Source organism: Triticum aestivum, chromosome 1B (assembly GCF_018294505.1).
Source record: "Triticum aestivum cultivar Chinese Spring chromosome 1B, IWGSC CS RefSeq v2.1, whole genome shotgun sequence".
Classification (NCBI taxonomy): domain Eukaryota; kingdom Viridiplantae; phylum Streptophyta; class Magnoliopsida; order Poales; family Poaceae; genus Triticum; species Triticum aestivum.
Genome location: NC_057795.1, coordinates 269,995,092 through 270,067,180, shown reverse-complemented (window position 1 = coordinate 270,067,180; position 72,089 = coordinate 269,995,092). Strand labels below are relative to the sequence as shown.

General features: G+C 46.6%; 1 protein-coding gene across 2 annotated transcripts; it reads right to left on the bottom strand.

The window, feature by feature from the left end:
* Positions 1-44,204: 44,204 nt before the first annotated feature.
* LOC123090081 (UPF0434 protein CCNA_00107) lies at positions 44,205-46,157 on the bottom strand. 2 transcript variants are annotated; one of them, XM_044511553.1, is made up of 4 exons: positions 45,983-46,157; positions 45,844-45,898; positions 44,883-45,033; positions 44,205-44,476 (listed from the first exon to the last, which is right to left on the bottom strand). In XM_044511553.1, the coding sequence occupies exons 1-3, from the start codon at positions 46,081-46,083 to the stop codon at positions 44,929-44,931; spliced, it is 261 nt and encodes an 86-aa protein (XP_044367488.1). In that variant the 5' UTR covers positions 46,084-46,157; the 3' UTR covers positions 44,205-44,476; positions 44,883-44,928. The 2 variants fall into 2 exon arrangements, with proteins under 2 accessions (XP_044367488.1, XP_044367481.1); XM_044511546.1 differs by lacking the exon at positions 44,883-45,033.
* Positions 46,158-72,089: the final 25,932 nt, after the last annotated feature.

The following is a 72,089-nucleotide window of genomic DNA, read 5'->3' as shown; positions in this document are numbered from 1 at the left end:
TTAGGGATGTGACACAGAGAAAGGAGAGACATAACTTGTGAGGTATGTCGGTCGATAGGGGGGAATAGTTAAAGTCGACATAGGTATATGTTGGGAGATCGATCGGTATACATGCATGTGTGTATTAGAAGCAAATGAGGCACGGGGAGAAGGATAGAGAGGGAGGGATGCATGTAGGAGGTGGTGCGAGAGTCATACTGTATCGAGGAGGGAGGAGTGTGCGAGTACGAGATCAATGAAAAGAGTGGTGGGAGTGAGGCATGGATGGTGATAAGAGAAGAGGGGAAGCTTGTGTTTTGTGCTAGGCACACCTGGCTAGAGAGGCATATCGATCGATGTGTGCCGTAAAGAAGGAGTTGGGGGGCCTACACACACCATGGGTGAACGACCTAAAGTGAAAAGACGAATTTGCACGATGGAGCTAGAGAATGCTGAGGGAGGATGAGAGGGATGCGGGCGTTTGCATGCAAGAGAGAAATTTAATTAGCGCTAGCTAGCTACAAAGATAAGAGGATTGTGTGGGTGTAAAAGACGAATAGAGATCATACTTCATTATAAAAAGTGAATTCAGATATTTGAAGAATTTATCATAGTGTTTTAAACCGACGCATGTGTGAATATATATAACGGTGATACACATGGTGTGGTTATGAACATGTTATACTACATATAATATATTTTATCTCTACTCTTATAAAAAACGAAGTTGTTGATGATGGTGTGCCTGCCATCCTGCAATATAGGCCGTCCGATTTATATCTGACGGATAGGAAGGAAACTATGGCAATTTTGATAAAAGATACCCACACCCCTCTCCATATTTGTAAATTAGGCCTCCCCTTGATCATGTTGATGTTCTGTGGAACGCATGGGCATCTTGCTAGTACTACGTATAATATATAGAACATTGATCATAATTTGGGCTAATGTGTGGCTTTTGCAGCTTAGGTCTAAATACTTGTCATAATGTAGGGGGCGGGGCACTATACTATGTGTGATAAACACGGTGTACACGTATGGAACATGGTTTAGATTATGAATATATAGTTAGTACATCAAATGTACTATTATTTTGAATCAACATCAAGTGTATTCAAAAAATAGAATTCGCGTTCATGTAGTACACATAGTTCATATCTATCTCTATAGTAATCATGTGGTGTGTTATTAAGGTAATACACGAATGATGGTTGAAGTTGGCAACAATCATGATTGTAGATTCTTATTGAAATAGAGAAACGAATTCAAATTCAGTTTGAATTGCAGCGGTAGTACAGACATTTGGAATGCACTAAAATGTTGGTATCAGTAGGTTACATGCATTATACAACAAGCGAAAAAATTTAATTGCACATAACATGGATTCATACTCCCTCCTTCCATCTTTATAGGGCGTAATGTATTTTTTAAGACCGTCTTTGACTATTGACAAGATTAATAGTACATGACATGCACAATGTGAAAATTATATCATTGAAAGAACCTTTCACAGACGAATTTAACGGTGTGCTTTGTGTAAGTTGCATGTCATATATTATTGCTCTAATATTTGGTCAAAGTTAGCATCAAAAAACGCATTAGGCCCTATATAGATGGAAGGAGGGAGTAGCTTTGAATAGCATTTTTATAGTAAAACGGGACAAGACTCTCTTTGTGTGGTGTGAATAGTTTTTTTTGTTTTCTTTTTGGTCGAGGGAAGTGCGAATTGATTTGGTACGTACAAGTACAATATTACATGTTAGGCTTGTCCCTAAAATTCAATCCGCGCCTTGTTATATCCCGAAAATTCAGATGTCATGCTCCCAAAACTGGCGCCTTCACAACTCGCACCTTGCTATCCCGAAATTACAACGCGCGCGAAAACTTCCTCCAGCTGCCAAATCCCGACATGCGAAATCCCCCTTCTAACCCTGAGCCGAAAGGGCCGCTAGTTCAAATTGGTGGGGGGTACTTTTGTAACACACCCTACATTTTGGACAAGCACGTCCCTAAGTCATGCTTCACCCCCTACCATCGCCTCCTTTTTGCCATTCGAAATCCGAGGCCGCCATAACCTCTCCGCTCCAGCCGCGAAACCCCACCCTCCTACGTCCGCCACCTCACCGTTGCCCAGCCGGAGCCTCTTCCCCGACAACGCCGTCCACCACAACAGCTTGACGTCCCTCGTCCACCTCCCCAGATGAGGATCCGTTGTCCATCTCGTCGTCCCGCCGGTTCAGCCGCCCCGTCCTCCACCTCCAAGGAGCTGCTCCGATGATCGCCTCATCTATCGCGGCTGCTCCATCCCCACAGCGCCGCCTTAACCTGCTCCACCGAAACCGCAGCATCCTCACCGGCTCCTCGGACGAAGACGAGGCCTACTCGGCGCCACCAAAGAGGTTCTACACTCATCGCATCGCACCTTCTCCTTAGCTCGACCTCCTGGCGCCGACGGTGCTCCATCCCGCACCCCCATGGAGCGGCTACCTTGAAGCTGGCGCCGACGGTGCTCCATCCCGCACCCCCATGGAGCGGCTACCTTGAAGCTGGCGCTGCGGGTGACATCTCCATGGCGGCTCTCCCCCAGTGCGAGGCCCTTTCGGCGGCGGCGGCCATACCAGCCAGATCTGCTGCTGCTGCTCCGGCTCTCGCTCGATCACTCGCTCCCCCAGCTGTTGCTGCTCCAGCTCTCGCTCGCTCGCTCGCGCTGCTGCTGCTGCTCTCCCCCTCGCTCATGCTGCTGCTCTACTCCGATTTAGCTACACTTCAGTCGACTGAATCGACTTTTGGGTCAGTCGATTTTCAGGGGGTGGGGGGGCTCGCCGGAGTTAAGGAAGAACCACCTGCAGCGGGGACGGGGGCTCGCCAGAGTTGTACCCCACTATCTATCTTAGGGTTCATGGTGGGGGCGGGGAGCCTATAGGGCTGGCCGGGGCAGCGGTGGACCGGCGGTGGGGAGTTGTTTCGGGGAGGCGAGGCGGCGTTGGGGCCGGTGGTTCGGCCGGTGGTGGTTGGCGGCTCAGGGGGGTGCATGTTGAAGATGAACTACAGGCCCTCCCTAAACTACATGTCAAGTGCCTCTCTTCTACCATTGCCTTCAGTTTCGACAGTAACATTCTGATTCCACAGTAAATTTCAGTTTCGACAGTTAAGTTCAGAGTCAACAGTTTTTACCTCATCTGTTGTTGTCAGGTGGTTTTTGGTGATGTAAATTTTACATCTATTTTACATCATCTATTGGAGATGCTATTAGAATCCCACTTGAGATTGACGATGTCTGTCTTGTGCTGCTTCAGCCTTGACGTCTTACGGCTCACCAGGGCTGCTCTAATGGCAAAATGATCCATCACAACAGAGCAGTGCCCTGGACGCCGTCTATAGATTCCTCATATCTTCCTCCACACCTCCGACAGCCACCTCTACCTCAACTGCTTCAGCGACCAACCCAATGATGCTGAGGTCGACACGGCTACGGCAAAGAGGTTGTACACTTATTGCATCACTTATTACTATACATTCATGTCGATCCATTAGGGCTATTTTGGTTCAATGCAAAAACATAGCAATAGGGAATTTTTCAATGGCACTCTACTATTCAATTATTCATGCATTTTGTTGAAAGGAATGAAGCAAAACATCCACCTTGACCTACTTTTCAAAAAGCATGAAAACAAGACCAAGTGCATTAGTGGTAGATTAACATTCTAACTGTACACACTTTCATATGGTTTCACTTTATTTTGGCCATGTTTCTTTGCATTCCTCTGCTCTTCCAATTCCTGTAAACCAAACACTCAGGGCTTCTTTGATTCAAATGATACTCAAAGGAAATTTGGAGGATTCTAATCCTTAGGAATTTTTCCTGTCTTGGTTGTTTGATTCATAGTATTGTAAACCATAGGAATTTTTCCATAGGATTCATTTGCACTAGATTTCATAGGAAACTTTCCATCCACTCAAACCTCTTTGAAAGAATCCTACGTTTTTTCTATGCACAATCAAACACTCGTACAATCCTGTAGGATTCAAGATGACATTCCACTCTAATCCCATGTTTTTCCTATTCCCGCGTTTTGGAAATCCTACGAATCAAAGAGGCCCTCAAGTTGACAGAAATCATGTGTTTACAAATGCTCTGTTTACCATGTGCATTCCTATCCTATTCCGGTGTTTTTCCTATCCCTGCGTTCTTAGAATCATGCAAGCCAAATGAGCCCTTACAGAATTACTTCAGTTACAGTTAGGTGTCGAAAGGAACTTTGTGTGGTTTGTCCTGCTCCTGTCGCGACATCGTCCACCTCAACTGAGCTGCTCCATAGACAGAAACATCCACCAAACCAGATATCACGACTCCTGACCATCTTTCGTCGCCTCAAATCTCCTTCCCTGCCGCCGGCACCCACCGCAACGGCATCACCATCATCGAGTCAGCAGATGAACCTGAGGAGTACATGGCTCCACAAGAGAGGTCGCACTCTCTTGTTTCTGCTTATGTTATGCATTGCTTAAAATTACCTGCTACTTTATCGTCCTATTCACCTCTTGGACTCCAAGTTAGGTCCAAATTAATGTTCAAACTTGAGTTCTAAATTAGTTGGGGGGCACAAATCGAGGAAGCAATGAATAGTATCTCTGTCTAATATCTGGTTCACCTAGGGTATGCCTATGTTGTTCATCTTGGGTGGGAAACAAATAGTAAAGCAATAATCATCTGTCTTTTTATTAAATTAAAGCAATCATCAGCATGCTATCATTATTTTTGGATCCATCCACTGGTTGTTACCATCACTCTAAATTTCTGCATGCTCTCCTTACATAATCTCACCATATTTTTTTGTATGCATGTCAGATATTGTACACAGTCATGCTGAACATGTAGAGAAAAAGAGAAGAGTTTTGCACGGCAATACAATGTCATGCAGACATCGCTCCATGGTGGGTTCAATGGCAAACCCTCCCCACCCCTCTCCAGATTGTAATCCGGAGGAAGATATATGTTCTGAGGCGGATTCAGACGCCGCTGACCACTCCTATTTACCCCCCAAGGTGTTTTCTCTACCTTGGCATGATGATGTTAGTCATATCATGCATATGTTGCCTTGTAGTGCCTACTTTTGACATCATATATGTCATCTGCTTAGTTTAGACATGTTCTGTAATACCACATGTTTAGTTTCTATATCATATATGGGAATTATGCAGTCTCATGTCTTTTAGCCAGCCATAATATACGTGAAATGTGCAATGCCATCCTGTTTAACCAGGCATCATATATTTGAATGATATATTGCCCATCCTTTTCTTCGTTATATTTCCATTTGTCGACAATGTTCGTACATTAAACTACTCTTCCTGTGAATCAGCCATTTGGGTGGGAGATTGAAAAATCTAGAGTGAAAACAAGGCCTTCAGAGCAGACAGTGCTACCTGTTGAAGCAGATCTCTTATTGGGTCCCGATAGCTCCTCAGAGATGGATTCAGAGACACATGACCAGTCCTATTCCCCCACCGAGGTGTATGCTCTAACTTGGCACGGTTATACTGCTCATATAATGCATATGGTGTCTTGCATTGCATAGTTTAGACATCATATACACAATATTCAACACCATGTTCTTAGTTCAGACATCATATCTAATGCCCTCTGTTTAGCATATAAATCACATATGTGAATTAAATGATGTGATCCTGATTACTTACATAACATGTAGGTGAATTATGTCATGCGATCTTGTTTAGTTATTCATCATATTTTTGAATTATGTTATGTTATGCTATCCAGTTTAGATAGACATCATATATGTGAAATTATGTCATGCTATCCGTTTTAGTTAAACAATATACATGTCAACTATTTCATGCCCTCTTTTTTCCACACTATCTATTGCATCTGTCTCTCATACAATGTCTATACATTCAACTATGTTTCCTGTTTATCATCCATTTGAATTGGAGCGGGTGATGCCAGCATCTAGCGGACTAAAAACACGGTCTTCAAATAAAACAGTGCTACCTCCTGGTGGAGATAGCACCCCGGTTGTACATGTATGAGAACCAGCCCTACCACACATAACCCAAACTCTCGGAGATTGTACCCCTACTGCGATGGACAGAGAACCAGCTTCACCCAATCTAACCCCAACCCCAGCAGATAGCAACCCAGTTCCTGTTGACACAGCACCATCTCCACCATAGAGCTCCCAAACAAGAGCAGTTAGTAAGGCAGCTCAGTGCCCAAAGGGACAGTACTACCACGGCGAACCCCAACTCCACCAGTTAGTACGCCTATTCCTATAGAGGAAGCACAACCAGCTAGTCGTAGTTTAGCATCTATCGCATTTGATGTTGTTAAATCATATGTGTGTATCTTCCCATCTTGGAAATATTATACTGAAGATGAAGGAAAATGTCAGTTGCAGGTGTTTGTCCAGGAGTTATGTGTAAGTAATGTTATTCATGGCAATTAGTTTGCTTTGTCCCATACATCCTACCTCCATGATGGTTATAATACAGCAAATTTTCCCATTTTTCTCTATAGAGAAGGACCGATTTGGAAACTCAGGATGAGGTAACCTGTGCTAATACCTCTGCTATCTTCAAGAATGCTTGGTGGTAGTATCAGAATTACCTGAAGAAAACGTACTTCGCCGGCAAAGAAACTCATCAACTTCCCTTACGTTCTCCTGAGACACATTTACTGGACGATGACTGGGAACACCTTGTTCTGTACTGGTCCCGAACCAAGAATGTGGTAAGGTCTATGAGCTTATTTTCTATTTTTAAGTACTATATTCTTGCGTCTTACTGTACTCTGTTCATGTAGAACAAGTGCCTAAACCTGAAAAACAATTGTTCTAATTTAAGATTCCATTGCTATCATAGTTCAAAAAAGCACTAGGCGTTAATTGTGCGTTTTGCCACCGCCTTGCGCTTTACCGACCAAAGTGCATGCTTATGCACAGTTATGCACAGATTAAGCGCAGTTATGCGCAATGCGTTTCGCCAATGCCTAGAGCATAGGCGCGCTTAAGCGCTCGCTTGGGCGCGCCTTTTTTAACTATGATTGCTATCGTGCATACTGCTTTGCTCTTGTATCACTGTATTTACTCATACAAACTTATTTTTAAATTGAAGGATCCAATCGAAACTCCAATGGCACAGCAGGTATGTTCACGCATGTTTTTTTAACAGGCTTGCTCTTATCAATAGCTCTGTTAATTTCAATTTAAATTGTGTATACAGTTGACTTCTCATATCATGCACATTACTAGCATCACAACATACAGAGCCAATAGTGTTGTTGTACATGTAGACCCGTGGTACCCATCTGAAATCTTGTTGTGCCGTGTAGTTTCCCATGCTTTGTATTCTTTCACTGTTGCTTTGTCTTGAACTGATATGATTTGAACCGTGTCTCTATTTTGATTTGGAAGACAATGCAGTGACCATAGGACATAGATATATGTTTGTTTGATGCTTTTATTATGTACTAGTACTTGGCAATAGAAGACTTGGTAGTTTAATCCTGTACACCTTACTAATGAACTGGTTCACCGAAATGAGTTTCATATACTAGTACATGCTAAACATATTATGTGTCTGCTTGTTTCTTCTTTTAGAATGCTGACAGAATATTGGAGAAGAGTGCCTTATTAAGCAATGGTAAAGGAAGTAATGCAGATATGGTACAGGATAGTGACACATCCTTGTTGGTCTCCAACAAAGCTGATAAAACAGCTAAGGAAGACTATCTCGAAGACAGTGAGACAACCCCAAAGTCCTGTCTTGGTTTAGTGTTCGAGTTACTGGCCACTACCGCTTGCACAAGCTATTCAAACTCACTGTCTGAATCAGTTCGGTTTCTTGAGTCTCAACTACAAGCTGAAAGACATCGATCAGTTGTGCTGCCACAAGAAGCGGAAGGACTGCGGAAGTCCCTGGAGCATTCAGATGCATACTTTCTAGTGCAACAGCAAGCGTTGGAGGATTTTAGCGCCAAATAGGACAAAGCTAATAAGCTTGCTAAGCTTATTGTCAGCATGGTGGATACCATGTTTCTTGAGCTCTTATGTGTTGTTTCAGTTATGCTCTTATTTTGCTGTCGCGTTTATTTGCACTGGTAGCCAATTTTGACGGCCAGTGTATGTAATATGCTGCTTTGTTCCCTAAATTTGCCCTGGTGGCGAATTTTGATGCCCAGTGGATGTAATATGTGTAATAGCGGTAATAGGCTAGCGTTAATTGCTTGCTTATTTATTTCCTTATTGTCTTGTTTAGTTGTTTGCTTGTAGTCACTGCAGTTCTTTTTCTGTGTTTTTCTAGTGGCCACAAAAACCTATTTTTGGAAACTAGGCTAAAATAATCATGGCAACACACAGACTGTTGTAACCATAGGCCTCCTGTCGGCCGTATGATCCATGGGCCTTCTACGGGCCGTAGGATCCATTGGCCTTCTATATGGGCCGTAGGATCCATGGGCCTTCTACGGGCCGTACGATCCATGGGCCTTTTACGGGCCGTACGATCCATGGGCCTTCTACGGGGCGTATCATCATTTTGCCAATCATGGGCCATACTATTCGTGGACAATAACGGGCCGTTAATAGGCCGTATTTGATAACTCTATGAAAACAGCCCAACGGGTTTTTTCGGCATGAAAACGGCCCAACGTATTAACGGGCCACAAACGGGCAGACTATAACCATGGGCTGAATTTGGCCCACAAGCAGAAAATGACAATAACGGGCCGTAAGTGACCGAATGCTGGAAATGAGCCCAGGAATAAATGGGCCCTGAGAAGGCCGGAAGATAACATGGGCTAGAAACGACCCAACGGAATAATGGGCCGTTAATGGGTATAAAGTGATACACTGTTCATTACGGGCTAGTTTTACCACGGGTCGTTAAGGGACCGAGGGTTACTAAGGGCCTCATATGGGCCGAAAGACGTCATGGGCCATACATGGGCCGGAAGTTAAAACGGGCTGGAATTATATTGGACGTCTTAGATGACGCTACTGGGCCTCATTCGGATAGGTCATAAACGGGCCCTGGGATAGCGGGCTGTAAATGGGCAATATGCGAACAGGTCGTTAACGGGCTTGCCGTGGGCCGGCTCGCCACCTTTTGACCAAGTCAAACGGGCCGGCCTTTTCACAGGAATGGGCCTCTGTTGGGGCCATGCCACGTGTTGACGTATCATAGGCGCTTTGGGTCCAATGAGTGGATGACATCTGTCCTAACGGTGAGTCGACACGTTTTCCTCCAGCCAATGATGATTTTACATGTGAAAAATCCCCATTGGTCGGGGCTGTTAACGGGTTATCAGATCCAAAACCGAACCCGATAGCTTCGACATTCCGTTACGGTGGATGCCACGTGTCGGTCACCCTTGACGAAAGCACTTCTGTGACACGCGATTTATTGTCATGGAAGTGGACACTTCCGTGATGATAATTTTGATAATGTCATGGAACACTTCTACGACAGCACAGGTATGACTATCTTGATTCTGTCATAAATTTGTCATGGATGTACATGCATGACAGAAAACGTGACCTACTGTGACAAACACGTATCATCACGGAAGTGTATTTTTTTGTAGTGTAGAGTATTCTAACAAATTATGATGAATGTGCGCCTCTCTCAAAAGGTCTGTCCAGCAAACAATGGTTGTGGCAAACTAACAAACAAAATAAAACTATAGCACAAGAGGCTCCAAGTAAAACTCATATCATAAAAATATAGCTCCGGGTAATTATACTGATGAATTGTGGACGAAAGATGGGATGCCTTCTGGAGCATCCCCAAGCTTAGACGCTTGGTTCTTCCTTAAATATTACCTTGGGTGCCTTGGGCATCCCCAAGCTTAGGGTCTTGCCACTCCTTATTCCTTTGTCCATCGCAAACTCACCCAAATCTTGAAAACTTCACCACACAAAACTCAACAAAACTTCATGAGATTCATTAGCCTAATCGGGAAACCATAGACTTAAGTGCTATTATAAACCAATTCATAATTGTTCTTGCATAATACCTATTATATTCTAACTTCTCCATGACTTATACCCCTCGATATAATCCATAGCATCATTAAAACAAGCACACTATGCAATAAAAAACAAAATCTGCCAAAATCGGAATAGTTTGTAATGATCTGAACTAAAAACATACTTATGTAACTCCAGAAATTCTGAAATATTAGGACAATGTAGACACTTTGTATCACAATATTGTGAAAAAATTTCAGATCAAGATCACGCTCCAGTAAAAAACATAAATTCCTGCACTAGGCACAAAAGTTTCTATTTTTGCACAGAATCAGTTCAACTATCATCCAAATCATCCCAAAGGCTTACTTGGAAGAAACACTAACTAAAATATAAAAACACAATCATCACAGTAGTGGTAATCATGTCATCACACCAAAACAGAAAAAAATATAACTATTGGGTTGCGTCCCAACAAGCGCTATTGTTTTATGCCCCTAGCTAGGCATAATGCATAGTTTCAAGTGTTACCATAATTATCCTTATCACTTATCTTCCTAAAAGGCATAGGAGTATTGCCAGTAGGATATGCGCTCAATTTACTCTCTTTTACCTCGTTTATTATACGTGTGAAACGTCCAAAAGATTCTTGTTCAAACTTTCCAAGGTTTATATTTGGGAATTTTCTAGTTAACGTTCTTGGTTCCCCTAACATATCTTTTAGCATTTCAAAGGAATCAAAAATGTCATGATCAACAAAATTTCCTTCAAATATCAAGTCTAGGAGACGTATATGATGAGTGCATAGTCCAACATAAAAGCTTTGAAGCAGGGCTTTAACATGCAGCTTGGGAGTATATTTTTCATAAATTTCCGTTATTCTAAGCCAAGCACACACTAGAGATTCATTATGTAACTGTTTAAAAACAAAAAACTCATAAACCTGCCAAGGGAGTGTGATAGTAGAAGACATAGCATCCATGACAAAGTATTAGACAAAATAGCACACAAGATATTTTTGGTATTTTTTGATTTTTTAATGAGACTAATAAAAGAAAATAAAAGAAAGTAAAAAGTAGAACAAGTAAATGATAATGTGTATGAAGGGACCTTAAGTTGTTTGATGAATTCTCCCTGGCAACGGCGCCAGAAATTCTTTTGCTACTTGAGATAGGCGTTCGGAATTCCCCAAAGAGGAAGGGTGGAGTATTATAGTAACAGAAAGTATTTCCCTCAGTAAAGAACCAAGATTTATCGAACCAATAGGAGATTCACACATCCACACAAACAACCTTTAGTAGTACTACACACACATGAGCAAATACTTGTACCCAACACAGGCTAGAGGGTTGTCAATCCCCTTGTATTCGTTAATTGCAAGGATCAAATCCGATAGTAGGAGATACATAGATTGCAAAGTAAAATAAAAGTAAATAAATTGCAAGAAGGTATTTAGGGTTTGGGTAATATGATGAAAGTAGACCCCGGGCCATAGATTTCACTAGATACATCTCTCTCAAGAACATAGCATACGCTGGGTAAACAAATTACTGTTGGACAATTGATAGAAAAGTGCATAGTTATGATGTTATTCATGGCATGATCAGTACATAGTCATTACGTCCATGACAAGTAGACTGAAGCGATTATGCATCTACTTCTATTACTCCACTTCGAGAGCGCTTTTATGCTTGCCTTTCTAGGTATTAAGTTCATCACAAACTGAGTAATGCATGAGGAATGATGATAGAATAAAACCAGGCAATATGATCAAACCCTATCATTTTATCCTTATTAGCAACAATACAATGTGTGCCTCGCTACCCCTCCTGTCACATAGTGAGGACACCACAAGATTGAACCTACCACAAAACACCTCTCCACTGAAGATAAATCAACCTAGTTGGCCAAAACCAACGGACAGATCGGAGAGAAATACAAAGCTATAACAATCACACGCAATAAAGTTCAGAAATAATTCATTTACTTTCAATGAGAGATCTAATCATAAACCCACAATTCATCGGATCCCGACAAATGCAACGCAAAAAGATTACATCGAATTGATCTCCGAAGATAACATTCTATTGAAGATCAGAGGGAGGGAGGGAGGGAGAGAGAGGGGGGAGAGAGGGGGGGAGAGAGAGGGGGGAGAGGGAGAGAGAGATAGATCTAACTACTGCTACGGACCCATAGGTCATGTGGGGAACTGCTCACACGTCATCGAAGGTACAGCAAGGTTGATGTAGAAGCTCTCCGTGATCGATTCCCCCTCCGGCAGAGTACCGGCGAAGGCCTCCAGATGGGATCGCGGAAGAACGGAGATTTATGGTGGCGAAAAAATTGTTTCGTTAGTGCTTCTGGGTTTTTTTGCAATATTTAGGAATTTATAGCGCTGGAATTAGGTTAGATGGAGCCACAAGGGCCCCACAAGACATGAGGGCGCGCCTTCTTGTCTTGTCGTCTCCTCATCTGGCTTCTGGACTCCCTCCAAAGCTTCTAGGGTCTTTTTTTTGTCCAGAAAAATCGTTAAAAAGTTTCATCGTGTTTGGACTTCGTTTGGTATGGATTTTCTGTAAACCAAAAATATGCAGAAAATAACAACTGGCACCAGGCAGTGCGTTAATAGGTTAGTTCTCAAAAATGATATAAAATTGCATATAAAGCATATAAAATTGACAATATCATATTATGAAACAATCAAAAATTATAGATACGTCGAAGACGTATCACGCAGCAGCAGTGGCGAAGCTTGACCTAGATCTTTTGGGGGGCAAATAGACTACATTAGCTAGTGTGGGGGGGGGGGCAAACACACAACAATGCACTAAGTTGCCCAACTGTAGCGGACAAAACGGTGTTAACGGCGGCAGTTGACGAAATGGGCACGGGCATATTTGGTGATGGGGATGGCGCATCGGGCGATGGCAAGTGATGGTAGCAGCAGGATTAGGGCAACGACGGTGATGCCTGTTACGGAGGGCAACATTGGGATGCGACATGACGACGGCAAAGATGGGGGTAAAATCAGGAAGCGGTGCGGCGGTATCGTCGTGGGGGCGGCCAAAATCGGTGGGCGTCTGAGGGTTAGGAAATTTCAGCGGGTGGTTGAGGGTTCGTGCGACGGCTTTTGGATTTTGCAGCAGCAGTGCATGTTCTGCAAGTATACAACACTTGGGGCTTAAATTTGATGCTGCTACAGTTTTTTCTTTTTTTTGCAACAAATAAAAATAAACCATCTGTTGAAGCAGTATTTTTTTTATCCCAAATGCCCCGAGCTACAGTTTTTTTTAAACACGGCCGACGTTTTTTAAATTACATCTATAGTACCTGAACTTGATCCTAGGGTTCAGTTTGGTCACTGTATTCAGGAAAGGTCAAAATACGGTCACCGAGGTTGCCAGGACGTGTCACTCTATGGTCACTAGTACCGTATCCATTGTATTTCGCTGATGTGGCGAATACACCTCTCTCTACTGCCACTCCTCTCTGAAATTCTGTCGAATGTCTTATCTGCGTTCACCGTTGAACAGCACGCTGAGCTCCAACAGCTGATGTAGCTCTCCAGCGCCGCGTTCTAGTGCTCCCGAAGCCTTCTGTGGTCTGTGAACGATGCTAATTTGAATCTCCAACTCCCGCGCCACACCCAACTTGAAGTTCATCAGCGTCGTTGGCCGACTACCGGCGCCATGTTTGCAAGTGCACGGGTGCGTGCGTGGCCGATCGGCACCATGTTTGCGATTCGTCAACACAGCCTTCCACCCTACTATGCTCCTCCGCATATGTTCAACCTTCATCGCCTGCCTGACATGGATGTCGACATGCTCTTTCCCCACCTCTCGTCTAGTTACACCCCCACACTTCACAGGCATACTCTTGGTTAGTGTACTGGTCGGCACGCTGTATGCCAGGTTGGGCGCCGTCTTTTTTTGAAAAGGGATCACAGAGCGTGATGCTGTACATGCGCGGGAACTCAACGCGGAGAGCTGCGACGATGTCGGTCTGCTTGCATACGGCGTACAGTTTCGCCCCGCGGAACATCATGTCCGCCTGTTCTTTCTGCTGCCGCCGGGCGACGGTGTCGAGCTACACGATTCGGCGAGGCTACAACCTAACCATCGTATGCCTCCCATTGAGCTGGGGAAACGCATGGAGGTCACCCCGCACGGCGGCATCGCTCTTTATTCTGAACACCACAGATGAGTTGGCAACACTGGAGGGGACGTAGATTGCGGTGACGGCGGCGGCATGGCCTCCGTGAGGGTCGGAGAAGTGCTCTATGTGGCGCACTAGGCAAGCAGATGAGGTACACGTGAGGGCAACCGGCTTTCAAGGAGGCGGCGGCGCAGGCGGCTGAGGTGCGAGCCGACCTCGTAGTCATCTCGGAGCATGTCGAAGAAGGCGAGCTTGTACGGGTGCAGCAGCAGGGCGGTCTTCCGCCTTGATAGGGACGACGCGATGTGAAGAAGGGCGATGGGGAAGTAGAGGCTGTTGACAGAAGAGAGCCGAGCAGTCATGTGGTAGATCGTCACGGTGTGACGCCCTCGATTCAATCGTACACTAATCATACACGCAAATGTGTACGATCAAGATCAAGGACTCACGGGAAGATATCACAACACAACTCTAGACACAAATTAAAATAATACAAGCTTTATATTACAAGCCAGGGGCCTCGAGGGCTCGAATACATCAGCTTGAATACAAACGAGTCAGCGGAAGCAACAATATTTGAGTACAGACATAAGTTAAACAAGTTTGCCTTAAGAAGGCTAGCACAAAAGCATCTACGATCGAAAAGGCAAGGCCTCCTGCCTGGGAGCCTCCTAACTACTCTTGGTCGTCGGTGTCCGTCACGTGGTAGTAGGCACCCTCGGGGTAGCAGTAGTCGTCAAAGGTGGCATCTGGCTCCTGGACTCCACCATCTGGTTGCAACAACCAGAAAGAAGAAAGAAGGGGGAAAAGGGGGAACAAAGCAACCGTGAGTACTCATCCAAAGTACTCGCAAGCAAGGATCTACACTACAGATGCAACATTATCAAAGGAAGGCTGTATATGTGGACTGGGCTGCAGAAATGCCAAAATAGAGAGAAGGCCTAGTCCTATCGAAGACTAGCATCTTCTGGAAACCACCATCTTGCAGCAAACAAGAGGGAGTAGAGTAGCATAAAGTAAAGTGGTAGTAGTGTTATCAACCTCGGCCAGAGATCCTTTCTCGACTCCCCGCGAGAAAGCAATCGCAGAGCCATACTATCCAATTATCATCACAATCCAATTCTCATCACCCTCCAATTCTCATCACAAGTATCCAGTTCTAGTTGTATCGATCGGGATACAACTCCAAGTGTCCGTTACCGTAGGACAGGCTATCGATAGATGTTTTCTTCCCTGCAGGGGTGCACCAACTTACCCACCACGCTCGATTAACTCCGGCCGGACACACTTTCCTGGGTCATGCCCGGCCTCGGCCAAACAATACGCCGCAACCCGACCTAGACTTAATAGAGAGGCCAGCATGCCGGACTAAACCTATGCCCCCAGGGGTCATGGGCCATCTCCCCGGAAACTCCTGCACGTTGCGAACGCGGCCGGTGAGCAGACCTAGCTACCTCCTTAAAAAGGTAGGTGCTTACCAGTCCAACCCGGCGCGCGCCGCTCAGTCGCTGACGTCTATTAAGCTTCGGCTGATGCATACGACGCAGAACGCCCATACTATGCCCACGTGATGGTTAGTGCTATCAGGCCAGAGGCCCCTCGGATCAAATATCCAAATCGTAGTGGATTAGGAACGCGCGGTAACAAGCAGAGACTCACGAAAGATGTGACCCCGTTGCCCCGTCTCGAGGACTTGCAGCAAGGGCTAAGAATGCCCGGCCACGCCTCGTAATTATCTCACAGGCACCTTCCAGGTCAACCCGACTCCTCATCACTCGCAATTATGCTCGCGCGGGCACCCCTCAAGGTCGACCCGTCTTTAGTAACATGGTTCAGTGTAAAGTCATAGTAACCATAGTAACTGTGTGTTTAAACATCAAGGGGAAAACCCGAGGAATCACCCCCGGTGAATTCCACTCAATGTAATCATCAAGGTGAACGTAAGAGGAATCACCCCCGAGGTTCACACTTGAGGGGTTGCACGACAGAGTCATATCGGAAGTGGTTAAGGTGGAATCACCCTCGATGACCACGACCGAATAGCTACACTACAGGGTTAACATCAGAAGTGTTGTAGAGGTCTCACCCTCGGCACTCGATAGTAACCCAGCAGTGTCGAACAACTAAGGGGAAAGTGATGTGCGGTGCCGGGGCCTGGTCTTCAATCCCGTTGATCGGGTCTTCAATGATGAAGCAGGGGCAACAAGGACAAGGTGGGGGTCACTGATGGATCACTAACCAACCTATACTAAGCAGATTAGGATAAGCAGGTAAGGTACAACAGTAGATACAAAAGCAGGCTATGCATCAGAATAGGAGCAAACAATAACAGTAGTAAAATCTAATGCAAGCATGAGAGAATGGAATGGGCGATATCGGGATGATCAAAGGGGGGGCTTGCCTGGTTGCTCTGGCAAGGAGGGGTCGTTGTCGACGACGTAGTCGATCACCGGGGCATCAGCGGCCTCGGGGTCTACCGGAGAGAAGAGGGGGAAGAAACAGTAAATACATAGTAAACAGAGGTAACACTAAGCATGACATGACGATACGTAGCGCTAAGCGTGCTCTAACGCGGTACTACACGTTGCAGACGAAGGGGGGAAACATCCGAGGGTGAATTCCCGACGTTAGGTGGATTCCGGACAAAGGAAAGAGGGGGAAAGTTCCATGTTCAGCATGCTAGGGGCATGTGACAGATGAACGGACCACGTATTCGGATTCGTTGGATTTTTCTGAGCAACTTTCATATAGAAAACATTTTCATCGGAGTTACGGTTTATTTTCTATGAATTTTTAAAGTTTTATTAAAATTCGGAAATTATTTAAATTAACAGAAAAGGAATATGACGTCAGCATGACACCATGCTGACATCAGCAAGTCAACAGACCGGTTGATTGGTCAAAGCTGACCAATGGGGCCACTGGGACCCACATGTCAGCCTCTGCTGGCTTAATAGTGGATTAACTAAACTAACAGGGTTAATTAGGGGCGTGGGCCCTGGGCGTCAGCGAGTGTTTTAGGTTAACTAATCATTTTTATTTATAAAACGTTATTAGACTAATATAACAGAGGGGGGCCCACATGTCAGTGCCTCAGGGCTGCCCCGTTAGCACGGTTGACTGGTCAAACCAGTCAACGGGGTCAGCGGGTCCACTGGGGGCCACCAGTCAGTGGCACGGGGAGGTGCCACGTGGGTGCCAGCTCGGCACCGGCCGAAGACGCGCCGGAGCTAACTTCGGCGACCATTCCGACGGCCGAGCGAACGGGAGGGCGGCGGGATTCGTCCACAGGGGGTCGTTTCGCGCGCGCGAGGGTGCGTTCGAACGGGCGAACGACGCCTCGTCGAACGGTGGCAGAGGCACGGCCGGACTTGGCCGGAAACGGCGCCGGCGACGAGGTTTGCGGCGGCGGTCCTTGGGTGTGAACAGAACGCGGCTCCTGGGGTGTTTTGAGAGAGCTAGGTGGCTGGGCGGTTTCCTGGGCGCGCCAGAAGCATGACGGTCAAGACGGAAGGGCTCGGGCGGCTGCACTTCGAGTTGCACGCCGGCAATGGCGGACGGCAGCGCGTGGCGTCGGTGTCGGGTAGCTACGGGCAGCAGCTCGCAAACAGAGGGGGAAGAGGAGAGGGAGAGACGCTCACGTAGGGGCTCACGAAGGCCGGTGCTCAGTTTAGTAGCAGAAGCAGTCGGGGGAGGTCGACGGAGTTCCGCGGCGGCTGGAGAAGAGGACGAAGGGGATCCGATGCTGTAGCGCCTCCGAGCCCCAGCTGAGGCCACCGCTCGAAGGAGTCGACCCCGGCGGAGCTCGTGGACGTGCAGCCTAAGCTCGGGGTCGACGGTGGCCGCAGTGACGACAGGGGACGGCGGCGATGGCGCTCGGGTGAGGCGGGCGAGCGAGACAGAGAGGGGGAGGAGCGCGTGGATCTGGGAGGCGAGGAGGCAAGTGGGGAGGGGAGATGGGGAAGCCCGAGGCGTCGGGGGATCTTATCCCCTCGTCGATGACGCCCGTGAGCCGGTCCGGTGGCGACCGCGACCAAGCGGTCGGTCGAGCAGTAGAAGACGACCGAGGGTGGGGGTTGGGCTGATGGGCAGATCCCCAGGGCAGCGAGGAGGAGGGGGCTGTGGGCCGTCCGGCTGGCCGAGGTGGGCCGAGGCCCAAGGGGAGGCCAGGGCTCTCCCACCCCTTCTTCTTTCCTTTGCCTTTTTCTTTTAGTTTTTCTTATCTGGAAATCAAAAGCTACTGCTTTGCAATTATTCCGAGCACCAAATGTCTCTTGTAAAATGTGCCACATGCCACAATAAATAATGTGCAATATTGTGAATTTGCACAAAATTGTTTTGAGCATTTGGAAATGATTACACACTTTTAGGAATAGAAAAGGCCAATTTAATTGTTGCTGGACCACTCAAATAATTTCCAGGAGCATTTTTGGAATCGAACAGAGGTAGGTTTCATCATGACAAATACTTAGGGAATATTTGCCACATTGTGAACTATTTTTCTGGCTCATTTGAAGATGCAAATAATTGACTTGCAATTTGAATTGAATTGGACTTGATTTTTGGACAAGTGGCATTTTGGCTTAGGAAAGCATGACGACAAGGCATCATTAGAGGGGATTACTGTAGCAAGATTCTCGGGGCGTTACAAATCTCCTCCACTACAAGAAATCTCGTCCCGAGATTTAAGTGCGGAAGTAAAGAGTAACTTTGGGAGAACTGACCCTTATAGGGTTAATTATCTGGTGAACAATTCAAGGAAAGTGGCAGATGTACCCCTCGAGTTGAAACTTAAGAAAACATCGAGAGCAAAATATGAAGGTACAATAGGAAGTTTCAAGCGAATGGACAAACAATCGATACCTGAACAGAGTGTGAGAAGGGGGTCCAGAGCATCGGGAATAGATCATCCCTCTGATGGTGGCTCATGACATGATACGAAGCCAATTGCAAGAATATTTCGGAACCAAAGATATACATAAGAGTCAGGTTCCGATCCTGTGGAACTGTGGGTTATGGGCCCACCATGTGGGTTAACAGCAGGAAGGCACTAATCAATTTGCATGATCATGATAGCAATGCAGGTCAGAGTATAGCCTGTCAGTTACGTTGGCAACAACGCTGGTACCAAGGGCGAGGGACGAAGAGAACCATTTTCCTGCTCGTTGAACGAGGCGGACCCATAGGCAAAGTTCTCGTCCATCGGTGGTTACCGGAATGTCAACAGCAATAACAACAAGGTCTTACAAACAAATTTTACACCGAGGTGTTTTCCTAAGCAGGGAACTATTACTGCTTAGATCTCATAAACCACAAGAAAGTTTAAATAAAACAATGGAAAAGAAAAGGTGATCATTAGATTAATTAGAACATTGGAAAGGAAAATGTGTTTACACACAAGAATTGGGAGTATATCCTTCCCAAGGGGAAGCGGAGCAGGATATACATGATATGACAACAAGTTCAAAAGCATTTAGATAAAGGGGGCAAGGGAAGAATCATGATATTACCCATACAACGGTGTTTGGATAATAGATCAAGAAACATTCGGCAATGTGCTTCCAATGTTCTTGTTGATATTCGGAATACCTCAGTCATGCTTCGAGGTAGCATTAACATGGTGCTACAAGTAGGGGTTGTAGTTGAAAAATCACAAGAAATACCCAAGGAACAGTTGTGGGATTAGCAAGGAGTCCAAGGTATAATCAAGACATGATCAAACATGCGTTGGAAAGAAGACAAAGGGGTTGTCGATGATAACTCAAATCATCGAAGGTCAAGGATGGTATTCCTCACCATGAATTCAATTGTCATTTCAATGGAAGTCAAAATGTTGATGCTGATCACGACGCATTTGTCGAAAGGCTCTATGAAGATGCCATCGAGGAGCGATGCCATCAAGCAACAGGAAGGATGAAGCGAAAGGTTATTGAAACCACGAGTACGACACAAACTCGATAGCAAGCTTGTTGTTCATGGAAAAATGGTATAATGAGGAAGATCGACATAAGCTTAGCTCGTCGTCGAAGATTGTGCTCCGGAAAGGACCTGGTAGCACAGTTGAAATTTAGCACGGTAATAATACAGCTGATCAGGCTAGGAATGACTTGAAGGATTATTAAACTCGTAAGCAACAAAAATTACTTAAGAGTTATAGAATCGGAGTGTGGAATCGATTCACTTATCGGCGTTCTCGAGTGACTAACAACTCAAAACCCGGGGAAATATGAAATCGATGAGAAGCAATACCAAATGAAGACTCGTAGGAAGCAACACGGTTCTTTGTTATTCTCGAGGTACCGAAGGGTAATACTCGAAGGAAGATCAAAATAGAGGTTGCGGAGATGCATTGGTCTGTAGAAGACAAGTGCTTTAACTTGTCCGAGAAATGGAATCAAAGGGGAACAACCATGTTCAGAACCACGGTTGCAAAGGACCAAACATAGATACCATATGAACTTATAACAAGGGGATTATTATTATCACAAGAAGCTTCCATGATAAGTTTCACATCGGGTCCATGGGCATGAACACAAAGTTCAAGGTCGACTCCCACTTCTTCAATGCATAACCTTTCATTCACTCCTCGTTTTTCGAAGAAATTGTAGTGCAGAGGATTTATCTGCCGAAGTACCAGTAGAGTAAGACTCGTGAGAACTCTCGGGTTCACACGGATTATGGAAGGCATAAGTTCAACCCATCGGGGCATTTTTACGAATCTATACAACCATCAACCAAGCAAAGATACGAGTTCAAAAGCAGAGTATCGGAGTCAAAGCAGATGATACAATTTACCGAAGGTGTTATGTATCAGGGAAAAACTCACAAGACTTTGGATGTGAAGGACACAGTCGGATAACAACCCAGCAATGGATCTGGCGATTCACGACAGAGTTGATGTGATTATCGGTAATCAATCAGATGAAGAAGGGGATGCAAAGGCATTGGCTTATAGAAACGTCTGAATGATTCGATGCTTGGGTACAAAGGAATTATGATTTCAAGACGAAGGATCGGAAGCAGAGGCTCTGATCAAAAGATGATAAGTTGAAAAGACTTAGAGGTGCACCTGATCAAATCTTGATTGGGCAAGAACCAGCTCATAACCGGAGCGATGTCGGAGACGGAAAGAAAATTTCCAAGGATTAATTGGTGATTGCCAGTATTCGCTCACACGTTGAATCCATAGGAACAGAAGTACAACCACAAAGAATTTTAAAGGATATTGCTCGACATACGGAACTAATCGTAGTGCAAGCAGGCAAGGAGAATCAAGAGCAATAGGCTGCAGAGGATTTTCGGAAGATCACATAGTATTTCGAAGAATTTTGTGAATCACACGAACAACTGAGGATGAACGGATCCTCGGTGAGTGCGAGGAATTATCCGAAGGGGGGTGTATTCATGGGGCAAAGAACTGCGAAGGCAGTAAGCTCAAAGGATTCTTGAAACAAAAGAGAATTTCGGGGCATCTTGTAATAACAAGAGCATCGAGGAATGATTGTATGGACGGCAAGTGTATGTAGCTATCCATGGGGATTTATCGGTGGCAGGGAATTGCAAAGGCGGTGGGCACAAGGGTCTCGAGAAAACATCAAGGAGTATCTTCGGAATCTTCTGATGAAGCAAGCGATCATCTGGAATGAAGGGGCTCTTTAGTAGGAAGTGGTTACGAGAACCTAAAGTCAGAGTTAGTAAATTCGTTTAACCCGAGTAGAAGAGAGTTCAGAGTCCCAGAGTATAGACGAGGAATAAAAGATCCTAATACCACCCAATAGCGACGTGGGCCCGTAAGCCACACAGCCAATATTAGCAAAAGTTTTTCAGTGACTAAACTCAACTTCGGCCAAGGAGTTGGAAAGGGGGACTACCTACAGGCAGTCGGCTCTGATACCAACTTGTGACGCCCTCGATTCAATCGTACACTAATCATACACGCAAATGTGTACGATCAAGATCAAGGACTCACGGGAAGATATCACAACACAACTCTAGACACAAATTAAAATAATACAAGCTTTATATTACAAGCCAGGGGCCTCGAGGGCTCGAATACATCAGCTTGAATACAAACGAGTCAGCGGAAGCAACAATATCTGAGTACAGACATGAGTTAAACAAGTTTGCCTTAAGAAGGCTAGCACAAAAGCATCTACGATCGAAAAGGCAAGGCCTCCTGCCTGGGAGCCTCCTAACTACTCTTGGTCGTCGGCGTCCGTCACGTGGTAGTAGGCACCCTCGGGGTAGCAGTAGTTGTCAAAGGTGGCATCTGGCTCCTGGACTCCACCATCTGGTTGCAACAACCAGAAAGAAGAAAGAAGGGGGAAAAGGGGGAACAAAGCAACCGTGAGTACTCATCCAAAGTACTCGCAAGCAAGGATCTACACTACAGATGCAACATTATCAAAGGAAGGCTGTATATGTGGACTGGGCTGCAGAAATGCCAGAATAGAGAGAAGGCCTAGTCCTATCGAAGACTAGCATCTTCTGGAAACCACCATCTTGCAGCAAACAAGAGGGAGTAGAGTAGCATAAAGTAAAGTGGTAGTAGTGTTATCAACCTCGGCCAGAGATCCTTTCTCGACTCCCCGCGAGAAAGCAATCGCAGAGCCATACTATCCAATTATCATCACAATCCAATTCTCATCACCCTCCAATTCTCATCACAAGTATCCAGTTCTAGTTGTATCGATCGGGATACAACTCCAAGTGTCCGTTACCGTAGGACAGGCTATCGATAGATGTTTTCTTCCCTGCAGGAGTGCACCAACTTACCCACCACGCTCGATTAACTCCGGCCGGACACACTTTCCTGGGTCATGCCCGGCCTCGGCCAAACAATACGCCGCAACCCGACCTAGACTTAATAGAGAGGCCAGCACGCCGGACTAAACCTATGCCCCCAGGGGTCATGGGCCATCTCCTCGGAAACTCCTGCACGTTGCGAACGCGGCCGGTGAGCAGACCTAGCTACCTCCTTAAAAAGGTAGGTGCTTACCAGTCCAACCCGGCGCGCGCCGCTCAGTCGCTGACGTCTATTAAGCTTCGGCTGATGCATACGACGCAGAACGCCCATACTATGCCCACGTGATGGTTAGTGCTATCAGGCCAGAGGCCCCTCGGATCAAATATCCAAATCGTAGTGGATTAGGAATGCGCGGTAACAAGCAGAGACTCACGAAAGATGTGACCCCGTTGCCCCGTCTCGAGGACTTGCAGCAAGGGCTAAGAATGCCCGGCCACGCCTCGTAATTATCTCACGGGCACCTTCCAGGTCAACCCGACTCCTCATCACTCGCAATTATGCTCGCGCGGGCACCCCTCAAGGTCGACCCGTCTTTAGTAACATGGTTCAGTGTAAAGTCATAGTAACCATAGTAACTGTGTGTTTAAACATCAAGGGGAAAACCCGAGGAATCACCCCCGGTGAATTCCACTCAGTGTAATCATCAAGGTGAACGTAAGAGGAATCACCCCCGAGGTTCACACTTGAGGGGTTGCACGACAGAGTCATATCGGAAGTGGTTAAGGTGGAATCACCCTCGATGACCACGACCGAATAGCTACACTACAGGGTTAACATCAGAAGTGTTGTAGAGGTCTCACCCTCGGCACTCGATAGTAACCCAGCAGTGTCGAACAACTAAGGGGAAAGTGATGTGCGGTGCCGGGGCCTGGTCTTCAATCCCGTTGATCGGGTCTTCAATGATGAAGCTGGGGCAACAAGGACAAGGTGGGGCTCACTGATGGATCACTAACCAACCTATACTAAGGAGATTAGGATAAGCAGGTAAGGTACAACAGTAGATACAAAAGCAGGCTATGCATCAGAATAGGAGCAAACAATAACAGTCGTAAAATCTAATGCAAGCATGAGAGAATGGAATGGGCGATATCGGGATGATCAAAGGGGGGCTTGCCTGGTTGCTCTGGCAAGGAGGGGTCGTTGTCGACGACGTAGTCGATCACCGGGGCATCAGCGGCCTCGGGGTCTACCGGAGAGAAGAGGGGGAAGAAACAGTAAATACATAGTAAACAGAGGTAACACTAAGCATGACATGATGATACGTAGCGCTAAGCGTGCTCTAACGCGGTACTACACGTTGCAGACGAAGGGGGGAAACATCCGACGGTGAATTCCCGACGTTAGGTGGGTTCCGGACAAAGGAAAGAGGGGGAAAGTTCCATGTTCAGCATGCTAGGGGCATGTGACAGATGAACGGACCACGTATTCGGATTCGTTGGATTTTTCTGAGCAACTTTCATATAGAAAACATTTTCATCGGAGTTACGGTTTATTTTCTATGAATTTTTAAAGTTTTATTAAAATTCGGAAATTATTTAAATTAACAGAAAAGGAATATGACGTCAGCATGACGCCATGCTGACATCAGCAAGTCAACAGACCGGTAGATTGGTCAAAGCTGACCAATGGGGCCACTGGGACCCACATGTCAGCCTCTGCTGGCTTAATAGTGGATTAACTAAACTAACAGGGTTAATTAGGGGCGTGGGCCCTGGGCGTCAGCGAGTGTTTTAGGTTAACTAATCATTTTTATTTATAAAACGTTATTAGACTAATATAACAGAGGGGGGCCCACATGTCAGTGCCTCGGGGCTGCCCCGTTAGCACGGTTGACTGGTCAAACCAGTCAACGGGGTCAGCGGGTCCACTGGGGGCCACCAGTCAGTGGCACGGGGAGGTGCCACGTGGGTGCCAGCTCGGCACCGGCCGGAGACGCGCCGGAGCTAACTCCGGCGACCATTCCGACGGCCGAGCGAACGGGAGGGCGGCGGGATTCGTCCACAGGGGGTCGTTTCGCGCGCGCGAGGGTGCGTTCGAACGGGCGAACGACGCCGCGTCGAACGGTGGCAGAGGCACGGCCGGACTTGGCCGGAAACGGCGCCGGCGACGAGGTTTGCGGCGGCGGTCCTTGGGTGTGAACAGAACGCGGCTCCTGGGGTGTTTTGAGAGAGCTAGGTGGCTGGGCGGTTTCCTGGGCGCGCCAGAAGCATGACGGTCAAGACGGAAGGGCTCGGGCGGCTGCGCTTCGAGCTGCACGCCGGCAATGGCGGACGGCAGCACGTGGCGTCGGTGTCGGGTAGCTACGGGCAGCAGCTCGCAAACAGAGGGGGAAGAGGAGAGGGAGAGACGCTCACGTAGGGGCTCACGAAGGCCGGTGCTCAGTTTAGTACCAGAAGCAGTCGGGGGAGGTCGGCGGAGTTCCACGGCGGCTGGAGAAGAGGACGAAGGGGATCCGATGCTGTAGCGCCTCCGAGCCCCAGCTGAGGCCACCGCTCGAAGGAGTCGACCCCGGCGGAGCTCGTGGACGTGCAGCCTAAGCTCGGGGTCGACGGTGGCCGCAGTGACGACGGGGGACGGCGGCGATGGCGCTCGGGTGAGGCGGGCGAGCGAGACAGAGAGGGGAAGGAGCGCGTGGATCTGGGAGGCGAGGAGGCAAGTGGGGAGGGGAGATGGGGAAGCCCGAGGCGTCGGGGGATCTTATCCCCTCGTCGATGACGCCCGTGAGCCGGTCCGGTGGCGACCGCGACCAAGCGGTCGGTCGAGCAGTAGAAGACGACCGAGGGTGGGGGTTGGGCTGATGGGCAGATCCCCAGGGCAGCGAGGAGGAGGGGGCTGTGGGCCGTCCGGCTGGCCGAGGTGGGCCGAGGCCCAAGGGGAGGCCAGGTCTCTCCCACCCCTTCTTCTTTCCTTTGCCTTTTTCTTTTAGTTTTTCTTATCTGGAAATCAAAAGCTACTGCTTTGCAATTATTCCGAGCACCAAATGTCTCTTGTAAAATGTGCCACATGCCACAATAAATAATGTGCAATATTGTGAATTTGCACAAAATTGTTTTGAGCATTTGGAAATGATTACACACTTTTAGGAATAGAAAAGGCCAATTTAATTGTTGCTGGACCACTCAAATAATTTCCAGGAGCATTTTTGGAATCGAACAGAGGTAGGTTTCATCATGACAAATACTTAGGGAATATTTGCCACATTGTGAACTATTTTTCTGGCTCATTTGAAGATGCAAATAATTGACTTGCAAATTGAATTGAATTGGACTTGATTTTTGGACAAGTGGCATTTTGGCTTAGGAAAGCATGATGACAAGGCATCATTAGAGGGGATTACTGTAGCAAGATTCTCGGGGCGTTACAAATCTCCTCCACTACAAGAAATCTCGTCCCGAGATTTAAGTGCGGAAGTAAAGAGTAACTTTGGGAGAACTGACCCTTATAGGGTTAATTATCTGGTGAACAGTTCAAGGAAAGTGGCAGATGTACCCCTCGAGTTGAAACTTAAGAAAACATCGAGAGCAAAATATGAAGGTACAATAGGAAGTTTCAAGCGAATGGACAAACAGTCGATACCTGAACAGAGTGTGAGAAGGGGGTCCAGAGCATCGGGAATAGATCATCCCTTTGATGGTGGCTCATGACATGATACGAAGCCAATTGCAAGAATATTTCGGAACCAAAGATATACATAAGAGTCAGGTTCCGATCCTGTGGAACTGTGGGTTATGGGCCCACCATGTGGGTTAATAGCAGGAAGGCACTAATCAATTTGCATGATCATGATAGCAATGCAGGTCAGAGTATAGCCTGTCAGTTACGTTGGCAACAACGCTGGTACCAAGGGCGAGGGACGAAGAGAACCATTTTCCTGCTCGTTGAACGAGGCGGACCCATAGGCAAAGTTCTCGTCCATCGGTGGTTACCGGAATGTCAATAGCAATAACAACAAGGTCTTACAAACAAATTTTACACCGAGGTGTTTTCCTAAGCAGGGAACTATTACTGCTTAGATCTCATAAACCACAAGAAAGTTTAAATAAAACAATGGAAAAGAAAAGGTGATCATTAGATTAATCAGAACATTGGAAAGGAAAATGTGTTTACACACAAGAATTGGGAGTATATCCTTCCCAAGGGGAAGCGGAGCAGGATATACATGATATGACAACAAGTTCAAAAGCATTTAGATAAAGGGGGCAAGGGAAGAATCATGATATTACCCATACAACGGTGTTTGGATAATAGATCAAGAAACATTCGGCAATGTGCTTCCAATGTTCTTGTTGATATTCGGAATACCTCAGTCATGCTTCGAGGTAGCATTAACATGGTGCTACAAGTAGGGTTGTAGTTGAAAAATCACAAGAAATACCCAAGGAACAGTTGCGGGATTAGCAAGGAGTCCAAGGTATAACCAAGACATGATCAAACATGCGTTGGAAAGAAGACAAAGGGGTTGTCGATGATAACTCAAATCATCGAAGGTCAAGGATGGTATTCCTCACCATGAATTCAATTGTCATTTCAATGGAAGTCAAAATGTTGATGCTGATCACGACGCATTTGTCGAAAGGCTCTATGAAGATGCCATCGAGGAGCGATGCCATCAAGCAACAGGAAGGATGAAGCGAAAGGTTATTGAAACCACGAGTACGACACAAACTCGATAGCAAGCTTGTTGTTCATGGCAAAATGGTATAATGAGGAAGATCGACATAAGCTTAGCTCGTCGTCGAAGATTGTGCTCCGGAAAGGACCTGGTAGCACGGTTGAAATTTAGCACGGTAATAATACAGCTGATCAGGCTAGGAATGACTTGAAGGATTATTAAACTCGTAAGCAACAAAAATTACTTAAGAGTTATAGAATCAGAGTGTGGAATCGATTCACTTATCGGCGTTCTCGAGTGACTAACAACTCAAAACCCGGGGAAATATGAAATCGATGAGAAGCAATACCAAATGAAGACTCGTAGGAAGCAACACGGTTCCTTGTTATTCTCGAGGTACCGAAGGGTAATACTCGAAGGAAGATCAAAATAGAGGTTGCGGAGATGCATTGGTCTGTAGAAGACAAGTGCTTTAACTTGTCCGAGAAATGGAATCAAGGGGAACAACCATGTTCAGAACCACGGTTGCAAAGGACCAAACATAGATACCATATGAACTTATAACAAGGGGATTATTATTATCACAAGAAGCTTCCATGATAAGTTTCACATCGGTGTTGGGGAACGTAGCAGAAATTCAAAAAATTTCCTACGTAACACCAAGATCTATCTATGGAGAGACCAGCAACGAGTAGAAAGGGAGGAGAGTTTGCATCTACATACCCTTGTAGATCGCTAAGCGGAAGCGTTCAAGTGAACGGGGTTGATGGAGTCGTACTCGTCGTGATTCAGATCACCGATGATCAAGTGCCGAACGGACGGCACCTCCGCGTTCAACACACGTACAGCCCGGTGACGTCTCCCACGCCTTGATCCAGCAAGGAGAGAGGGAGAGGTTGAGGAAGACTCCATCCAGCAGCAGCACAACGGCGTGGTGGTGATGGAGGAGCGTGGCAACCCCGCAGGGCTTCGCCAAGCACCTATGGGAGAGGAGATGTGTCACGGGAGGGAGAGGGAGGCAACCAAAGGCCTTAGGTCTGATTGCTCCTCCTTTTCCCCACTATATATAGGGCCAAGGGAGAGGGGGAGGGCGCAGCCTTGCCCCTCCTCCAAGAAGGGTGCGGCTAAGGGTGGGGAGGAGTCCATCCTCCCCAAGGCACCTCGGAGGTGCCTTCCCCCCTTTAGGACTCTCTCCTTTTTCCTTTATCTTGGCGCATGGGCCTCTAGGGCTGGTGCCCTTGGGCCATGTAGGCCAAGGCGCACCCCCTACAGCCCATGTGCCCCCCGGGCAGGTGGCCCCACCCGGTGGGCCCCCGGACCCTTCCGGTGTCCCGGTACAATACCGATGACCCCGAAACTTGTTCCCGATGGCCGAAACAGACTTCCCATATATATATATCTTTACCTCCGGACCATTCCGGAACTCCTCGTGACGTCCGGGATCTCATCCGGGACTCCGAACAACATTCGGTAACCACATACAAGCTGCCTTTATAACCCTAGCGTCATCGAACCTTAAGTGTGTAGACCCTACGGGTTCGGGAGACATGCAGACATGACCGAGACGTTCTCCGGTCAATAACCAACAGCGGGATCTGGATACCCATGATGGCTCCCACATGTTCCACGATGATCTCATCGGATGAAACACGATGTCAAGGACTTAATCAACCCCGTATTCAATTCCCTTTGTCTAGCGGTATTTTACTTGCCCGAGATTCGATCGTCGGTATCCAATACCTTGTTCAATCTCGTTATCGGCAAGTCACTTTACTCGTTCCGTAACACATCATCCCGTGATCAAATCCTTGGTCACATTGCGCATATGATGATGTCCTACCGAGTGGGCCCAGAGATACCTCTCCGTTTACACGGAGTGACAAATCCCAGTCTCGATCCGCATAAAACAATAGATACTTTCGGAGATACCTGTAGTGCACCTTTATAGTCACCCAGTTACGTTGTGACGTTTGATACACCCAAAGCACTCCTACGGTATCCAGGAGTTACACGATCTCATGGTCAAAGGAAGAGATACTTGACATTGGCAAAGCTCTAGCAAATGAACTACACGATCTTTTGTGCTAGTCTTAGGATTGGGTCTTGTCCATCACATCATTCTCCTAATGATGTGATCCCGTTATCAACGACATCCAATGTCCATAGCCAGGAAACCATGACTATCTGTTGATCACAACGAGCTAGTCAACTAGAGGCTCACTAGGGACATATTGTGGTCTATATATTCACACGTGTATTACGATTTCCGGATAATACAGTTATAGCATGAATAAAAGACAATTATCATGAACAAGGAAATATAATAATAATACTTTTATTATTGCCTCTAGGGCATATTTCCAACAGTCTCCCACTTGCACTAGAGTCAATAATCTAGTTCACATCGCCATGTGATTAACATTCACAGGTCACATCGCCATGTGACTAATACCCAAGAGTTTACTAGAGTCAGTAGTCTAGTTCACATCACTATGTGATTAACACTCAATGAGTTTTATGTTTGATCATGTTTCTTGTGAGAGAGGTTTTAGTCAACGGGTCTGAACCTTTCAGATCCGTATGTGCTTTACAAATCTCTATGTCATCTCCTAGATGCAGCTACCACGCTCTATTTGGAGCTATTCCAAATAACTGTTCTACTTGGAGCTATTCTAAATTATTGCTCCATTTTATGTATCCGGTCTCTCTACTCAGAGCTATCCGGATAGGTGTCAAGCTTGCATCGTCGTAACCTTTACGACGAACTCTTTTACCACCTCCATAATCGAGAAAATTCCTTAGTCCACTAGTTACTAAGGATAACTTTGACCGCTGTACTGTGATCCATTCATGGATCACTCTTGTACCCCTTGACTGACTCATGGCAAGGCACACTTTCGGTGCGGTACACAGCATAGCATACTGTAGAGCCTACGTCTAAAGCATAGGGGACGACCTTCGTCGTTTCTCTCTATTCTGCCGTGGTCGAGCTTTAAGTCTTAACTTCGTACCTTACAACTCAGGCAAGAACTCCTTCTTTGACTGGTCCATCTTGAACACCTTCAAGATCATGTCAAGGTATGTGCTCATTTGAAAGTATTATTAAGCATTTTGATCTATCCTTATAGATCTTGATGCTCAATGCTCAAATAGCTTAATCCAGGTTTTCTATTGAAAAACACCTTTCAAACAACCCTATATGCTTTCTAGAAATTCTACGTCATTTCTGATCAACAATATGTCAATAACATATACTCATCAGAAATTCTATAGTGCTCCCACTCACTTCTTTGGAAATACAAGTTTCTTATAAACTTTGTACAAACCCAAAATCTTTGATCATCATCAAAGCATACATTCCAACTCCGAGATGCTCACTCCAGTCCTTAGAAGGAACGCTGGAGCTAGCATACCTTTTAGCATCCTTAGGATCGACAAGAACTTTCTGATTGTATTACATACAACCTTTCCTCACGAAAACTGGTAAGGAAAATCGTTTTGACATCCATCTGCCAGATTTCATAAATGCAGCCAATGCTAACATGATTCCGACGGACTTTAAGCATCACTACGGATGAGATAATCTCATCGTAGTCAACTCCTTGAACTTGTGAAAAATTCTTCGCCACAAGTCGAGCTTCATGGACGGTGACATTACCGTCCACGTCCGTCTTCTTCTTAAAGATCCATTTATCTCAATGGCTTGCCGATCATCGGGCAAGTCCACCAAAGTCCATGGATCCGTTCTCGGATTTTATGGCCTCGAGCCATTTATCGGAATCCGGGCCCACCATTGTTTCTCCATAGCTCGTAGGTTCATTGTTGTCCAGCAACATGACTTTCAAGACAGGATTACGTACCACTCTGAAGTAGTACGTGTCCTTGTCGTCCTACGAGGTTTGGTAGTGACTTGATCCGAAGTTTCATGATCAATATCATAAGCTTCCACTTCAATTGGTGTACGTGCCACAGGAACAACTTCCTGTGCCCTGCTACATACTTGTTGAAGTGACGGTTCAATAACCTCATCAAGTCTCCACCATCCTCCCACTCAACTCTTTTGAGAGAAACTTTTCCTCGAGAAAGGACCCGATTCTAGAAACAATCCATATTGCTTTCGGATCTGAATTAGGAGGTATACCCAACTGTTTTGGGTTTCCTATGAAGATGCATTTTATCCGCTTTGGGTTCGAGCTTAATCCTGAAACTTTTTCACATAAGCGTCGCAGCCCCAAACTTTAAGAAACGACAACTTAGGTTTCTCTAAACCATAATTCATACGGTGTCATCTCAACGGAATTACGTGGTGCCCTATTTAAAGTGAATGTGGTTGTCTCTAATGCCTAACCCATGAACGATAGTGGTAATTCGATAAGAGACATCATGGTACGCACCATATCCAATAGGGTGCAACTATGATGTTCGGACACACCATCACACTATGGTGTTCCAGGCGGTATTAATTGTGAAACAATTTCCACAATGTCTTAATTGTGTGCCAAAACTCGTAACTCAGATATTCATCTCTATGATCATATCATAGACATTTTATCCTCTTGTCACAATGATCTTCTACTTCACTCTGAAATTACTTGAACCATTCAATAATTCAGACTTGTGTTTCATCAAGTAAATATTCTTAACATCTACTCGAATCATCTGTGAAGTAAGAACATAACGATATTCACTGCATGCCTCAGCACTTATTGGACTGCACACATCAAAATGTGTTACTTCCAACAAGTTGCTATCTTGTTCCATCTTACTGAAACCGAGGCTTTTCAGTCATCTTGCCCATGTGGTATGATTTGCATATCTCAAGTAATTCAAAATCAAGTGAGTTCAAACGGTCCATTTGCATGGAGTTTCTTCATGCATATATACCAATAGACATGGTTCGCATGTCTCAAACTTTTCAAAAACGAGTGAGTCCAAAGATCCATCAACATGGAGCTTCTTCATGCGTTTTATACCAATATGACTTACACAGCAGTGCCACAAGTAGGTGGTACTATCATTACTATCTTTTTGGCATGAACATGTGTATCACTACGATCGAGATTCAATAAACCATTCATTTCAGGTGTAAGACCATTGAAGGTATTATTCAAATAAACAGAGTAACCATTATTCTCCTTAAATGAATAACCATATTTCGATAGACATAATCCAATCATGTCTATGCTCAACGCAAACACCAATCTCGATGGTAGAGGGAGCGTACGATATTTGATCAACCTTGGAAATATTTCCAACACATATCGTCATCTCACCTTTAGCTAGTCTCCGTTTATTCCATAGCTTTTATTTCGAGTTACTAACACTTAGCAACTGAACCGGTATCTAATACCCTGGTGCTACTAGGAGTACTAGTAAAGTACACATTAACATAATGTATATCCAATATACTTCTATCGAACTTGCCAGCCTTCTCATCTACCAAGTATCTAGGGTAATCTTGCTCTAGTGGTTGTTCCCCTTATTACAGAAGCACTTAGTCTCGGGTTTGGGTTCAACCTCGGGTTTCTTCATTGGTGCAGCAGCTGATTTGCCGTTTCATGAAGTATCCCTTCTTTCCCCTTGCCCTTCTTGAAACTAGTGGTTTCATCAACCATCAACAATTGATGCTCCTTCTTGATTTCTACTTTTGCGATGTCAAACAACGCGAATATTTCAAAGATCATCATATCTATCCCTGATATGTTATAGTTCATCACGAAGCTCTAGCAGCTTGGTGGTAATGACTTCGGAGAAACTATCACTATTTCATCTGGAAGATCAACTCCCACTTGATTCAAGTGATTGTTGTACTCAGACAATCTGAGCACAAGCTCAACGATTGAGCTTTTCTCCCTTAGTTTGCAGGCTAAGAAAATCGTCGGAGGTCTTATACCTCTTGACGTGGGCACGAGCCTGAAATCCCAATTTCAGCCCTCGAAACATCTCATATGTTCCGTGACGTTTCGAAAACGTCTTTGGTGCCTCAATTCTAAACCGTTTAACTGAACTATCACGTAGTTATCAAAACGTGTATGTTCGATGTTCGAAACATCCACATACGACGTTTGGGGTTCAGCACATTGAGCAGTGCATTAAGGACATAAGCTTTCTACTGTCCGCATAATCGCTACTTTCAACTTTCAACTATATTTTCTCTAGGAACATAACTAAAACAGTAGAACTATAGCGTGAACTACGACATAATTTGCAAAAGGTCTTTTGACTATGTTCAGGATAATTAAGTTCATCTTATGAACTCCCACTCAGATAGACATCCCTCTAGTCATCTAAGTGATTACATGATCCGAGTCAAACTAGGCCGTGTCCGATCATCACGTGAGACGGACTAGTTAACGTCGGTGAACATCTTCATGTTGATCGTATCTACTATACGACTCATGCTCGACCTTTCGGTCTCTGTGTTCCGAGGCCATGTCTGTACATGCTAGGCTCGTCAAGTTAACCCTAAGTGTTTTTGCTGTGTAAAACTGTCTTACACCCGTTGTATGTGAACGTAAGGATCTATCACACCCGATCATCACGTGGTGCTTCGAAACGACGAACTGTAGCAACGGTGCACAGTTAGGGGAGAACACTTCTTGAAATTTTAATGAGGGATCATCTTATTTACTACCGTCGTTCTAAGCAAATAAGATGCATAAACATAATAAACATCACATGCAATTATATAGTTGTGACATGATATGGCCAATATCATATAGCTCCATTGATCTCCATCTTCGGGGCTCCATGATCATCTTGTCACCGGCATGACACCATGATCTCCATCATCATGATCTCCATCATCGTGTCTTCATGAAGTTGTCACGCCAACGACTACTTCTACTTCTATGACTAACGCGTTTAGCAATAAAGTAAAGTAGTTTACATGGCGTTCTTCAATGACACGCAGGTCATACAAAAAATAAAGACAACTCCTATGGCTCCTGGCGGTTGTCATACTCATCGACATGCAAGTCGTGAATCCTATTACAAGAACATGATCAATCTCATACATCACATATATCATTCATCACATCCTTTGGCCATATCACATCACATAGCATACCCTGCAAAAACAAGTTAGACGTCCTCTAATTGTTGTTGCATGTTTTACGTGGCTGCTATGGGTTTCTAGCAAGAACGTTTCTTACCTACGCATGAACCACAACGTGATATGCCAATTGCTATTTACCCTTCATAAGGACCCTTTTCATCAAATCCGATCCGACTAAAGTGGGAGAGACAGACACCCGCTAGCCACCTTATGCATCTAGTGCATGTCAGTCGGTGGAACCAGTCTCACGTAAGAGTACGTGTAAGGTCGGTCCGGGCCGCTTCATCCCACGATGCCGCCGAATCAAGATAAGACTAGTAACGGCAAGCATATTGAACAAAATCAACGCCCACAACTACTTTGTGTTCTACTCGTGCAAAGAATCTACACAATAGACCTAGCTCATGATGCCACTGTTGGGGAACGTAGCAGAAATTCAAAAAATTTCCTACGTAACACCAAGATCTATCTATGGAGAGACCAGCAACGAGTAGAAAGGGAGAGTTGCATCTACATACCCTTGTAGATCGCTAAGCGGAAGCGTTCAAGTGAACGGGGTTGATGGAGTCGTACTCGTCGTGATTCAGATCACCGATGATCAAGTGCCGAACGGACGGCACCTCCGCGTTCAACACACGTACAGCCCGGTGACGTCTCCCACGCCTTGATCCAGCAAGGAGAGAGGGAGAGGTTGAGGAAGACTCCATCCAGCAGCAGCACAACGGCGTGGTGGTGATGGAGGAGCGTGGCAACCCCGCAGGGCTTCGCCAAGCACCTATGGGAGAGGAGATGTGTCACGGGAGGGAGAGGGAGGCAACCAAAGGCCTTAGGTCTGATTGCTCCTCCTTTTCCCCACTATATATAGGGCCAAGGGAGAGGGGGAGGGCGCAGCCTTGCCCCCTCCTCCAAGGAAGGGTGCGGCTAAGGGTGGGGAGGAGTCCATCCTCCCCAAGGCACCTCGGAGGTGCCTTCCCCCTTTAGGACTCTCTCCTTTTTCCTTTATCTTGGCGCATGGGCCTCTAGGGGCTGGTGCCCTTGGCCCATGTAGGCCAAGGCGCACCCCCTACAGCCCATGTGGCCCCCCGGGGCAGGTGGCCCCACCCGGTGGGCCCCCGGGACCCTTCCGGTGGTCCCGGTACAATACCGATGACCCCGAAACTTGTCCCGATGGCCGAAACAGGACTTCCCATATATATATCTTTACCTCCGGACCATTCCGGAACTCCTCGTGACGTCCGGGATCTCATCCGGGACTCCGAACAACATTCGGTAACCACATACAAGCTTCCTTTATAACCCTAGCGTCATCGAACCTTAAGTGTGTAGACCCTACGGGTTCGGGAGACATGCAGACATGACCGAGACGTTCTCCGGTCAATAACCAACAGCGGGATCTGGATACCCATGATGGCTCCCACATGTTCCACGATGATCTCATCGGATGAAACACGATGTCAAGGACTTAATCAATCCCGTATTCAATTCCCTTTGTCTAGCGGTATTTTACTTGCCCGAGATTCGATCGTCGGTATCCAATACCTTGTTCAATCTCGTTATCGGCAAGTCACTTTACTCGTTCCGTAACACATCATCCCGTGATCAAATCCTTGGTCACATTGCGCATATGATGATGTCCTACCGAGTGGGCCCAGAGATACCTCTCCGTTTACACGGAGTGACAAATCCCAGTCTCGATCCGCATAAAACAATAGATACTTTCGGAGATACCTGTAGTGCACCTTTATAGTCACCCAGTTACGTTGTGACGTTTGATACACCCAAAGCACTCCTACGGTATCCAGGAGTTACACGATCTCATGGTCAAAGGAAGAGATACTTGACATTGGCAAAGCTCTAGCAAATGAACTACACGATCTTTTGTGCTAGTCTTAGGATTGGGTCTTGTCCATCACATCATTCTCCTAATGATGTGATCCCGTTATCAACGACATCCAATGTCCATAGCCAGGAAACCATGACTATCTGTTGATCACAACGAGCTAGTCAACTAGAGGCTCACTAGGGACATATTGTGGTCTATATATTCACACGTGTATTACGATTTCCGGATAATACAGTTATAGCATGAATAAAAGACAATTATCATGAACAAGGAAATATAATAATAATACTTTTATTATTGCCTCTAGGGCATATTTCCAACAATCGGGTCCATGGGCATGAACACAAAGTTCAAGGTCGACTCCCACTTCTTTAATGCATAACCTTTCATTCACTCCTCGTTTTTCGAAGAAATTGTAGTGCAGAGGATTTATCTGCCAAAGTACCAGTAGAGTAAGACTCGTGAGAACCTCGGGTTCACACGGATTATGGAAGGCATAAGTTCAACCCATCGGGGCATTTTTACGAATCTATACAACCATCAACCAAGCAAAGATACGAGTTCAAAAGCAGAGTATCAGAGTCAAAGCAGATGATACAATTTACCGAAGGTGTTATGTATCAGGGAAAAACTCACAAGACTTTGGATGTGAAGGACACAGTCGGATAAGAACCCCGCAATGGATCTGGCGATTCACGACAGAGTTGATGTGATTATCGGTAATCAATCAGATGAAGAAGGGGATGCAAAGGCATTGGCTTATAGAAACGTCTGAGTGATTCGATGCTTGGGTACAAAGGAATTATGATTTCAAGACGAAGGATCGGAAGCAGAGGCTCTGATCAAAAGATGATAAGTTGAAACGACTTAGAGGTGCACCTGATCAAATCTTGATTGGGCAAGAACCAGCTCATAACCGGAGCGATGTCGGAGACGGAAAGAAAATTTCCAAGGATTAATTGGTGATTGCCAGTATTCGCTCACACGTTGAATCCATAGGAACAAAAGTACAACCACAAAGAATTTTAAAGGATATTGCTCGACATACGGAACTAATCGTAGTGCAAGCAGGCAAGGAGAATCAAGAGCAATAGGCTGCAGAGGATTTTCGGAAGATCACATAGTATTTCGAAGAATTTTGTGAATCACACGAACAACTGAGGATGAACGGATCCTCGGTGAGTGCGAGGAATTATCCGAAGGGGGTGTGTATTCATGGGGCAAAGAACTGCGAGGCAGTAAGCTCAAAGGATTCTTGAAACAAAAGAGAATTTCGGGGCATCTTGTAATAACAAGAGCATCGAGGAATGATTGTACGGACGGCAAGTGTATGTAGCTATCCATGGGGATTTATCGGTGGCAGGGAATTGCAAAGGCGGTGGGCACAAGGGTCTCGAGAAAACATCAAGGAGTATCTTCGGAATCTTCTGATGAAGCAAGCGATCATCTGGAATGAAGGGGCTCTTTAGTAGGAAGTGGTTACGAGAACCTAAAGTCAGAGTTAGTAAATTCGTTTAACCCGAGTAGAAGAGAGTTCAGAGTCCCAGAGTATAGACGAGGAATAAAAGATCCTAATACCACCCAATAGCGACGTGGGCCCGTAAGCCACACAGCCAATATTAGTAAAAGTTTTTCAGTGACTAGACTCAACTTCGGCCAAGGAGTTGGAAAGGGGACTACCTACAGGCAGTCGGCTCTGATACCAACTTGTGACGCCCTCGATTCAATCGTACACTAATCATACACGCAAATGTGTACGATCAAGATCAAGGACTCACGGGAAGATATCACAACACAACTCTAGACACAAATTAAAATAATACAAGCTTTATATTACAAGCCAGGGGCCTCGAGGGCTCGAATACATCAGCTTGAATACAAACGAGTCAGCGGAAGCAACAATATTTGAGTACAGACATAAGTTAAACAAGTTTGCCTTAAGAAGGCTAGCACAAAAGCATCTACGATCGAAAAGGCAAGGCCTCCTGCCTGGGAGCCTCCTAACTACTCTTGGTCGTCGGCGTCCGTCACGTGGTAGTAGGCACCCTCGGGGTAGCAGTAGTCGTCAAAGGTGGCATCTGGCTCCTGGACTCCACCATCTGGTTGCAACAACCAGAAAGAAGAAAGAAGGGGGAAAAGGGGGAACAAAGCAACCGTGAGTACTCATCCAAAGTACTCGCAAGCAAGGATCTACACTACAGATGCAACATTATCAAAGGAAGGCTGTATATGTGGACTGGGCTGCAGAAATGCCAGAATAGAGAGAAGGCCTAGTCCTGTCGAAGACTAGCATCTTCTGGAAACCACCATCTTGCAGCAAACAAGAGGGAGTAGAGTAGCATAAAGTAAAGTGGTAGTAGTGTTATCAACCTCGGCCAGAGATCCTTTCTCGACTCCCCGCGAGAAAGCAATCGCAGAGCCATACTATCCAATTATCATCACAATCCAATTCTCATCACCCTCCAATTCTCATCACAAGTATCCAGTTCTAGTTGTATCGATCGGGATACAACTCCAAGTGTCCGTTACCGTAGGACAGGCTATCGATAGATGTTTTCTTCCCTGCAGGGGTGCACCAACTTACCCACCACGCTCGATTAACTCCGGCCGGACACACTTTCCTGGGTCATGCCCGGCCTTGGCCAAACAATACGCCGCAACCCGACCTAGACTTAATAGAGAGGCCAGCACGCCGGACTAAACCTATGCCCCTAGGGGTCATGGGCCATCTCCTCGGAAACTCCTGCACGTTGCGAACGCGGCCGGTGAGCAGACCTAGCTACCTCTTTAAAAAGGTACGTGCTTACCAGTCCAACCCGGCGCGCGCCGCTCAGTCGCTGACGTCTATTAAGCTTCGGCTGATGCATACGACGCAGAACGCCCATACTATGCCCACGTGATGGTTAGTGCTATCAGGCCAGAGGCCCCTCGGATCAAATATCCAAATCGTAGTGGATTAGGAATGCGCGGTAACAAGCAGAGACTCACGAAAGATGTGACCCCGTTGCCCCGTCTCGAGGACTTGCAGCAAGGGCTAAGAATGCCCGGCCACGCCTCGTAATTATCTCACGGGCACCTTCCAGGTCAACCCGACTCCTCATCACTCGCAATTATGCTCGCGCGGGCACCCCTCAAGGTCGACCCGTCTTTAGTAACATGGTTCAGTGTAAAGTCATAGTAACCATAGTAACTGTGTGTTTAAACATCAAGGGGAAAACCCGAGGAATCACCCCCGGTGAATTCCACTCAGTGTAATCATCAAGGTGAACGTAAGAGGAATCACCCCCGAGGTTCACACTTGAGGGGTTGCACGACAGAGTCATATCGGAAGTGGTTAAGGTGGAATCACCCTCGATGACCACGACCGAATAGCTACACTACAGGGTTAACATCAGAAGTGCTGTAGAGGTCTCACCCTCGGCACTCGATAGTAACCCAGCAGTGTCGAACAACTAAGGGGAAAGTGATGTGCGGTGCCGGGGCCTGGTCTTCAATCCCGTTGATCGGGTCTTCAATGATGAAGCTAGGGCAACAAGGACAAGGTGGGGGTCACTGATGGATCACTAACCAACCTATACTAAGGAGATTAGGATAAGCAGGTAAGGTACAACAGTAGATACAAAAGCAGGCTATGCATCAGAATAGGAGCAAACAATAACAGTCGTAAAATCTAATGCAAGCATGAGAGAATGGAATGGGCGATATCGGGATGATCAAAGGGGGGCTTGCCTGGTTGCTCTGGCAAGGAGGGGTCGTTGTCGACGACGTAGTCGATCACCGGGGCATCAGCGGCCTCGAGGTCTACCGGAGAGAAGAGGGGGAAGAAACAGTAAATACATAGTAAACAGAGGTAACACTAAGCATGACATGACGATACGTAGCGCTAAGCGTGCTCTAACGTGGTACTACACGTTGCAGACGAAGGGGGGAAACATCCGAGGGTGAATTCCCGACGTTAGGTGGATTCCGGACAAAGGAAAGAGGGGGAAAGTTCCATGTTCAGCATGCTAGGGGCATGTGACAGATGAACGGACCACGTATTCGGATTCGTTGGATTTTTCTGAGCAACTTTCATATAGAAAACATTTTCATCGGAGTTACGGTTTATTTTCTATGAATTTTTAAAGTTTTATTAAAATTCGGAAATTATTTAAATTAACAGAAAAGGAATATGACGTCAGCATGACGCCATGCTGACATCAGCAAGTCAACAGACCGGTAGATTGGTCAAAGCTGACCAATGGGGCCACTGGGACCCACATGTCAGCCTCTGCTGGCTTAATAGTGGATTAACTAAACTAACAGGGTTAATTAGGGGCGTGGGCCCTGGGCGTCAGCGAGTGTTTTAGGTTAACTAATCATTTTTATTTATAAAACGTTATTAGACTAATATAACAGAGGGGGGCCCACATGTCAGTGCCTTGGGGCTGCCCCGTTAGCACGGTTGACTGGTCAAACCAGTCAACGGGGTCAGCGGGTCCACTGGGGGCCACCAGTCAGTGGCACGGGGAGGTGCCACGTGGGTGCCAGCTCGGCACCGGCCGGAGACGCGCCGGAGCTAACTCCGGCGACCATTCCGACGGCCGAGCGAACGGGAGGGCGGCGGGATTCGTCCACAGGGGGTCGTTTCGCGCGCGCGAGGGTGCGTTCGAACGGGCGAACGACGTCGCGTCGAACGGTGGCAGAGGCACGGCCGGACTTGGCCGGAAACGGCGCCGGCGACGAGGTTTGCGGCGGCGGTCCTTGGGTGTGAACAGAACGCGGCTCCTGGGGTGTTTTGAGAGAGCTAGGTGGCTGGGCGGTTTCCTGGGCGCGCCAGAAGCATGACGGTCAAGACGGAAGGGCTCGGGCGGCTGCGCTTCGAGCTGCACGCCGGCAATGGCGGACGGCAGCGCGTGGCATCGGTGTCGGGTAGCTACGGGCAGCAGCTCGCAAACAGAGGGGGAAGAGGAGAGGGAGAGACGCTCACGTAGGGGCTCACGAAGGCCGGTGCTCAGTTTAGTAGCAGAAGCAGTCGGGGGAGGTCGGCGGAGTTCCGCGGCGGCCGGAGAAGAGGACGAAGGGGATCCGGTGCTGCAGCGCCTCCGAGCCCCAGCTGAGGCCACCGCTCGAAGGAGTCGACCCCGGCGGAGCTCGTGGACGTGAAGCCTAAGCTCGGGGTCGACGGTGGCCGCAGTGACGACGGGGGACGGCGGTGATGGCGCTCGGGTGAGGCGGGCGAGCGAGACAGAGAGGGGGAGGAGCGCGTGGATCTGGGAGGCGAGGAGGCAAGTGGGGAGGGGAGACGGGGAAGCCCGAGGCGTCGGGGGATCTTATCCCCTCGTCGATGACGCCGGTGAGCCGGTCCGGTGGCGACCGCGACCGAGCGGTCGGTCGAGCAGTAGAAGACGACCGAGGGTGGGGGTTGGGCTGCTGGGCAGATCCCCAGGGCAGCGAGGAGGAGGGGGCTGTGGGCCGTCCGGCTGGCCGAGGTGGGCCGAGGCCCAAGGGGAGGCCAGGGCTCTCCCACCCCTTCTTCTTTCCTTTGCCTTTTTCTTTTAGTTTTTCTTATCTGGAAATCAAAAGCTACTGCTTTGCAATTATTCCGAGCACCAAATGTCTCTTGTAAAATGTGCCACATGCCACAATAAATAATGTGCAATATTGTGAATTTGCACAAAATTGTTTTGAGCATTTGGAAATGATTACACACTTTTAGGAATAGAAAAGGCCAATTTAATTGTTGCTGGACCACTCAAATAATTTCCAGGAGCATTTTTGGAATCGAACAGAGGTAGGTTTCATCATGACAAATACTTAGGGAATATTTGCCACATTGTGAACTATTTTTCTGGCTCATTTGAAGATGCAAATAATTGACTTGCAAATTGAATTGAATTGGACTTGATTTTTGGACAAGTGGCATTTTGGCTTAGGAAAGCATGACGACAAGGCATCATTAGAGGGGATTACTGTAGCAAGATTCTCGGGGCGTTACACACGGGCTCCATGGATAGTCGGCATACGCGGCGGGTAGTGCTCAGGTTCATTCAACGGCTGCGAAAAGAGATGAGAAGGATGAGCTTGCCATGTAAGCAAGTCAACGGTTAGGAAGGTCAACATATACCACATCAGTGAAATACGATGGATATGGTAGCGGTGATCGTAGAGTGACACATTTACGTAACTTCAGTGACCGTATTCTGACACTTCCTGAATACAGTGATGAAAGTGAACCCTAGTGTTAAGTTTGAGTACTATAGATGTAATTTACTCATCTATTGGAGATGCTAACTGTCCCGGAACTCGCATAGGTGAACTTCGCCGGGAGCCATCTCACGCGCATGTGCGACCTTGTGGGTTGTGGCAGAGGCGACCTCTTGGCGTTGCCGCCATCGCTTCGCTGCTGCCACCGCCAACCAGCCCCTGAGCCGCCGCTGGCAGATCTGGGTGCGTGAGATGGCAGGCATGCAACGGTTGTTGGATGCTACGCAACCATATGCATCTCTGCATCTATGTACAATATGTATGTACTCTGTTCCTCACCAGACGAACAGTCGGACAGACGTAAGATTTGCTTTCTGGGACCAAACTTTTCTTCGGCAGGTACTCAACTTTCCATACCTTTCGGCTTTACAAGGTACTAGTAGGCTTTTCCTGTTCATCTTTCTCTTGATAGATTATCCGTGGCTGGTCCAACCAAATCCTCCAAAATCTTCTTTTCGGCTGAGAGAAGAAAATTCACGCAGGTGCAGATGATTGATCATCTCAGAAGGCAGTCCAGATAATTATTCCTCCAATAGAATTCTTGATTTCTCTCCCGAAATTAGTCCAGACTCCAGACCCAGATACGCTATAGAAAAAAGCTGCTTCTGATGCTAGATTTGTCCATTCCATCAGTAGGCCCCAGTCACCGAGAACAATATCATTTCCTGCCCCCTAGCTTGTAGTGAAATTTCGACCAGTAATTTGGCAGCATTTCAGCAGGCTTTGGAAACATTTCGGCATATCAACACAATGCGAAATCATCTGCTTCTAGGGAAGAAGAAAATGTTCAAACTGAGGGGTCTAACAACGCATGCATTCCAGGGTGAGGTGCAGACCAGATCTCTTCTTTAAACAACTGTCAACTAATAGATAGGACAGGTCCATAATTACAAGCAAAAAATAATAATTTGCCATATCCAAAAGGTAAACTATTTTGAGGCAAAATTCAAGAATTCTATCTAATTGGAGAAGTCCTTCCCAGTTCCCAAGGCAGATTTCAAACATATTGACATCAGGATTCTAGGGTTCTTCTGATTTACTCCCTTCGTCCCATAATATAAGAGCGTTTTTGACCGGAAATTGCTTTTGGAGGCCGAGCTCCATGGAGGCTTCCAAATGCAAAATTCAAAATTCATGAAAACTCATATTTTATTTCAAAAAATTCTGAAAAAAAAATACAGAGATAGATGAAGGCATAGTGCACAAGTGTGTAAATTTTCAGGACGAAATACGTTGAAATGAGGATTGTGCAAAAAAGACAAATTTGGGGCTTTTTAACACATGATACTATTCATCCTTCAAGACCATGAATTTGTCTTTTTTGTACAGGTCGCATTTCAATGTATTTCATTCTGAAATTTTACACACATACGCCTCACATCCTTGTTTGCTTGTACAAACTGTAGTGTCAAAAACACTCTTATATTATGTGACGGAGGGAGTAGTAGCAAGGTTCACTATACAGGTACAGCAGCAAAGAGAAACATGAAGCGGAAATAAATTACGGCTAAGAACAATACCATGTAATAATTTTATTTCCATTGTACAAAATAGTCAGTACAAATCAACGTGACAATGATTTACGGCGACAAGAAACAGTTTGAGGACAGCACATACTCTTGCTTCCATCTCGATTACTTTTTAAATACAGAACGATGTTGCCGGCTTGTACAACAAGGTGGATTCAATCAGAGGAATCCCTAGAGCTGGTTTCATGTCCTGATTCCCTCTGGTGGTCCTCGAGCAACTTGCCGTCTTTCGGAAGGAGACAAGGAATTCCATCTACTATCTGGAGTTAATATCAGGATGAAATCAGGGCTAACTGCTAAGCAGAAATGATGAGTGGAAATGCCAGAGATGCTGTTCACAATGAGTGGTGTAAGTATGCCAGAGATGCCACAAGAAATTGATGAAATGCTACAGGAAGCAATAAATTGAGATCCTGAAATTCCATAGGAACATGTTTATCCTAAAAGTTCAAAGTTGACGTAAAATATCCCCGTTTCAGAACATCAAATCAGTTGGTTGTTAGCCATTATATGTGCACTTTAATCATTTTCTCCTCTCACCTTCTCTTTCTAGTATGTGAGAGCAATACCATGTGATAATTTTATTTCCATTGCACGAAATAGTCAGTACACATCAACGTGGCAATGATTTACGGCGTCAAGAAACAGTTTGAGGACAGCACATACTCTTGCTTCCATCTCGATTATCTTTTAATACTACAACAACTTGGATTCAGTCAGAGGAATCCCTAGAGCTGGTTTCATGTCCTGATTCCCTCTGGTGGTCCTCGAGCAACTTCCCGCCTTTCGGAAGGAGACAAGGAATTCCATCTACTATCTGGAGTTAATATCAGGATGAAATCAGGGCTAACTGCTAAGCAAAAATGATGAGTGGAAATGCCAGAGATGCTGTTCACAAGGAGTGGTGTAAGTATGCCAGAGATGCCACAAGAAATTGATGAATTGCTACAGGAAGCAATAAATTGGGATCCTGAAATTCCATAGGAACATGTTTATCCTAAAAGTTCAAAGTTGACATAAAATATCCCTGTTTCAGAACATCAAATCAGTTGGTTGTTAGCCATTATATGTGCACTTTAATCATTTTCTCCTCTCGCCTTCTCTCTCTAGTATGTGAGTCTGTCCCACACGCTGATCCCAGCATGCTAACACCAGTAGTACTCCCTCCGTCTGAAAATACTTGTCATCAAAATGGACAAAAGGGGATGTATCTAGAACTAAAATACATCTAGATACATCTACTTTTATTCATTTTGATGACAAGTATTTCCGGACAGAGGGAGTACTTTCTAGTAACATGATCCTCTCTCATGTTCTAAAACTTCATCTCAAACAGTCAAATTCTCGATAACCACAAAGACGTGCTGTGTGAAGACTAGTTATCACTAGCTACTTCCTGAATTGAGTCTGTACTGCGGATTTCATGGTGCCATTAAGTAGCGATACTAGGAAATCGGCCCCCTTTTCGCTTTGCACATGATGAATGTGTTTCCTTGTTCGCCGAGGCAATACAGCAAACAGGTAAGCCGCAAGCATGGAATAGCGGCTAAAACCTCTAGAGGGTTGCAGACCCAAGCATTCAACAAGCGCGGCGCATAGAGGGGCGGGAGGGGGCACCGGAACTCACCGGGAAGGACATGCCGACGGCGTCGCTGACCAGGGAGCCGCTGGCCTCGCAGTACCTGGTGGGGAAAGGAAAGAGACGAGATCAATCAAAGGGAGTAGTGTGGAAGTAGGAGGGGCCAGATATTGCCTGGCTTGGCTACCTGAGGGGCTTCTTGGACAGGGGGCAGACGAGCACGTCGGCGAGCGCCTGCGGGATCCCGCCGCCGCCGTGGCGCAGCAGCAACGCCGTGGTCCGCCTCATCGTCCTGTCAGGGTTGTGGATCGGGCCGGTCAAAACTTTGAAAGCCCAACCTGCCCCATCCGTTCGGCTCAGACAACCCAGCCCATCTCTAGAAGGTTTTTTTTTAATTAATCACTACCTATTAAGCGTTCCTTCTTACTAGGTTTTAACTAGGCGACTAATCTAGGGTTTTCCCCTACTCCGGCGATTTTGCGCCGTCGAGTTTTAAGGTTTTCGCTTTGACTCCGTCCCCGCTGCTAACTAGTTCGGGCAATGGCGGCAGCTGCGCCCCGTCGTGGGGCTGGGAGTTCTTCATCAGGAGACAGGAAGAGGAAAGCTGAGATCAACTTAGAGGAAGCCCTCAAGAAGATGAAACTCAAGGACTCGGAGCTTGACGATGTATTTGTGGGCGAGGAGGAGATGTCGGAGCTCTCCAAGGCGGCTCGCTGGCTGGCAGTTGCCAGGGTCTGCACGGGCAAAACCTTCAGCGCGGAGGCGTTCAAGGAGACGATGAAATTCGCATGGAGACTCGCGCACGAGCCAGAGATCAGAGAGGCCAATGGTAACCTGTTTTTGATTCAGTGCTTCTGCTTGGGGGATTGGAATCGCGTTATGCATCAGGGTCCGTGTAACTCCCCGGATTCGTTGCGCCAGGTGTCTGCCAGTTGTTCGCCGTCGTTGCCATGTCATTTGCTTGCGTATTGCATTTTATTATATCATCATGTGCATTTCATTCTGCATACGTGTTCGTTTCTTGCATCCGAGCATTTTCCGCGTTGTCCGTTTTGCAATCGGACACTCCTATGTCCTCCGGCGTCCCCCTCTTGTCTCTTTTCGTGAGTGGGTGTTAAACGTTCTCGGAATGAACCAAGTCTTGCCAAGCGGCATTGGTACACCACCGGTAGACCGCCTGTCAAGTTTCATGTCATTTGGAGTTCGTTTGATACTCCAACGGTTAACCGGGTAGCCGCAAAAGCCTCTTTTGTGTGCAGCCCAACACCCCTCCAAAGTGGCCCAAAACCCATCTAACTCCCATCCATGCTCTCAGTCGTTCGATCACGATCGTGTGGGCGAAAACCGCACTCCATTTGGAGTCTCCTAGCTCCCTCTACCTATATAATAGGTCCTCCCCTCCATTTTTCGCGGATGAACCCTAGCCTCCTCTTCCTCCGCGCTGTCGGACCCGTCTGCCCGTGCCGGACACGTCCGCCGACCACGTCGCCCCGGCCAATCCCGTCGCGCCACATCATCCCCGCCGCCGCCTCAGCCAACCACCGCCCGCCACCTCACCCTCGGCCCGGATCCGTCCTCTCCCGGCCTCCCCGACTTCTCCCTCGACTCCGGCCACCGTCTCCGGCGACATTCCGGCGAGATCCACGCCGCCGTTGACTTTTCTGAGAGGGTAATATTTTGCTAAGTCCCGAAATATTTTGCATTCTGGAGCCATGTTCATCGCATCATAACTCCATGCATACTGCTTCGTTTTGCATGCACTATATATCAAAATGTTCATCATGAGATGTTCTTCATTTCATTCCATTGTGCCATGCTGGTTTGAAGTCATCTTGATGCCCTAATCATCGTTGCAAGAGTGCTAATTGATGTTAACCTGCTGAAACTGTTATAACTTGATGATTTGTCATTTTTGTTGCATCTGATGTGTGCATCCTATGAGCATGATCTCTACATGTGTTTTGTGCTACATCATGTCATATTTGCAGTGGTGCAATCTATGTATTTTTTGGAGTCTTGTAGTGAGTGCATAAATCTTGTTAAGTAGGGTACTTGTTGTTACTGTTTTACTAGGCTGAATCTGTTATATCATGATGCTATGTAAACCTGCTGCTACAAGTCATTCTATGCATAATCTGGAGATGTTCACTAAGGATGATTTGTTATACATGTCATGATCTATTCATCCATGCCCCTGGTTGCATTTATAGCCTGCTGTAGCTTGTTGTTATCTTGCTTCAAAGTTGCTAAATAATGTTGCTGTCAGCCTTTTAACATTAAGTTCAATGTTGCCATGCTTGTTGTTAGTGATCCATGCACCCTATGAACTTGATCTTGCCATGCTTAGCTTCATAAACATGTATTATTACTGTTGGTTGCCTTTCCATGCCATGTATTGCTCTGTGGTGAGTGGTACAAGCTCACCAACAGGCCTACTCATTGTTGTTCCTGCCATGTCTGAATCTTTCATATCATTTGCCATGTTTACATGGGTGCCATCATATTCTCTGTGCCCTTTTGTCTCATGGTTAGTAAAGGACTTTTGTTCTATGCATTTAGTAGTATCATTCCATGCTTTTGTTTGCCATGTTAAGTTCCTGTAGCATGTTGTTTGATAGCTCTAAACATTGCAACCTGATGTTATTTCCTGATAAGTCTGAAACTGTTATTATTTGCAATCTTGCAATGTCTTTTTTGAGCATGTTGTAGTGATTTCTGGAGATATCTCAGGTTCATGTTTTGTCATGCTTTACCTGTACTTCATGCCCATGCCTTTTGTTTTCACGTTGGGATGTTGTAGCATGTCGTTGTGGTGCTTGCAATATGCCTAGTTGCTGTTTTGGACAGCATGCCCTTTAACCTTGTATAGAGTGTGTGTGTTGCACCGTTGCTCCGTTTTGAGTGTGCTCTATATGAAACTTGCTTGATTTTGCATGAAGTTTCATATTATCATGTTGCATCCTTGTTTTGAGGTGTTTACTTGATGTTTGGATGCATTTAGCATCAATGCCATGTTTGACTTGTTTTGCTCATATCTTCTAGGTCGTAGCTCCAAACTAAATGAACTTTATATGTAACTTGACTAGAATTTCGTGTAGATCCTCTTGGTGCATCTTAACTTGCTGTTTAACAACTTCAACTTAATGGTTATTCAGATCTGGACCAATTTCGAAATTTGCATATGAGGACTTACCAGAATTGTTACATGTTGTTTCCGGCCTCATTTAAACTTGCTTTGATATGTTGTTCTTGTTTGCATCATCACTTGCCATGAGTAGCTTCATGTAGCTTTGTCATGCATCATGCTTGGTTGTGTATCATGTCTTATTCATGTGTGGTGTGTTTACCATGTTGTCTGCTTCTTCTCGATAGTTCCCGTTTCGTTGCGATCGTGAGGATTCGTTCGTCTACGCTTGGTTCGGCTTCATCCGTTCGTCTTCTTCATGGACTCGTTCTTATTCCTAGCGGGATTTCAGGCAAGATGACCGCTACCCTGGATCTCACTACTATCATTGCTATGCTAGTTGCTTCGTTCTATCGCTTTGCCCCGCTACCTATCTCTTGTTGATTAAGCCTCCCAAATTTCCATGTCCAGCCTCTAACCTTTTCACCCTTCCCAGCAAACCATTGCTTGGCTATGTTACCGCTTTGCTCAGCCCCTTTTATAGCGTTGTTAGTTGCAGGTGAAGTTGAAGATTGCTCAATGGTGGACAGGATTATGTTGGGATATCACAATATCTCTTATTTAATTAATGCATCTATATACTTGGTAAAGGGTGGAAGGCTCGGCCTTATGCCTGGTGTTTTGTTCCACTCTTGCCGCCCTAGTTTCCGTCATACCGGTGTTATGTTCCCGGATTTTGCGTTCCTTACGCGGTTGGGTGATTTATGGGACCCCCTTGACAGTTTGCTTTGAATAAAACTCCTCCAGCAAGGCCCAACCTTGGTTTTACCATTTGCCTTACCTAGCCCTTTTTCCCTTGGGTTTCCGGAGCCCGAGGGTCATCTTTATTTACCCCCCCCCTCGGGCCAGTGCTCGTCGTGAGTGTTGGTCCAACCTATCAGCCGCCGGTGGCCACCAGGGGCAACTCTGGGATGGCCTATCGGAAGTTTGGACAATCCGGTGTGCCCTGAGAACGAGATATGTGCAGCTACTATCAGGATTTGTCGGCACATTCGGGCGGCTTTGCTGGTCTTGTTTTACCATTGTCGAAATGTCTTGTAAACCGGGATTCCGAGACTGATCGGGTCTTCCTGGGAGAAGGAATATCCTTCGTTGATCGCGAGAGCTTATCATGGGCTAAGTTGGGACACCCCTGCTGAAAATATCGATATGGTTGACTAGAGGGGGGGTGAGTAGGCAACTAACAATTTTTAAGCTTTTCTTTATCAAATTAAACTTTGCAACAAAATAGGTTGTCTAGATGTGCAACTAGGTGAGCAACCTATATGATGCAATAACAACTAGCACACAAGCAAGCAAGGATGTAACAACAAGTATGCTTGCAAAAGTAAAGGCACGAAATAACCAAGAGTGGAGCCGGTGGAGACGAGGATGTGTTACCGAAGTTCCTTCCTTTTAAGGGGAAGTACGTCTCCGTTGGAGCGGTGTGGAGGCACAATGCTCCCCAAGAAGCCACTAGGGCCACCGTAATCTCCTCACGCCCTCACACAATGCGAGATGCCGTGATTCCACTATTGAAGCCCTTGAAGGCGGCAACCGGACCTTTACAAACAAGGTTGGGGCAATCTCCACAACAATTGGAGGCTCCCAACGAAACCACGAAGCTTCACCACAATGGAATATGGCCTCGAGGTGACCTCAAACATCTAGGGTGCTCAAGCACCAAGAGTAACGAAATCCACACAAGAAAGTATGGGGGAAGTAAATATCCTTTGGTGGAAGTGTAGATCTAGGTCTCCTCCTTCAAACCCTAGCACATCAACAAGTTTGAGTGGCTAGGGAGAGAGATCGGGCAAGAGAGCTTGAGAGCATCAATGGTGGAGTGAGAGAGGTAAGAGATAGGGCGTGGTAGGTGGAGGAACCACCTTATATAGCAACCCACTAAAATCCAACCGTTACTGTGTTTTCAGTACTGCAGCGGTACAACCGCTCCTTGTCCCGGTACAACCGGGACTCACGATGCAACTGCAGAACCCTACCAGGCGGTACAACCGGGCCATCGGGCGGTAGTACCGGTCATTAGCAAATAACCGGACCAACCGCCCAGCTACCGCATAACTACCGCACCTAAACAGAACGGAGTCACCCTTGAGGGCGGTAGTTGGGCGGTGCAGGGCCGGTGCAACCGCCTGGTCTTGATCGCTTGAGCGGCTAAGGAATGAGCGGAAGAACCGCTCGAACCTCCGGTTGTACCGGTTGAAAAGGATCAACCGGACCAACCGGGCCACCACCGCCCAGCCACCACATCAGGACAGAACCCTGACCGGTACATGGGCGGTACATGGCCGGAACAACCGCTGCTGGACTATGCAGAGTCAGATGGCGGTACCACCGCCCGGAGACAGCGGTACCACCGCTCGACAGCAGCAGAGTAGCGTCAAGATCCAGCGGTACAACCGCTCGGACGAGCGGTACAACCGCTGGGAACACATAGCAAGGATTAGATGAGGAGGGAGGCACTCTCTCGACTAGAAAAGGAGGAAAGGATGTGAACGAGAATGGACTCCCCTATTCTATCCACAGAGGATTCCCTCTAGAGTGTACGGGATCCCTTCTTCAAATGATTCCTTCGAGAGAGAATCACTAACCGATGAAAGCCTAATCATTGAGAACCTGAAATAATTAGCACAGGATTAGACCAACAAATGGTTGTCATCATCATCCAAAACATAAGATAGGAAAATGCCCTTACAATCTCCCCCTTTTTGGTGGATGATGATAACAACACGATATAAGATAGAAGACTATAGAATCTAGACGGAGCTCCCCCTAGATGTGAGCCCCAGGTCGAGACTCCCCCTAGATTCTATAGGCTAGACATATAAAGCATATAACATGAAGGTAGCCAACACAAAGAAACAAGAGCAATACTACCAAATAAGACCAACAAGCATAACGAAGAGATAGCAGGAGTGGCACAAAAACCACACAAAACAAACGAGAACGACCAAAGTTCAACTGGAGACCACAGACAAGTTCGAAACGAGACACACACTACGCAACCACCCATGCAACTCCCGAGTCCTAACACACTCTCTCCCCCTTTGGCATCAGGACACCAAAAAGGAAGAGAGCGAAGCTATCGCCCCAGGCTCAGTCGTCCTCCTCTGACTCCTCGGTAGCATCAAGGTCTTCATTATTGTCAGAATCTTCACCATCTTCAGAAACTTCATCATCGTCCCGATCTGAGTCCTCCATGATATCATCAGCAGCAGTAACGGTGGTGGAGGGCTGAGGAGGGGCTTCATCATCAGTCCAGGTGCTGTGGGAGGATATCCAACGCTCCTCCGGTGTGATGTTCTTCTCAGAACCACTCTGAACTGACATGATTAGGTGCCTCATCAAAGCAATTTGGCGATGCCGCGCAAGCTTCTCATTGACATGTGCCTCATACATCCTCTTCTGGATGTCAGACTGGAGGCAGAAGGTCTTCTTTACCTTGGCAGCGAGCTTGTCCACCCACGAGGGCTTGGCCCCTGGTTCCAACTCAAAATCCTCATCATCAGAAGTGGCATAGACATCCTCAGGAGCATTAGCTGGGAAACGAGGCTCGGCGTGCTTCTTCTTCTTAAGGAGCTTGACTTCATGATTGGTAAGATTGTCAGGAGAGGTGAGGGGCTCTCTAGGACGGCGAACTCCCCATACTGAGTTCAGAAAGCACATGACAAAAGGAGCATAAATGGGGACCTTCCTATAGATGACCATGTTGTACATCTCGTGCCACAGCCAGTTGGACACATCAAACGTCTCCCCAGATCCAACCTTGGTCTTCATAGCAACCATCAAGTCAACAAGATAGCCATGGATTTCATCTTGATTCCCCACTTTGGGCAGAAGCACATTGCGAAAGACATGATGCATGATGTCATAGACCTTCACCAAATCCTTAGATTCACCAATAATACCACGGCCCCGAATGTACAGAGGGGCAAGCTTCTCCTTGGGCATGGGGTCAGGATGATCATGGGGGCGAATGCCACCCCTTCCTTCCAGACCGGTATCATCGTACCCAATAGCATTGCAGAAGGTCCTCCAGGGAACTTGAAAGAGCTCATCACGACACATGAAAGTGAGGGTGCGTGCGTCATCTTCTCCAAAGTGAACGGTGGCATAGAACTGATGGATGAGTTGAACATCAAAGTCACAGTTGACGGACATGAGCTTGACAAGATCAAACTCCTCACAGAGAGCCAAAGCCTCACCAAAATACTCCAGGTTGTTCCGCTAATGATCAAGATCGATGGTCCACTGCTTGGCATATCTGTTCTTGTTGTGCTCAAAGAGTTCATGAACAATTAGTACTTGCATCTCATTCTGAAACTGAACAGTGGTCCAACAAGGAGCTACGGGAACCACATAAGGATTCTTTGAGCGGAAGGCTTCCCAATCCTTGGCTTTCCAACGGTGGAGTGGCATTATCACACGTTGTTTGACAGCGGCAGACTTTTCACGGCGAGTGGGCTTGGTGGGGATCACAACTTCATCTTCAGAGTCAGCCGGGCGCGGAGCCCGTCGAACCCTCTTCTTGGTCTTGCGAGGAGCAGGGCGAGAACTGGAGCCACCTGAACACAAACACGAAGGGGACACACGAAACCAACAGGAATGAGAGGAAAGCACACGAAAAAAAAACAACACAAAGAAACCAGAACAGTGTTGTGGTTCATATCTACCGGTTAAACCGGATCCCCCACCGGTAGAACCTCACCACCGGTTGTACCGCCCGTCTGGGCGGTAGAACCGCTGACAGTGGCACTACCAGGGTAGTTAGATCTGTTCAAGACGTGCAAATCACTCAAGCAATATTCGGAGTTCTAAGTACTGCACAGACACAAGAAGAACGACGGTCTCTCCCAACCAAAGAACAACCACAACACTAGGAGGATAAGGTAATTCCCTAGAACAAGAAGAAAACCTAGAACGAAGAACGAAGAACAAGGACATTACCACCATCCATGGGAGAAGACCGAAAGGCTTCCACGGAGAGAATCCGCGGAGAACCCTCGGGACCGAAGCGCGGGGCGCACTCCGGGACGAGGCAGAGGTGACCGGCGGCTAGGGCAAGGAGGAGGCGACTGGGGACGAAGGGAAAAAAAGAAAACCCTTCGCCCCGTCAGATATAAATAGGCCCGTAGCCGCGTGGCGGTAGAACCGCTCCTAGGACCGGTTGTACCGCAAGTCAGGTGACCGGAAGTACCGCCTGAAATGGGCGGTACAACCGCCCAAGCACCAAAGGCAACCCAACTGGGGCAGCACAACCAGGTATCAGCGGTAGAACCGCCCGTGACACCGGTTGTACCGCCCGACCACCAAAGCCCAGACCAAAAAGAAACAAGAAAAACGGGACAACACAAAAGAAAAGGAAACACGAAGGGAAAACAAAAGCAACCGCACACAAGATGAGCGAGCTCAGTCCTCTCTCTTAAGAGAGGGCGATGGCCGAAGCCACCTATGTTTGAGTCAAGTGGTATGGCACCGCGAAGAATTATCCTTGGTCCCATGACCAACACTCGTCTCTGAAGCACAGATGCCATCAAAAATGGCTAATGTGAAAGAGGTGATCGATTTATGCATGATGGGGGGAGGGAGAGTTCATTGATAGAACAACACTCCCCCTATGTCTATGCCTACACCTAAACTAGACAACGCGTTGAATGTGGTGGGGGTGTATGGGTTCAAGTCACATTGCTCAAATCAATGATATTTAGCTCATGCCTTAACTCGCGAAATCTTGCTTCATCCAAGGGCTTCGTGAAAATATCTGCAAGGTTATCATGAGTGTTGACATACTTGAGCTCGATCTCTCCTCGCCTAATGTGATCCCGGATGAAGTGATACCGAATCTCAATGTGCTTCGTCTTTAAGTGTTGTACCGCGTTGAGAGAAATCTTGATGGCACTTTCATTATCACACCAAAGAGGCACTTTGTCACAAATGACACCGTACTCCTTTAAAGTTTGCCTCATCCATAGGAGTTGAGCACAACAACTACCAGCCGCCACATACTCTGCTTCGGTGGACGAGAGGGACACACAACTTTGCTTCTTGGAAGACCAACTTACCAAAGAGCAACCAAGAAATTGGCACCCTCCGGAAGTGGACTTCCTATCCACTTTGTCCCCTGCCCAATCGGAATCCGTGAAACCTTCAAGCTTGAAATTTGCTCCTCTTGGGTACCATAAGCCAAAGTTTGGGGTATGAGCCAAATATCGAAAGATTCGCTTGACCACCACATAGTGACTTTCCTTTGGTGCGGCTTGAAACCGTGCACACATCCCCACACTCAACATGATATCCGGTCTAGATGCACAAAGGTAAAGCAAGGAGCCAATCATGGAGCGATATACCTTTTGATCCACCGCTTTACCATTGGGATCGATGTCAAGTTGGCACTTGGTAGGCATTGGAGTAGAAGCCGGCTTGACATCACTTAGCTTGAATCTTTTAAGCATGTCTTGAGTGTATTTGGCTTGGTTGATGAAGGTTCCTTCTCTTCGTTGTTTGATGTCAAACCAAGGAAGAACTTCAACTCTCCCATTGAAGACATCTTGAACTTGGAGGTCATGAGAGCGGCAAATTCCTCGTTGAAAGCTTTGTTAGGAGAACCAAAGATAATATCATCAACATATAGTTGGCATACAAACAACTCCCCTTTGACCTTCTTAGTAAAAAGAGTGGGATCGATTTGTCCTACTTCAAATCCACGATCTTGTAGCAACTCGGTAAGGTGGTCATACCACGCACGTGGGGCTTGTTTAAGGCCATAGAGTGCCTTATCGAGTTGATACACATGATCCGGGAAGTAGGGGTCCTCGAACCCGGGGGGTTGCTTGACATAGACCAACTCATTAATGGGACCATTAAGAAAAGCACTTTTCACATCCATTTGTTGCAACTTAAAGTTGTGATGGGAAGCATATGCAATCAACAAACGAATGGATTCAAGACGAGCAACGGGAGCAAAGGTTTCACCGTAGATGATACCCTCGACTTGGGAGTAGCCTTGTGCTACCAATCTTGCCTTGTTGTGAATGATGTTCCCATGAGCATCTTGCTTGTTCTTGAAGATCCACTTTGTTCCAATGACGTTGTGGTTCCCCGATGGCCTTGGAACCAATCTCCAAACTATGTTGTACTCGAAGTTGTTGAGTTCTTCATGCATGGCATTGAGCCAATCCGAGTCTTTGAGCGCCTCATAGACCTTTTGGGGTTCAACACAAGAGACAAACGCGTGATGTGTTGGGGAACGTAGCAGAAATTCAAAAAATTTCCTATGTAACACCAAGATCTATCTATGGAGAGACCAGCAACGAGTAGAAAGGGGAGTGCATCTACATACCCTTGTAGATCGCTAAGCGGAAGCGTTCAAGTGAACGGGGTTGATGGAGTCGTACTCGTCGTGATTCAGATCACCGATGATCAAGTGCCGAACGGACGGCACCTCCGCGTTCAACACACGTACAGCCCGGTGACGTCTCCCACGCCTTGATCCAGCAAGGAGAGAGGGAGAGGTTGAGGAAGACTCCATCCAGCAGCAGCACAACGGCGTGGTGGTGGTGGAGGAGCGCGGTAATCCCGCAAGGCTTCGCCAAGCACCATGGGAGAAGAGGAGGAGGGAGAGGGGCAGGGCTGCACCAACCAGAGATCAAATCATGTGTTATGGGCAGCCCCTAGGCCTCATATATATAGGGGAAGGGGAGGGCTGCGCCCCCTTTAGGGTTTCCCACCCCAAGGGGCGGCGGCCAGCCTCCAGATGGCATCTGGTGCGGCGGCCAAGAGGGGGGGGGAGGAGTCCATCCTCCCCAAGGCACCTCGGAGGTGCCTTCCCCCTTGAGGACTCTTCCCTCTAGGGTTCCCTAGGCGCATGGGCCTCTTGGGGCTGGTGCCCTTGGCCCATGTAGGCCAAGGCGCACCCCCTACAGCCCATGTGGCCCCCCGGGGCAGGTGGCCCCACCCGGTGGGCCCCCGGGACCCTTCCGGTGGTCCCGGTACAATACCGATGACCCCGAAACTTGTCCCGATGGCCGAAACAGGACTTCCTATATATAAGTATTTACCTCCGGACCATTCCGGAACTCCTCGTGACGTCCGGGATCTCATCCGGGACTCCGAACAACATTCGGTAACCACATACAAGCTTCCTTTATAACCCTAGTGTCATCGAACCTTAAGTGTGTAGACCCTACGGGTTCGGGAGACATGCAGACATGACCGAGACGTTCTCCGGTCAATAACCAACAGCGGGATCTGGATACCCATGTTGGCTCCCACATGTTCCATGATGATCTCATCGGATGAACCACGATGTCAAGGACTTAATCAATCCCGTATTCAATTCCCTTTGTCTAGCGGTATTTTACTTGCCCGAGATTCGATCGTCGGTATCCAATACCTTGTTCAATCTCGTTGCCGGCAAGTCACTTTACTCGTTCCGTAACACATCATCCCGTGATCAACTCCTTGGTCACATTGCGCATATGATGATGTCCTACCGAGTGGGCCTAGAGATACCTCTCCGTTTACACGGAGTGACAAATCCCAGTCTCGATCCGCATAAAACAATAGATACTTTCGGAGATACCTGTAGTGCACCTTTATAGTCACCCAGTTACGTTGTGACGTTTGATACACCCAAAGCACTCCTACGGTATCCAGGAGTTACACGATCTCATGGTCAAAGGAAGAGATACTTGACATTGGCAAAGCTCTAGCAAATGAACTACACGATATTTTGTGCTAGTCTTAGGATTGGGTCTTGTCCATCACATCATTCTCCTAATGATGTGATCCCGTTATCAATGACATCCAATGTCCATAGCCAGGAAACCATGACTATCTGTTGATCACAACGAGCTAGTCAACTAGAGGCTCACTAGGGACATATTGTGGTCTATGTATTCACACGTGTATTACGATTTCCGGATAATACAGTTATAGCATGAATAAAAGACAATTATCATGAACAAGGAAATATAATAATAATACTTTTATTATTGCCTCTAGGGCATATTTCCAACAGTCTCCCACTTGCACTAGAGTCAATAATCTAGTTCACATCGCCATGTGATTAACACTCACAGGTCACATCGCCATGTGACTAATACCCAAGAGTTTACTAGAGTCAGTAGTCTAGTTCACATCACTATGTGATTAACACTCAATGAGTTTTATGTTTGATCATGTTGCTTGTGAGAGAGGTTTTAGTCAACAGGTCTGAACCTTTCAGATCCGTGTGTGCTTTACAAATCTCTATGTCATCTCCTAGATGCAGCTACCACGCTCTATTTGGAGCTATTCCAAACAACTGTTCTACTTGGAGCTATTCTAAATTATTGCACCATTATATGTATCCGGTCTCTCTACTCAGAGCTATCCGAATAGGTGTCAAGCTTGCATCGTCGTAACTTTTACGACGAACTCTTTTACCACCTCCATAATCGAGAAAATTCCTTAGTCCACTAGTTACTAAGGATAACTTTGACCGCTGTCCTGTGAGCCATTCTTGGATCACTCTTGTACCCCTTGACTGACTCATGGCAAGGCACACTTCAGGTGCGGTACACAGCATAGCATACTGAAGAGCCTACGTCTTAAGCATAGGGGACGACATTCGTCCTTTCTCTCTATTCTGCCGTGGTCGAGCTTTAAGTCTTAACTTCGTACCTTACAAATCAGGCAAGAACTCCTTCTTTGACTGGTCCATCTTGAACACCTTCAAGATCATGTCAAGGTATGTGCTCATTTGAAAGTATTATTAAGCATTTTGATCTATCCTTATAGATCTTGATGCTCAATGTTCAAGTAGCTTAATCCAGGCTTTCCATTGAAAAACACTTTCAAAATAACCCTATATGCTTTCCAGAAATTCTACGTCATTTCTGATCAACAATATGTCAACAACATATACTCATCAGAAATTCTATAGTGCTCCCACTCACTTCTTTGGAAATACAAGTTTCTTATAAACTTTGTATAAATCCAAAATCTTTGATCATCTCATCAAAGCGTACATTCCAACTCCGAGATGCTTACTCCAGTCCTTAAAAGGATCGCTGGAGCTAGCATACCTTTTAGCATCCTTAGGATCGACAAAACTTTTCTGATTGTATTGCATACAACCTTTCCTTATGAAAACTAGTAAGGAAACTTGTCTTGACATCCATCTGCCAGATTTCATAAATGCAGCTAATGCTAACATGATTCCGACGGACTTTAAGCATCGCTACGAGTGAGAAAATCTCATCGTAGTCAACTCCTTGAACTTGTCGGAAAACACTTCGCCACAAGTCGAGCTTCATAGATGGTGACATTACCATCCACGTCCGTCTTGTTCTTAAAAGATCAATTTATCTCAATGGATTGCCGATCATCGGGCAAGTCCATCAAAGTCCATGCTTTGTTCTGATATATGGATACTATCTCGGATTTCATGGCTTCTAACCATTTGTCGGAATTTGGGCCCACCATCGCTTCTCCATAGCTCGTAGGTTCATTGTTGTCTAGCAACATGACCTTCAAGACAGGATTACTGTACCACTCTGAAGTAGTACGTATCCATGTCACCCTACAAGGTACGGTAGTGACTTGATCCGAAACTTCATGATCACTATCATAAGCTTCTACTTCAATTGGTGTAGGTGCCACAGGAACAACTTCCTGTGCCCTGCTACACACTTGTTGAAGTGATGGTTCAATAACCTCATCAAGTCTCCACCATCCTCCCACTCAACTCTTTCGAGAGAAATCTTTCCTCGAGAAAGGACCCGATTCAAGAAACAATCCCTATTGCTTTTGGATCTGAATTAGGAGGTATACCCAACTATTTTGGGTGTCCTATGAAGATGCATTTTATCCGCTTTGGGTTCGAGCTTATCAATCCTGAAACTTTTTCACATAAGCATCGCAGCCCCAAACCTTTAAGAAACGACAACTTAGGTTTCTCTAAACCATAGTTCATATGGTGTCATCTCAACGGAATTACGTGGTGCCCTATTTAAAGTGAATGTGGTTGTCTCTAATGCCTAACCCATGAATGACAGTGGTAATTCGATAAGAGACATCATGGTACCCACCATATCCAATAGGGTGCAACTATGATGTTCGGACACACCATCACACTATGGTGTTCCAGGCGGTATTTATTGCGAAACAATTTCCACAATGTCTTAATTGTGTGCCAAAACTCGTAACTCAGATATTCATCTCTATGATCATATCATAGACATTTTATCCTCTTGTCACAATGATCTTCTACTTCACTCTAAAATTACTTGAACCATTCAATGATTTAGACTTGTGTTTTATCAAGTAAATATTCTCAACATCTACTCGAATCATCTGTGAAGTAAGATCATAACGATATTCACTGCATGCCTCAGCACTCATTGGATTGGACACATCAAAATGTGTTACTTCCAACAAGTTGCTATCTTGTTCCATGTGGTATGATTTGCATATCTCAAGTGATTCAAAATCAAGTGAGTCCAAACAGTCCATTTGCATGGAGTTTCTTCATGCGTATACACCAATAGACATGGTTCGCATGTCTCAAACTTTTCAAAACGAGTGAGTCCAAAGATCCATCAACATGGAGCTTCTTCATGCGTTTTATACCATTATGACTTACATGGCAGTGCCACAAGTAAGTGGTACTATCATTACTATCTTACATCTTTTGGCATGAAAATGTGTATCACTACGATCGAGATTCAATAAACCATTTAGGTTTAATACTAATCTTGATGGTAGAGGGAGCGTGCGATGTTTGATCACATCAAACTTGGAAACACTTCCCACACATATCGTCAGCTCACTTTTAGCTAGTCTCCGTTTATTCCGTAGCTTTTATTTCGAGTTACTAACACTTAGCAACCGAACCGGTATCTTATACCCTGGTGCTACTAGGAGTACTAGTAAAGTACACATCAACACAATGTATATCCAATATACTTCTATCGACTTTGCCAGCCTTCTCATCTACCAAGTATCTAGGGTAATTCTGCTCCAGTGGCTGTTCCCTTTATTACAGAAGCACTTAGTCTCGGGTTTGGGTTCAACCTTGGGTTTCTTCACTAGAGCAGCAGCTGATTTGCCGTTTCATGAAGTATCCCTTTGTTCCCTTGCCCTTCTTGAAACTAGTGGTTTTACCAACCATCAACAATTGATGCTCCTACTTGACTTCTACTTTCGCGGTGTCAAACATCACGAACACTTCAAGGATCATCATAGCTATCCCTGATATGTTATAGTTCATCACGAAGCTCTAGTAGCTTGGAGGCAATGACTTTGGAGAAACATCACTATCTCATTTGGAAGATCAACTCCCACTCGATTCAAGTGATTGTTGCACTTAGACAATCTGAGCACAAGCTCAACGATTGAGCTTTTCTCCCTTAGTTTGTAGGCTAAGAAAATTGTCGGAGGTCTTGTACCTCTTGACGTGGGCACGAGCCTGAAATCCCAATTTCAGCCCTCAAAACATCTCATATGTTTCGCGATGTTTCAAAAACATCTTTGATGCCTCAATTCTAAACCGTTTAACTGAACTATCACGTAGTTATCAAAACGTGTATGTCAGATGTTCGCAACATCCACAGACAACGTTCGAGGTTCAACACACTGAGCAGTGCATTAAGGACATAAGCTTTCTACTGTCCGCATAATTGCTACTTTCAACTTTCAACTATATTTTCTCTAGGAACATATCTAAAACAGTAGAACTAAAACGCGAGCTACGACATAATTTGCAAAAGGTCTTTTGACTATGTTTAGGATAATTAAGTTCATCTTATGAACTCCCACTTAGATAGACATCCCTCTGGTCATCTAAGTGATCACATGATCCGAGTCAACTAGGCCGTGTCCGATCATCACGTGAGACAGACTAGTCATCATCGGTGAACATCTTCATGTTGATCGTATCTACTATACGACTCATGCTCGACCTTTCGGTCTCCGTGTTCCGAGGCCATGTCTGCACATGCTAGGCTCGTCAAGTTAACCCTAAGTGTTTTCGCTGTGTAAAACTGTCTTACACCCGTTGTATGTGAACGTAAGAATCCATCACACCCGATCATCACGTGGTGCTTAGAAGCGACGAACTGTAGCAACGGTGCACAGTTAGGGGAGAACACTTCTTGAAATTTTTTTAAGGGATCATCTTATTTACTACCGTCGTCCTAAGTAAACAAGATGCATAAACATGATAAACATCACATGCAATCAAATAGTGACATGATATGGCCAATATCATTTTGCTCCTTTTGATCTTCATCTTCGGGGCTCCATGATCATCATCGTCACCGGCATGACACCATGATCTCCATCATCATGATCTCCATCATCGTGTCTTCATGAAGTTGTCACGCCAACGACTACTTCTAATTCTATGGCTAACGTGTTTAGCAATAAAGTAAAGTAGTTACATGGCGTTCTTCAATGACACGCAGGTCATACAATAAATAAAGACAACTCCTATGGCTCCTGCCGGTTGTCATACTCATCGACATGCAAGTCGTGAATCCTATTACAAGAACATGATCAATCTCATACATCACATATCATTCATCACATTCTTCTTGGCCATATCACATCACATAGCATACCCTGCAAAAACAAGTTAGACGTCCTCTAATTGTTGTTGCATGTTTTACGTGGTTGCTATGGGTTTCTAGCAAGAACGTTTCTTACCTACGCAAAACCACAACGTGATATGCCAATTGCTATTTACCCTTCATAAGGACCCTTTTCATCGAATCCGTTCCGACTAAAGTGGGAGAGACTGGCACCCGCTAGCCACCTTATGCACCAAGTGCATGTCAATCGGTGGAACCTGTCTCACGTAAGAATACGTGTAAGGTCGGTCCGGGCCGCTTCATCCCACAATACCGTCGAAACAAGATTGGACTAGTAACGGTAAGCATATTGAACAACATCAACGCCCACAACTACTTTGTGTTCTACTCGTGCAAAGAATCTACGCAATAAACCTAGCTCTGATACCACTGTTGGGGAACGTAGCAGAAATTCAAAAAATTTCCTACGTAACACCAAGATCTATCTATGGAGAGACCAGCAACGAGTAGAAAGGGGAGTGCATCTACATACCCTTGTAGATCGCTAAGCGGAAGCGTTCAAGTGAACGGGGTTGATGAAGTCGTACTCGTCGTGATTCAGATCACCGATGATCAAGTGCCGAACGGACGGCACCTCCGCGTTCAACACACGTACAGCCCGGTGACGTCTCCCACGCCTTGATCCAGCAAGGAGAGAGGGAGAGGTTGAGGAAGACTCCATCCAGCAGCAGCACAACGGCGTGGTGGTGGTGGAGGAGCGTGGTAATCCCGCAGGGCTTCGCCAAGCACCATGGGAGAAGAGGAGGAGGGAGAGGGGCAGGGCTGCACCAACCAGAGATCAAATCATGTGTTATGGGCAGCCCCTAGGCCTCATATATATAGGGGAAGGGGAGGGCTGCGCCCCCTTTAGGGTTTCCCACCCCAAGGGGCGGCGGCCAGCCTCCAGATGGCATCTGGTGCGGCGGCCAAGAGGGGGGGAGGAGTCCATCCTCCCCAAGGCACCTCGGAGGTGCCTTCCCCCTTGAGGACTCTTCCCTCTAGGGCTCCCTAGGCGCATGGGCCTCTTGGGCTGGTGCCCTTGGCCCATGTAGGCCAAGGTGCACCCCTACAGCCCATGTGGCCCCCCGGGCAGGTGGCCCACCCGGTGGGCCCCGGGATCCCCGGTGTTCCGGTAAAATCCGATTTCACCCGGAACCTTTCCGATGTCCAAAACATAGGCTTTCCATATATCGATCTTTATGTCCTCGAACCATTTCAAGACTCCTCGTCATGTCCGTGATCACATCCGGGACTCCGAACAAACTTCGTAACATCCAAAACTTATAAAACTCATAATAAAACTACATCGTAACGTTAAGCGTGCGGACCCTACGGGTTCCGGAAGAACTATTATATGACCATGACCTAGAACCCATCTCGGTCAATAACCAATAGCGGGACCTGGATGCCCCATATTGGTTCTACATATTCTACGAAGATCTTTATCGGTCAACCGCATAACAATATACGTTGTTCCCTTTGTCATCGGTATGTTTACTTGCCCGAGATTTGATCGTCGGTATCCAATACCTAGTTCAATCTCGTTACCGGCAAGTCTCTTTACTCATTCCGTAATGCATCATCCCGTAACCAACTCATTTGGTCACATTGCGCATATGATGACGTCCTACCGAGTGGGCCCAGAGATACCTCTCCGTTTACACGGAGTGACAAATCCCAGTCTCGATCCGCATAAAACAATAGATACTTTCGGAGATACCTGTAGTGCACCTTTATAGTCACCCAGTTACGTTGTGACGTTTGATACACCCAAAGCACTCCTACGGTATCCAGGAGTTACACGATCTCATGGTCAAAGGAAGAGATACTTGACATTGGCAAAGCTCTAGCAAATGAACTACACGATCTTTTGTGCTAGTCTTAGGATTGGGTCTTGTCCATCACATCATTCTCCTAATGATGTGATCCCGTTATCAACGACATCCAATGTCCATAGCCAGGAAACCATGACTATCTGTTGATCACAACGAGCTAGTCAACTAGAGGCTCACTAGGGACATATTGTGGTCTATGTATTCACACGTGTATTACGATTTCCGGATAATACAGTTATAGCATGAATAAAAGACAATTATCATGAACAAGGAAATATAATAATAATACTTTTATTATTGCCTCTAGGGCATATTTCCAACATGATGTTCACAATAGTTTGCTAATTGTCTACGAGTGCTTACCCCCTTTCTTAGGCTTCCAAATACATTTTCCATGAGATGGCCTTGAGTGGTGAGCTTGGAAGCAATCTTCGCGGCACGACGCTCTAATTCCTCCTCGGATGTGGAGGGAGGGTTGACTTGATCATCTTGAGCGCCGTCTTGAGCTTGTTCTTGATCTTGAACTTGCTCGAGGGGGAGAACTTGACCTTGGGCATCATTTAGAGGTTCACCACCATTTTGAGGTTGATCTTGCCCTTGGTCTTGTTCACAAGGTTGAGGGCCTTCACTTTGTTCTTCGGAAGCGTGTGGGTCTTGATGAGGTGATGGCTCTACTTGAGTAGAGCATTGTCCTTCTCCTTCGGCCACAAGGGGTTCCTCAATGGGTAGGATTTGACCAATACCCATTCTTCTGGGGAGGAATTTCATCACCTACATCACAAGTACCACTTTGCTCCACTTGGGAGCCATTATTTTCATCAAACTCTACATTACACGTCTCCTCAATGAGTCCGTTGGACTTGTTGAGAACACGGTAAGCATGAGAGTTTGTAGCATAACCAACAAATATGCCCTCATGAGCTCTAGCTTCAAATTTAGACAAACGAACACCTTTCTTGAGAATGAAACACTTACACCCAAACACCCGGAAGTACTTGAGATTGGGCTTGTTCCCGGTGAGTATCTCATACGGAGTCTTGTTCAAGCCTTTGCGGAGATAGAGCCAATTGGATGCATGACAAGCTGTGTTGATGGCTTCGGCCCAGAAGTTGTATGGAGACTTGAACTCCGCCATCATGGTCCTTGCCGCATCCATCAACGTCCGGTTCTTCCTCTCCGCAACACCATTTTGTTGAGGGGTATATGGTGCGGAATATTGGTGCTTGATCCCTTCATCACTAAGAAACTCATCCAAGGTGTAGTTCTTGAACTCGGTGCCGTTGTCACTTCTTATTGTCAAGATCTTTGCATTGTGTTGATGTTGAGCTTCATTTGCAAAGTCGACGACTGTTTGTTGAGTCTCACTCTTCCTCTTGAAGAAGTATACCCAAGTGTATCTTGAATAATCATCCACAATCACCAAGCAATACTTTCTCCCTCCAAGACTATCAAAAGATGGAGGCCCGAAGAGATCCATGTGAAGGAGCTCCAAGGGTCTCTTCGAGTAGATGATGGTAGAAGGAGGGTGAGCCTTTTCATGGAGCTTTCCTTCGATACAAGCACTGCAAGCACGATCTTTGGCAAAACTAACATTTGTTAGTCCACGAACATGGTCCCCCTTGAGAAGACTTTGCAAAGATCTCATATTGACGTGGGCTAAACGGCGATGCCAAAGCCATCCCACATCAACTTTATCCATTAGGCATGTCGCGGTCTTAGTGGGTTGCTCCGAGAAGTTAACCACATAGAGACCGTTCTCGACATGCCCAACAAAGGCTACTTTAAGAGTCTTGCTCCACAAGAGGGCCACGGTATCAATATCAAAGAAGGTGGCAAAACCCATGAGTGCGAGTTGACGAACGGAAAGTAAATTGAACGCAAGGGACTCAACAAGCATGACTTTCTCGATCGTTAGATCATGAGAAATGACAACCTTGCCAAGACCCAATACCTTAGAATGTGAGGCATCACCCCATTCGACATTGGTGGGCATAGATGGGATATTGTGCACGTCCACCACCAAGTCCTTGCTCCCGGTCATATGATTTTTTGCTCCACTATCGAGCAACCATGATCCCCCACCAGAAGCAAACACCTACAAGAGATCAATGCTTGGTTTTAGGTACCCATTGAGTAATGGGTCCTTTGATGTTAGTAACAAGGGTCTTAGGAACCCAAATAGACCATTCAATGTACTCATAAGGAGAACCAACAAATTTAGCATAAACATGTCCATCACTAACACGGCACAACACATAAGAGGGGTTAAAGTCGCCGTCTTTGTTGGGAGAGATGGCGTTGCGCTCTTTGGCTTCACCACTCTTCCCATTGTTCTTCTTCTCCTTAGGAGCACCTTCTCCCTCCTTCACAAAGGTTTGCGTGAGCGGAGGAGGTCGATTGGTCTTGCTCTTCTTCTCCTTGTTCTTCTTCTTGTTCTTGGACTTGGGTGCGAACCCAACTCCCTCCTTTCCCACAACTTCCTTTTGATTGCTCAAAAGGTCATTTAGGTTCTTCTCGCCTTGTATGCATGACACAAGACCTTTCTCGAGTTGTTCCTTCAACTTGGAATTTTCCTCCACAAGATGCACATGCTCACAACATGGGTTAGTAGCATTTGCATTATCAATTAAGACCATGTGAGGAAATGTGGCCTTTTCCTTAGTTAGCTTAACTTGGAGTTGAGCATGAGACTCCTTGAGGGTGGCATGAGCACTTTTCAAGACCTTGTGGGCCTTGTCAAGTACATCAAACTCCTCCGTGAGTCTAACATGATAAACCCCAAGCTTAGCCTTCTCGGAAGCTAGAACACGAGACACAACAAGAGCATGATCAAGATCTTTCTTTAGTTTAGCGTGACCATCGTTGTGTGACTCCTCAAGAGCCAAACGATGCTCACGCTCTTCCTCAAGAGCATTAGAGAGATCCGATATCTCATCGGCATAGTCACGACTATGACTTTCCATCTTAGTGATGGTTTCTTCATGAGCCTCGATCATGTCATTGGCTTCACCAAGTTGTTCCAAGAGAGCAACGAAATGCTTCTTGGATTTGCCCTTGAGCTTACTCATGAAGGACTCAAATTCATTGATCTCCTCATTAGACCCCTTACCATTATCAAAGTCATCCGTTGAAGGAGGGTTAGGAATAATGGTGGTTTTGATGTTGGGGGTTACCTTGTTGGTGGCCTTAGCCATGAGGCACTTGGCCGTGATGTTCTTGTTAGGTGCATCAAATAGAGACACCCGAGGAGTTGAGACAATGGCAACGGATGCCATGGCCATTGTTTCACCATCTTCATCATCATCGTCATCCTCACGGTATTCTTCTTGAACCACCAACCCGCGAGAAGGAGTCTTCTTGGTGAAGTTGTTCTTGTTGGGGAAGGACTTGGCTTTGTCTTTTCGAATGAACTTGCCACCATTGTCTTCCCGCTTCTCGTATGGATAATCCGCAACGAAGTGACTGACATTGCCACAGTTGAAACAAGTTCTAACTCGTTGCTTCCCTTTGAGGCCACTTGAGTTGTTCTTGTTGAAGTTGGGTCTTGTAGTCTTGTTACTCCAAAACTGTCTTGAGGCAAGAGCCATGTGCTCATGATAATCATACTTTGTGTCCTCGGGGTTGCTCTCCTCATCTTCCTCTTCTTCTTCTTATTCCACACTAACCTTGGCCTTCAAGGCAAGATTGGGCTTCTTTGCCCTTTGGGAACGGAGCACCGCATTGTCGGCGGTCTTATCCAAGATGTTCATTGCAATGAACTCATCCAACACTTCACCAGAGGTCATGGAGTGGAAGTTCGGTCTTTGGCGGATGACGGAGGACATGGCCTTGTTGTAGGGCATCATGGCCTTGAGGAACTTGCGCTTGATCCAATTGTCATCCGTGTCTTTACTCCCATGATCTCGGAGTGCGACCGCAAGTTTGGTCACTCTTCGAAAGAGCTCACGAGGTTCTTCATCCTCTTTCATTGCAAACTCATCGGCTTCATCTTGAACCACTTCATAGTTGGAGCGTTGAATGCTAGCACTTCCTCTATACATAGGCTCGACACACTTCCATGCTTCTTTAGCCATGACATGAGGTCGAAGATGAGGGAGATCTTCGGGAAGGATAGCATCTTGGATGATGAAGAGAGCACTCTCATTGAATTGGTTGTCCACTTCTTCTCGAGGGGTGAAGTTGCTTGGATCATGAGGATAGAAACCTTCTTCAATAATTCTCCAAAGGTTAGTATTCACATGTTTTAAATGACGCTTGAAGCGATAGACCCAAGAATCAAAATCTTCATTTTTCACATATTTAGGAGGAGGACCGGCATGATTCAAATGCGTAGAGGGGATCGGTCCTTTATACACCGGGGGTTCCACATGGGCAAAGATGCCGGTGCCATTTCTACCACTAGTAGACGGACTCTTTTCACTATTAGCTTCCCCCTTGTCGGGGTTAGCATCCGTCACCTTGTTAGTGGGATCACCCACTTTCATCGGCAAGGTAGATAGTTTGAGTCCCTCTAGGAATTCAGTAAAGATGCTTTTAACCTCGGCCGTCATGGAGGTTTTCAATGTGTCTAAAGCCACATTGAATTCCTCACGAGAGACCGAGGTTCCCCCTTCGGCCGAAGACGAGATGGGATTCACACCGGAGTGTTCCTCCGCACCGTCGTTGACGTCAACCATACTCTTTGGACGGCAAAGTCCTTAATAAAGAGACGAGGCTCTGATACCAATTTAAAAGATCGATATGGTTGACTAGAAGGGGGGGTGAATAGGCAACTAACAATTTTTAAGCTTTTCTTTACCAAATTAAACTTTGCAACAAAATAGGTTGTCTAGATGTGCAACTAGGTGAGCAACCTATATGATGCAATAACAACTAGCACACAAGCAAGCAAGGATGTAACAACAAGTATGCTTGCAAAAGTAAAGGCACGAAATAACCAAGAGTGGAGCCGGTGGAGACGAGGATGTGTTACCGAAGTTCCTTCCTTTTAAGGGGAAGTACGTCTCCGTTGGAGCGGTGTGGAGGCACAATGCTCCCCAAGAAGCCACTAGGGCCACCGTAATCTCCTCACGCCCTCACACAATGCGAGATGTCGTGATTCCACTATTGGAGCCCTTGAAGGCGGCAACCGGACCTTTACAAACAAGGTTGGGGCAAGCTCCACAACAATTGGAGGCTCCCAACGAAACCATAAAGCTTCACCACAATGGAATATGGCCTCGAGGTGACCTCAAACGTCTAGGGTGCTCAAGCACCAAGAGTAACGAAATCCACACAAGAAAGTATGGGGGAAGTAAATATCCTTTGGTGGAAGTGTAGATCTAGGTCTCCTCCTTCAAACCCTAGCACATCAACAAGTTTGAGTGGCTAGGGAGAGAGATCGGGCAAGAGAGCTTGAGAGCATCAATGGTGGAGTGAGAGAGGTAAGAGATAGGGCGTGGTAGGTGGAGGAACCACCTTATATAGCAACCCACTAAAATCCAACCGTTACTGTGTTTTCAGTACTGCAGCGGTACAACCGCTCCTTGTCCCGGTACAACCGGGACTCACGATGCAACTGCAGAACCCTACCAGGCGGTACAACCGGGCCATCGGGCGGTAGTACCGGTCATTAGCAAATAACCGGACCAACCGCCCAGCTACCGCACAACTACCACACCTAAATAGAACGGAGTCACCCTTGAGGGCGGTAGTTGGGCGGTGCAGGGCCGGTGCAACCGCCTGGTCTTGATCGCTTGAGCGGCTAAGGAACGAGCGGAAGAACCGCTCGAACCTCCGGTTGTACCGGTTGTAATGGATCAACCGGACCAACCGGGCCACCACCACCCAGCCACCGCATCAGGACAAAACCCTGACCGGTACATGGGCGGTACATGGCCGGAACAACCGCTGCTGGACTATGCAGAGTCAGATGGCGGTACCGCCGCCCGGAGGCAGCGGTACCACCGCTCGACAGCAGCAGAGTAGCGTCAAGATCCAGCGGTACAACCGCTCGGACGAGCGGTACAACCGCTGGGAACACACGGCAAGGATTAGATGAGGAGGAGGCACTCTCTCGACTAGAAAAGTAGGAAAGGATGTGAACGAGAATGGACTCCCCTATTCTATCCACAGAGGATTCCCTCTAGAGTGTACGGGATCCCTTCTTCAAATGATTCCTTCGAGAGAGAACCACTAACCGATGAAAGCCTAATCATTGAGAACCTGAAATAATTAGCACAGGATTAGACCAACAAATGGTTGTCATCATCATCCAAAACATAAGATAGGGAAATGCCCTTACACCTGCAGGGTATTATCTTTCGAAAGCAGTGCCCGCGGTTATGTGGCAGATGGGAATTTGTTAATGTCCGGTTGTAGATAACTTGACACCAGATCCGAATTAAAACGCATCAACCGCGTGTGTGGCCGTGATGGTCTCTTTTCGGCGGAGTCCGGGAAGTGAACACGGTCTTGGGTTATGTTTGACGTAAGTAGGAGTTCAGGATCACCTCTTGATCATTGCTAGCTTCACGACCGTTCCTTTGCTTCTCTTCTCGCTCTTATTTGCGTATGTTAGCCACCATACTTGCTTAGCCGCTGCTGCAACCTCACCATTTTACCCCTTCCTTTCCCTTTAAGCTTTGCTAGTCTTGATACCCATGGTAATGGGATTGCTGAGTCCTCGTGGCTCACAGATTACTACAACAACAGTTGCAGGTACAGGTTATGAGATGATCTTGACGCGAGAGCGATGCTTGCTTGTTTTGAAGTTCTTCTTCTGCTTCTTCTTCGATCAGGGGATAGGTTCCAGGTCGGCAGCCTGGGCTAGCAGGGTGGATGTCGTTTGAGTTTCTGTTTGTGTTTCATCCGTAGTCGGATGGTGCTCTTATGTAAGATGATGTTGTATTCGTGTGGCATTGTATGCCTTTTGTATGTATCCCCATCTATTATGTAATGTTGATGTAATGATATCCACCTTGCAAAAGCGTTTCAATATGCGATTCTATCCTTGGTGGGACCTTCGAGTCTCTTTAGGATAGTATCGCATATTGGGCGTGATAGTCCGTGGGTCTTCCGACGATTGATGGTGGTAATCAAGGAATATGATGGGAGAGGTAGGCCTGACAAGGTCAAACTCGATAGAACCCACGTGTGGGCACAGATTCATAACCTCCCTGATATGTATAGGGCCCTCCCGATTGCGGATCAGCTGGCGCGTTGGATTGGCCATGTGAAGAGCGTAGACATGAATCCGGTCAGGCATTACGAGGGAAACTACATCAGGGTCAGGGCGAAGATTGCAGTGGGGGAACGGCTTGTTCGCTTCGCTCCGCTAAATTTGAATGGGAAAGAGAGGATCTTCTTGCCCGTGAAATATGAGAAAATAGGATACTTCTGTGAGGTGTGTGGAATCCTGGGGCACATAAAGGAGGAGTGCGGTGACGGGGTGCACTTGCCGGAAGATCTAGAGTATGGTAGCTGGATGAAGGTCGCACGAAGGACAATGATGGGTGCTCAAAACTTCGGTAATGGAGGTACTAACCCTGCGTCGGTGTGTGGTACAACAAGGGGTGGGAGAAGTGGACAGAGAGCTGCAGGTAGGGGCGGTCAGGCTTATGTACCAAGGAAGAGATCGTCTGTGGAAGCGGGCTTTCAGGAGGAAGAAGATCTAGATGACACAGC

Bases quoted from the DNA above. Each gene is read 5' to 3' on its own strand.
- LOC123090081 (XM_044511553.1), bottom strand. From the start codon at position 46,083: ATGAGGCGGACCACGGCGTTGCTGCTGCGCCACGGCGGCGGCGGGATC. The intron at 45,899-45,982 runs GTAGCCAAGCCA...TTTCCCCACCAG, and splicing joins CTGTCCAAGAAGCCCCTCAG to GTACTGCGAGGCCAGCGGCT. The intron at 45,034-45,843 runs GTGAGTTCCGGT...TATTAACTCCAG, and splicing joins CCGTCGGCATGTCCTTCCCG to ATAGTAGATGGAATTCCTTG.